This window comes from Vicia villosa, linkage group LG2, assembly GCF_029867415.1.
Source record: "Vicia villosa cultivar HV-30 ecotype Madison, WI linkage group LG2, Vvil1.0, whole genome shotgun sequence".
Classification (NCBI taxonomy): domain Eukaryota; kingdom Viridiplantae; phylum Streptophyta; class Magnoliopsida; order Fabales; family Fabaceae; genus Vicia; species Vicia villosa.
The window spans coordinates 204862681-204934769 of record NC_081181.1 but is presented as its reverse complement, the minus strand read 5'-3'; the positions used below and the strand labels follow the sequence as shown (position 1 = coordinate 204934769).

At 37.3% G+C, this 72089-nt stretch overlaps 5 protein-coding genes across 5 annotated transcripts; 2 read left to right on the top strand and 3 right to left on the bottom strand.

Annotated features, from left to right (window-relative positions):
- Window positions 1–29290: 29290 nt before the first annotated feature.
- On the bottom strand, window positions 29291–31968 carry LOC131651129 (cyclin-D3-2-like). The gene is made up of 7 exons (XM_058920797.1): window positions 31810–31968; window positions 31311–31403; window positions 31117–31236; window positions 30841–31030; window positions 30621–30748; window positions 29806–30444; window positions 29291–29383 (listed from the first exon to the last, which is right to left on the bottom strand). The coding sequence occupies exons 1-7, from the start codon at window positions 31966–31968 to the stop codon at window positions 29291–29293; spliced, it is 1422 nt and encodes a 473-aa protein (XP_058776780.1).
- Window positions 31969–34849: 2881 nt separating this feature from the next.
- Window positions 34850–40032, bottom strand: LOC131651128 (uncharacterized). The gene is made up of 7 exons (XM_058920796.1): window positions 39874–40032; window positions 39308–39400; window positions 38907–39216; window positions 38666–38796; window positions 37673–38363; window positions 35214–35316; window positions 34850–34916 (listed from the first exon to the last, which is right to left on the bottom strand). Exons 1-7 carry the CDS (start codon window positions 40030–40032, stop codon window positions 34850–34852), a joined length of 1554 nt encoding a protein of 517 aa, XP_058776779.1.
- A 13032-nt stretch (window positions 40033–53064) lies between these two features.
- On the bottom strand, window positions 53065–55787 carry LOC131648022 (uncharacterized). The gene is made up of 6 exons (XM_058917823.1): window positions 55438–55787; window positions 55093–55185; window positions 54890–55003; window positions 54582–54789; window positions 54353–54483; window positions 53065–54099 (listed from the first exon to the last, which is right to left on the bottom strand). The coding sequence occupies exons 1-6, from the start codon at window positions 55594–55596 to the stop codon at window positions 53242–53244; spliced, it is 1563 nt and encodes a 520-aa protein (XP_058773806.1). The 5' UTR covers window positions 55597–55787; the 3' UTR covers window positions 53065–53241.
- Window positions 55788–59992: 4205 nt separating this feature from the next.
- On the top strand, window positions 59993–60776 carry LOC131648021 (uncharacterized). Its single transcript, XM_058917822.1, has one exon. The coding sequence runs from the start codon at window positions 60286–60288 to the stop codon at window positions 60556–60558; it is 273 nt and encodes a 90-aa protein (XP_058773805.1). The 5' UTR covers window positions 59993–60285; the 3' UTR covers window positions 60559–60776.
- A 3648-nt stretch (window positions 60777–64424) lies between these two features.
- LOC131648020 (uncharacterized) lies at window positions 64425–64990 on the top strand. Its single transcript, XM_058917820.1, has one exon. It carries the CDS (start codon window positions 64553–64555, stop codon window positions 64823–64825), a length of 273 nt encoding a protein of 90 aa, XP_058773803.1. The 5' UTR covers window positions 64425–64552; the 3' UTR covers window positions 64826–64990.
- The last annotated feature ends 7099 nt before the right edge of the window (window positions 64991–72089 follow it).

Below are 72089 nucleotides of genomic sequence, written 5' to 3'. Positions count from 1 at the left end.
CGAATCCTAAGTACAAAAATCATACAAAACATTCTAAAACAAAACAAGCTCAATCACGAATCACGCCTAGCAAAAACTAATCGGTAGATGAAAAACACCAAAAGGTGAGGACTTTGAACACTCATCCAACAATCTTGCAAACAAAAGACAAAATTATGCATTCATCTAAAAATATTATTGAAAATGCAACGGGACGAATCACAAGGGCTTTCACGGTTGTAATGTGGCTCGGTTAACAAACAAGTGATAAGTCCTAAAGCTAATCGAAACAAAAACTTGCCTAAACCTAAGGGAGTAATTACTTCCACAAAGTTTCAAACAATGAAATTCCAATCAAACTTCTTCTTCATCACATGTTTCACACCAAACACAATACTTATTAACACAAATCTTATTCCAAACTCTTTTTGATATTTTTTTCTTCAAAATTTTCTCTTTTTTCTTTCTTTTTCACACATTTTTCTTTTCTTTTCTTTCTTTTTCACACATTTTTCTTTTTCTTTTCTTTCTTTTTCTTTTCACAACCTCATATCAACCACAATATAAATGGGTAAACATCCTCTCCCCAACTTGAATTCAACCACAACATAAAGTGAATACTCCCTACTTTCTAAGGCAAGGTAAAAATACAACTAAACATCATAGTTGAGGGTTCAAGAAAACAAAGAATCAAACATCCATAAACAAATGAAAACCAAACGCTCCTAGACAAGCATTAAGCAAAAACAATATGGATATTGACAAAAAGGCTCAAAAGGGGTTACTAATGGTCACACACTCACAAGGTGAATTGATATTTGGCTATGGTAGTTGTGCTCAAAATCAAACAAGTGCCTTGATCACTTTCGTGCATTCACAAAATCAATAAAAACGAAAGATTAAACATAATAATATCCAGTTAGAACAAGAAATGTCGGTCTCTCGCATATATACACAATGGAAAGCCACCTCACATTTATGGTAAAAAGGATAACTAATTGTGATTCATGAGCAAGTTATGCAAAAAGAATGAGTAATATGAAAATTTGTACAAATGAAAAGTCTCATAAACATGCTATGCTATAGAAAGCGATAAACGAGTACCTTGCGACGTACAAATTTGAACAATCATTACCGCACAACCGGCATGTTGAATCTATTACAATCGGAGAATTACCAAATGCGACTTCAAGTAATCGGCCCAAAATTTGAGTCTAAACAACAACAAAAGAATTAAAAAACAAAACTATAAAATACTATACTGTAAAGCCTTGGTGAAGTGGGAAAAAGGCTAGCCAAGTGAACCATTAAAAATAATTCACTGGCCAAACGTTACAGGGAGCGCGACGCACCCTCAAGACCGCGCGACGCGCCCTATGCTCTGCCAAGCCAAGCTCTTCAGCTTCCAGGCCGCGTGACGCGCGCTACACCAGAAAAGCAAAAACCAGTCCAGAAGACTGCACAACTAGTGTAGCCTCCACTTAACACCCACACATCTCATTTTACACAACTAATAGAATTTACAAAAGTCAAAACCGTTAGGGTGCCTCCCAACAAGCGCTTGTTTAACGTTGTAAGCTCGACGCCTTTTATTGTTTCACGAATGGTAAGTAACTTCCTCGCGGTAAGCTAATGCTTTCGCCTCAAACGCAACCTAAAGAAAGCAACCTGCCCAAACACTTAACAAACGAATCAAAAGCAAAAGTGTACACAAGTATGTGTAAAAACACAAATATACATAAAACACAATATTTACAAAATCCTTAATTGGCTAAACAAATTGAAAAGTGAAGATTTAGAATTTACGAACTATCCGAGTTCAATTTGTTTAGCCAACTTCACCTTGCTTAATAGCAAAAGTGAAGAGGAACAAACTCAAACACACAAACATGTATATGTATGGAAATATAATCATGTATCAATGTACAAAAATATACAAGTATGAGAATATGCACAAAATATACGATATTCACAAAACTCAAAAACAAAGAAACTATCGCAATGCGAATTCAATAGAAACACCAATCCCCGGCAACGGCGCCATTTTGTTGGAGCGGTAAAGCGGCAAGCAACAAAAGTTTTGGAAATATTTATCCGGGAATTTATTGTGTCCATAGAGATCAGTGCTACTGAACTGCCGTTCAACGGATTCTTAGTTATGAGTTTGGGTTAAAATGGGTTTAGATGGTAAACACGGAAATTTAACTTATGAACATAAAAATGATTCATTCTTGATAGAGAATAGCTTATCTGGTTTGAATCTAAACTACTCCTCACAAACTTAGATTTATCACTCCGCCGTACTCAATCTACAATACTCATCAGAATCACCACATATCCCTCACATCAATGTCCATTTCTGCAACACCGACGGAAATTCAACTATATTGCTCTTTCGACGATGTCTCAACCGATCGAACAACACAGAGACATTAAACTCAGATATTAAGTGGATGTTAACCCCAATCCTATGTCTAGAATCAAAAGCTAACAGATATCCCCCTAATCAAAGATTTGTGATGTCTATTTCTACAACAACACAAATCTAAAGCATTCAAGCAAAAAGATCAAGAAAACACCCATTAAGATTTGTAAAGCAAATATATTATACAACTAGTACAAAGAGTAACAAACATCCATGGGTTTAGAGTATTTACATACAAACTCACCAAAAGAGAAATACAAAGAGAAGAGAAGAAGAGGAACCAAACATTTGTTGGTTTGTCAACACCAGTCGATGAGAAATTCGACCTCCGATCATCCGATTACATGCTCCAATGGTGTTTCCAAGCCAAATCTACCCAAAAATGACCTTGGATGAGTTGGGGTTCAAAAATACCCAAAACATAACCTAAGAAATCTGATTTTCGCCTATTTATGCAATTTTGAGTTCTGTCCAGCGCGCGTCGCGCGCAGGAGCGCGCATCGCGCCCAACACGCGGACTTGAAAAAATAGCTTTTAGTAAAAATGACGTAACTTGAGAACCGTAACTCCGATTTGTGTCCGGTTCGAAGCGTTGGAAAGCTTATTCAATTTCCTATCTAACAATGACAACATATAAACCAAATTCCTGATTTATTATTCTTTGATTTTGAGCTTTATTCGCCGAATAAATTGATTCCGCCGCTCAAAATCGCGCGTTTGAAGCCGTGTCTTCGACACGTTATTGCTCATGCTCCAAATACGCAAGAATACCTACAAAAAGAGTAGAAAACTATCAAAAAGTATAAAAGTGTATGAAATTATATCTATTCACAAAGTATACGTATTTATACACAAAACGGGGTATTATCCAAACGTTATTAACAAAAAGTATCGATAAGTGCCACTATTTACAAACACAAAATAACTACATTTTGGCACATAACAGTATGTCATGCATTCACTGAAGAAACATCTTAACATAACTCATAACAAACTATCCCATGTTTACACAGCGGAATAAGTCATCAAACTAGCATTACATCATCCATGCTTTAATCCTCAAATAAAGTAAACAAAAACAGAGTTAATGTCATAAATTAAAACAACGTTCCCCAGTGTTACATCTATCAGAGCATGACCCGACGCTAACCGACACATTGACTCATGAGCTAATCCTCACCGAGTCGAAGCCGCTATCCTCAATCTGAAAAATATAGTGTAAGGGTGAGTCTCATTCACAATTAACAAATATTATTGCATTATAAATAACAGTACATCAACAGTTATATTATTCACCCAACTCATCTATATCCAGACCATCCATCAACATACAAAGACATACCTCTAAAAACCATACAAGAGCATACATATAGTCATGTTATCAAATCCATGCAAATGAATGCAACTGACTCTATGTATGTGGTACCAACATCATCAGTGGGAATCACCCACCGACCGATCTATCATCATCCAGATACGGCCCTGCCAGCACAAATTCCACACAATGGGAATTCTGCCATTCACTGAATCCTCTCATCATCTAGGATTCATCCCTCATCAATGTTTATGAATGCATGCAAACATATATATATATGTATATATATATATATATATATATATATATATAACATACTTTCATCATCACCATTCTATGAGTAGCATCATCTATACTCATTTCATCATCATCATCATCATCATCATCATCATCATTATTAAGCATGTTCATATATACATTAACATCATTCAATACAATCAAATCATCAATAAACCACAAGATCACATCACAAGGTTTACTCATTCTCAAAATAGCACACAAAATAGGCCTACAGATCGAAAGTTACGCATCATTGAACTTTCCAGAAAATCACAAAACAGAAATTTGCATACACAGCGACCATACGCGTATCATCAGGCCCATACGCGTATCGTCCATTTCCATACGCGTATCATACGCGTTTCACTAGAATCCAAAATGGCCTAAAAACAACCCCATACGCGTATCAACCTTGCCATACGCGTATCACCAGAACAATTTTCCTCTTTTAAAATTTTCATATGCGTATGAGCATCCCCATACGCTCCTCATCCGCAAATAGCCAGTACAACGTATTTTGGGACAGGGCAGCAGCGTATCATACGCGTATAACCCTTGGGGAAATGTCCCTCATACGCGTATGACTTCATCCCATACGCGTATGACACTGTTCCATACGCGAAAAACCAGAAAAATGCACAGAATTTAGCAATTTCGTAACAGTCCAATTCTCACTCGTTTCTACTCATACCAGTTCACGATTTTGAGTCTAAAACAGTCCATTTACACGTTTTCATTCATAGGATTCATTCATACAGATTAATCTATCATCACATATCAATCCACACATTACAATCCCAAAAATCTAAACCAATTCTTAGAACCCAAAACCTAACTCTGACATACAAACCGAATTGAATCAACAACACAACTATTCATACACTATTCATCTATAATCACAATAAGAGATGATAATTGGAAGAGTCCATCCTTACCTTAACCAAATTCTTGATCTTTGGTCTCTTCCTCTTCGTTCCTCTTTCACGTTCTTCGTGTTCCAACTTCTCTCTTTTTCACGTTCTGTTCCTTCCTTCCTAATTCTAATTATTTTATGAGAATAATAATAAAATTAGTAAAGGGCCTTCCTATATCACACCCCCTTTTTTACTATTTCTCACATGGCCCAAATGCCATAAACCATTATTTTTACAAAAGCCTTAATAATTCTAATTATTAATTCAATATTCCAAATTAAATTAATATTAAAATTATACGGGTGTTACAACTCTCCCCCACTAAAAGAGTTTTCATCCTTGAAAACATACCTCAGGTAAAGAGCTCTGGGTAAGAATCCTTCATCTGGCTTTTATCTCCCAGGTAACATTTCCTTCAGCTTGTCCTCCCCAAGCTACTCTGACTAAAGCTATTTCCTTGCCACGCAATTGCTTCAGCCTTCGATCTTCAATCCTCACAGGTAAAGTCTCAACTATTAAGTTGTCTTTCACCTGTACATCATCTACTTGGATCACATGGGACGAATCCGAAATGTATTTCCTCAACTGAGACACATGAAACGCATCATGCAAGTTTGCAAGCATCGGCGGCAAAGCGATACGATATGCCACTTCTCTCACTCTTTCAGAAATTTGGAATGGTCCAATAAAACGCGGAGTCAACTTCTTCGACTTCAATGCCCGACCAACTCCCGTCATAGGAGTAACTCTCATAAACACATGGCCTCCTTCTTGAAACTCAAGTGTTTTCCTCCTCTTGTCATGATAACTCTTCTGACGACTCTGAGAAGCTTTCATCTTCTCTTGAATCATCTTAATCTTCTCTGTAGTCTGTTGTACAATTTCTGGTCCAATCACAACACTCTCACTAGATTCGTACCAACATAACGGCGTCCTACATCTCTTACCATACAAAGCCTCAAACGGAGCCATACCGATACTCGAATGATAAGTGTTGTTGTAGGTAAACTCAATCAAAGGTAGATAACTATCCCAAGCACCTCCTTTTTCCAACACACAAACCCTCAACAAATCCTCTAACGACTTAATCGTCCTCCCAGTCTGTCCATCAGTCTGCGGATGATAAGTAGAACTCAATCTCAGCTTTGTACCCAAAGCTTTCTGCAAACCTTCCCAGAACTTAGACGTAAACCTCAGTTCTCTATCTGACACGATACTTAAAGGAATACCATGCAGACTAACTATCTTCTCAATATACAACTGAGCCAGCTTTTCCATCGGATAATCCATTCTCACCAGTATAAAGTGTGCAGACTTCGTCAGCCTGTCCACCACGACCCAGATAGCTTCACAATTCCTGACAGTTCTCGGAAAACCCGACACAAAATCCATTGATATGCTATCCCACTCCCACTCAGGAATAAACATCGGTTGCATAAACCCATATGGCTTCTGATGCTCAATCTTTGACTTCTGACATGTCAAACAAGAATACACAAACTCAACGATTTCTTTCTTCATTCTAGGCCACCAAAACAACTTTTTCAAATCATGATACATCTTGGTAGCACCAGGATGAATACTTAACCCACTACGGTGTCCTTCTTCCAAAATACGCTTTCGGAGTTCATCAATATCAGGAACACAAACTCGGTCACCAAACCTCAGTATACCATTCTCGTTAATTCTGAATTCACCACTCCTGCCTTGATTAATCAAAGTCAACTTATCGATCAATTCAACATCAACCTTCTGACCTTCTCTGATCTCTTCAAGAATACCACTAGTCAACTTTAGCATACCCAATTTGACACTAGTAGGAGTACCTTCACACACCAAACTCAAGTCTCTGAATTGTTCAATCAAATCCAATTCCTTCACCATTAACATAGACATATACAAAGTCTTCCTACTCAATGCATCAGCAACAACGTTTGCCTTACCCGGATGGTAATTCAAACCAAAATCATAATCTTTCAGAAATTCTAACCACCTTCTCTGCCTCATATTCAGCTCTTTCTGATCAAAGAGATACTTCAGACTCTTATGATCACTGAACACCTTAAATCTCGAACCATACAAATAGTGTCGCCACAACTTCAAAACAAAAACCACAGCTGCCAACTCCAAATAATGAGTCGGATAATTCCTTTCATGCACTTTGAGTTGTATCGACGCATAAGCGACTACTTGTTGATTTTGCATCAATACACCACCCAGACCCATCAATGAAGCATCACAATAAACCACAAATGATTCTGTCAGATTCGGCAAAATCAATATAGGAGCACTAGTCAACCTCTTTTTCAGCTCTTGGAATCCTTCTTCACATTTTGCATCCCAAATAAAGGCCTGACCCTTCCTGGTTAACTTAGTCAACGACAAAGCTAACTTCGAAAATCCTTCAATGAACTTTCTGTAGTAACCTGCAAGACCAAGAAAAATACGAACCTCTGACACTGACTTCGGAGCTTCCCACTGAGACACACCTTCTATCTTTGTAGGATCAATAACAATACCATTCTTAGAAATCACATGTCCAAGAAAACTGACTTCTTCCAACCAGAATTCACACTTCGACAGTTTGGCAAAAAGTTGCTTCTCTTTTAACAGTTCTAACACAGTTCTGAGATGTTCCGCATGTTCTTCCTCATTCTTAGAATATATCAGAATATCATCTATAAATACCACCACGAACTTATCGAGATAAGGATGAAAGATACTGTTCATATACTCCATAAAAACACCAGGTGCATTAGTAACTCCAAACGGCATTACCGAATACTCGTAATGTCCATACCTTGTTCTAAAAGCAGTCTTCTGAATATCATCATCTCTCACACGAATTTGGTGATACCCAGACCTCAGATCAATCTTACTAAATACACATGCTCCAACCAGTTGATCCATCAAATCATCAATCCTCGGCAATGGATACCGATTCTTGATAGTAACCTTGTTCAATTGTCTGTAATCCACACACAGTCTCATCGAACCCTCTTTCTTCTTCACTAGCAACACATGCGCACCCCACAGAGAAACACTAGGACAAATGAATTTCTTCTCAAGCAATTCTTCTAACTGCTTCTTCAGTTCAGCCAACTCGGACGGCGACATACGATATGGTGCCATCGACACTGGACTAGTTCCCGGAACCAAATCAATAGAAAATTCTACTTCTCTTTCCGGTGGTAATTCATTCACATCTTTTGGAAAAACTTCATGAAACTCACATACTACCGGTAATGCGCTGCTCGCCACTTTCTCCTTCACGTTCATCAATGCGAACAACATAAACACCGTTGCACCATCTCCGATAGCTTCATTCACCTGCCTAGCTGTCATTTCCAGATCATCAAAACTAACCTCTTCAGGAAAAATTACCGTCTTTGCAAAATAGTTGATATGAACACGGTTGAATTCCAACCACCTCATTCCCAGGATTACATCGAGTTGTTTCAATGGAAGGCACACTAAGTCCATCCCGAATTCTCTGCCAAAAATGTCAATCGGACAATTCAAGCATGCAGACGAAGTAATTACTGAACCCGACACAGGAGTGTCAATAACCATACTTCCATTTATGCCAGATATTTCTAGATTCAACCTCTCAGCGCAATCCAAAGATTCAACCTCTCAGCGCAATCCAAAGAAATAAAAGAATTTGTTGCTCCAGTATCAATAATCGCAACTAAAGGTGTGCCATGAATGAGACACGTACCTTTAATCAATCTGTCTTCTGGAGTAGTCTCTGACCCGGTCAAAGCAAAAACCTTTCCTCCCGATTGGTTCTTCTTTGGCTTAGTACAATTCGGACTGATGTGACCCTCTTCACCACAGTTGTAACAAGTCACACCCTTCTTCTTACAGTCAGCAGCAATATGACCCACATGGTCACACTTGTAACACTTCTTCTGATCATTCTTACACTTGTTCCGACGATGTCCCATCTCACCACAATTATAACATCTGATACGAGCACTGGAATCTCCCCCACTGGGTTTATTCCAATCAGCAGGTTTACCTCTACCATATGGCTTACCTCTGTCCATATGTTTCTTCCCTTTTCTGTCAACTAACTCGCGAGAGTGATATGACCTCAGCTTGATATTGTCTTCCTCGAAAATCCTGCTACAATCCACTAAGTCAACAAACCTCCGAATCCTCTGGTACCTAATACCCTGCTTGATCTCACCACGAAGGCCATTCTCAAATTTGACACATTTTGAGAACTCACTGGCTTCATCATTGTTGTAGTGCACATAGTACTTCGCCAGTTCCACAAACTTTGCAGCATATTCTGGTACCGTCATATTACCTTGGACCAGTTCCAGAAATTCCACTTCCTTTCTGCCCCTAACATCTTCAGGGAAATACCTTCTCAAAAATTCCCTCTTGAATATAGCCCAAGTGATCTCTATACCATCATCATCTAATTCAGCTCTGGTCGACATCCACCAGTCATCAGCTTCCTCAGACAACATGTGTGTGCCATACCCCACCTTGAGATTCTCAGCACAATCGATAACTCTGAAAATTCTCTCGATCTCTTTGAGCCATTTCTGAGCACCCTCAGGATCATGCGTGCCTTTGAACAATGGAGGATTGTTCCTCTGAAAATTCCCCAGTTGTCTGTCAGCACCAATCCATGCTCCTACAACTCCTCCTCCAAGCACAACAGCAATCATGCCCAGAGCCTCAGCGATAGCATCATCATTTCTTCCACCTCTTCCAGCCATTGTTCTGCTTAAATCACACACAATTTAATCAGAACAAAAGTATCGAAAAATAACTCGTATTAGTCACATACACAAGAAAGACTGACACTAAGACTCTGGTCACAACGACCGACTATGCTCTGATACCACTATTGTAACACCCTTCTAAACCCTGCGGCAATTAATCAAATTAAATCAGAGTAACATGCACCAGAGCGTCACAATTCAATATAAAAATAAAACAACATCAGTCGTATGTCATGCATTCACCGAAGAAACATCTTAACATAACTCATAACAAACTATCTCATGTTTACACAGCGGAATAAGTCATCAAACTAGCATTACATCATCCATGCTTTAATCCTCAAATAAAATAAACAAAAACAGAGTTAATGTCATAAATTAAAACAACGTTCCCTAGTGTTACATCTATCAGAGCATAACCCGACGCTAAACGACATATTGAATCATGAACTAATCCTCACCGAGTCGAAGCCTCTATCCTCAATCTGAAAAATATAGTGTAAGGGTGAGTCTCATTCGCAATTAAAAAATATTATTGCATTATAAATAACAGTACATCAACAGTTATATTATTCACCCAACTCATCTATATCCAGACCATCCATCAACATACAAACACATACCTCCAAAAACAATACAAGAGCATACATATAGTCATGTTATCAAATCCATGCAAATAAATACAACTGACTCTATGCATGTGGTACCAACATCATCAGTGGGAATCACCCACCGACCGATCTATCATCATCCAGATACGGCCCTGCCAGCACAAATTCCACACAATGAGAATTCTGCCATTCACTGAATCCTTTCATCATCTAGGATTCAGCCCTCATCAATGTTTATGAATGCATGCAAACATATATATATATATATATATATATATATATATATATATATATATATATAACATACTTTCATCATCACCATTCTATGAGTAGCATCATCTATAATCATTTCATCATCATCATCATCATCATTATTAAGCATGTTCATATATACATTAACATCATTCAATACAATCAAATCATCAGTAAACCACAAGATCACATCACAAGGTTTACTCATTCTCAGAACAACACACAAAATAGGCCTACAGATCGAAAGTTACGCATCATTGAACTTTCCAGAAAATCACAAAACAGAAATTTGCACAGACAGTGACCATACGCGTATCATCAGGCCCATACGCGTATCGTCCATTTCCATACGCGTATCATACGCGTTTCACTAGAATCCAAAATGGCCTAAACAACCCCGTACGTGTATCAGCCTTGCCATACGCGTATCACCAGAACCAATTTCCTCTTTTAAAATTTCCATACGCGTATGAGCATCCCCATACACTCCTCATACGCAAATAGCCAGTACAGTGTATTTTGGGACAGGGCAGCAGCGTATCATACGCGTATAACCCTTGGGGAAATGTCCCTCATACGCGTATGACACTGTTCCATACGCGAAAAACCCGAAAAATGCCCAGAATTTAGCAGTTTCGTAACAGTCCAATTCTCACTGGTTTCTACTCATACCAGTTCACGATTTTGAGTCTAAAACAGTCCATTTACACGTTTTCATTCATAGGATTCATTCATACAGATTAATCTATCATCACATATCAATCCACACATTACAATCCCAAAATTCTAAACCAATTCTTAGAACCCAAAACCTAACTCTGACATACAAACCGAATTGACCCAACAACACAACTATTCATACACTATTCATCTATAATCACAATAAGAGATGATAATTGGAAGAGTCCCCTGTCGCACGCTCGCGAAAAGATACAGAGTCGCCACCAATATATTTATCCCAAAGAGGGAAAGGAATATCAGAAAACCTAGAAAAGAATAAGAACGAGGTCTTTCGACCAGAGATAGGGTACGGGAGTCGGTTACGCAAGGGGAAGGTACTAGCACCCCTCACGCCCATCGTACTCGATGGTATCCACCTATGTTTGTTGCTATCTAAAGGGTGTATAAATCTAAAGCTTAATTACTAAGGGAATGCATGCAAATGAAAGAAAAAGAAACACGGGGAAAATAAGGTTTATAAATAGTTGTGCTCGCTTAGGCCCCGCGACCCAATGCCTACGTATCCTTTTCAGGATTCAGAGCGCCGTAGTTCGGCTCTTTAGTTTTTGTTTGTTTTTGTATTTTTTAGTGGACGAAGTTACATTCGCACTCCGCTGCTCGACCTCTGGAGTCTTAAGCTGGGAATGGAGCGGAAATAACATGTCCGATTAAAGAATGCCTCGGAGGCGAGATAGAGAAGAGAGTTTGAGCGTTTCGAGGAAATCCCTTAAGCAAGGGAAACTCGAGTTACTCTTTGGTTTGTGTTTTTTAGAAGTTGGGAACTTACGCCTGAATGGGACCCTTAAGCAAGGGAGATCCAAGCACTCGAACATTCCCTTAAGCAAGGGATGTTTCAAGGTTCCATTCCCTTTTTAAGAATTTTCACTTTGATTATTAATGTTTTAAGTGTTTTCTTTGTATTTTTTATGGGGATTTTTATTCAAGTATTTATTAATGTTTTATGGTTGTAAAAGAAAAAAGAAATGAAAATAGGGAACTAGTTCTAATTTCTAAATCTATGTTGTGGATATTCTAAAAGAAAAATAGGGAGGAAAAAGCAATTAAATGGATTAAAACCAACATCAAGGACCAAGGGCATTTTAGACATTTCACAATGGAAAATATTCACAAAACAATTAGAAAATCTCACAAACTATAAAGGAAATTAATCACAAACAATTTCATTTTTTATTTAATAGAGAAATTAATTTGAATTAATAAAGAAGACTATTATCTATTTATGGTTTTTTTTTTTGTATGAAAAACTATTTATTAAAATTCTACAAAAATGCTAATTAAAAGTCACTTAAAAGAAATTTAAAAAAAAACTAGTTGGTAGGAAAATTATTTTTGTTGTTTTTTTATCTAGAAAAAAAACAATTAATCAATCAAAGAGAATAAAAGAAACTATTTTTATTACCTAGTTTGGTGAGGGAGGAGAGAGAGAGTAGAGAGAGAAGGGGGAGAGAGAGAGAGGGGGAGAGAGAGAGAGAGGGAGAGAGAGTTTGAACGTTTCAAGTGGCACCCTTAAGCAAGGGAGACTCAAGTTGTTCCTCTCTTTTTTTTTCTCCTTTTATGTGAATGTATGTGCTTCTATTTATATTGCCAATGATTAGATTGTGATTTGGATTCTTGAATGTGGGACTTGAAAAATGTAGTTTGCAACACACCTTTTCCATTTCTCCAATGTGAGACTTGCACCATCACCTTTTTTTCATTTTTTCAATGTGGGACTCTAACTTGTGTTGTATGTTGCAATTGCTCTTTTTCTTCATGCTATAGTGCTCACTTTAGACACTTATATCTCAAGCCATGGGTGGTCAAATGATGCAAGAATGGTGTCATATCAAAGAGGGCATGGGATAGAACAAGATTGGTGTTGAAAATATCTCAGGATAAGGCTTAGAAATACGAGAAAAATGGCCTTGAACTCATGCAACCATCACTGCACACGCCCAGCAGCATGCAGTCCCGTGCGTATGGCCAAATTGTGACTCTGTGAGGGTGGTACTTTGAGCCTCTCTATCTCAATCAATACATGTCCAAAATCAGTGATACTGGTCTCATTGGATAGAGGACATGGCAAAGAATAGTTTAGAACTGGGCTTGTTTAAGATAGAGACTTGTGGAGGGAGAAAGAGGCCTTGACATTTGGCCTGCCACGTGTTTGCTGAAATGCGTTGCGTGCCCAGAATTCTGTGTCATGGCTGCCTGCAGAGTTTGGTCAGGGTTGGGGCACCACTTTGAAGGCTTGTATCTCACTCAATATTTGTCCAATTGTCCCAATTCTTGTTTCAATGGATAGAGGAGATGGCAAGGAAGAGATTGATACCAAGTTTGCATTCATAGCACTACTGTAGAGCTCTAAAAATGGCTGGAGATTTGGCACGCCATGTGTTTGTTAAAATGCCGGGTCATGACCTGCCTTGTGACCTGGATTGTGCCTTGATTTAAATGAGTTTTCAGAAACTCCACACCACTTCAACTCTTCATACAAGCTTCAAATAAAAAAGTGTCCAACTACAAAGTTGTTCTCCTCCATGAGAGGAAGAACTTTGATGTTGGGAATTTCTCCGAAAAATGCCGTTTGCCACGTGTAATTCAGTGCTCAAGTGGGCTGCCCAACAAGATTCGAAACACCCAAAATTTTTCTAAGTGTTGAAAATTGCCTTTTTTGTCATTTTTTCTATTTTTGGCAGCTTTTTGTCAAACTCCCGATTTTATCCATTCTTTGACTTTTCTTGCCCGATTTTCCACCAAAAGTCAATATTTGAATAATTCCTCTGATTCTGACCCAAAAGTCAACTGTTCCGATTTTTCCGACTATTGATGAAATTCCTGATTAAACCTCTTCCAATCGAATCCAGTCAAACAAACCCCTCCACAAGGTCAGCATGAGAAGTTTTCCACACATAGGAGCCATTCCCGATTAAATGTTGACCAGAAAGTCAACTAGTTGACTTTGTTCAAAGAAACCCTGATTTAACGAACCAGATGATTTGCAAGCTTGCACTCTTCAATCAATGTCCTGATTCGAAGCAGAGAGACACCCCAATCTAGGAGGACTTCAATGAACATAGAGCCACATGATTATACCTCAGTCTTCCTTGTTCTCCGATCAAACTTCTTTGCAATAGAGCTCTTTCTTTGCTAGCCTTTTGAATAGTACCAATGATACGACTGCATGAATGTGAGTTATGACCTAAGTGATGTATGTACATGAACCATAAGCCATATGAGTAGGGTAGGACAAATTTGGGGTATGACAGCTGCCCCTATTTAATCGTCTTAAACCTGAGAGCGAGATTGGCGCTAGCCTTTCAAGCATTCAAGGTAGAAGAAGATTAAATACCAAGTAAACCTGAAAATTTGTCTTATGATGAGATGTGATCCACTGGGGATAAGATGATGTCAAATCCACTAAGGAAAACTGCGTCAATTCTGGATCGAACGAAGTAACCCTGGGTTAGGAATGAAGTGGAATTCAACTCTGGGTTGAGTGGGAAAAAGACAAGAAGACAACCATCAACTCTGGGTTGAGTGGAAAAAAGAGAAGGGTCAACTCTGGGTTGAGTAAAAGATAACCGTCAACTCTAGGTTGAGTGGGAAAAGAAACAAGAAGAAATATCCGTCAACTCTGGGTGAGAGGGAAAGAAACAAGACAACCATCAACTCTGGGTTGAGTGGGAAAAAGATAAGCATCAACTCTGGGTTGAATAAAAGACAAACATCAACTCTGGGTTGAATGAAAGGTGACCGTCAACTCTGAGTGAGTGGGAAAGAAACAAGACAACCATCAACTCTGGGTTGAGTGGGAAAAAGATAAGCATCAACTCTGGGTTGAATAAAAGACAAACATCAACTCTGGGTTGAATAAAAGGTGACCGTCAACTCTGGGTGAGTGGGGAAAAGGTAAGGGTCAACTCTGGGTTGAATAAAGGAAGACCGTCAACTCTGGGTGAGTGGGAAAAGATAATTAACTCGGGGTTAAAAGATGAAAGGAAGGTCAACTCTAGGTTGAACACAAAGACACCAACTCTGGGTTGAAGCAAGATGAACATGATTGACTTGAGGAGATGACACCACAATGGTAACTCTGAGTTCCCCAGTGGAATATCAATTGATTGCTTGTAGAGAACCCATCTGATGAGTAACTTGGCTTATGCTTCACATGCAAATGTTTGATTTATTTGTGCACTTCTGGAAATGCAATGCAAGGGATTCTATATGCAGTGTACTGATGCATTGTTCAGGGTTTCTGCTTTGATGTGGAATAGATTAGGTGGAGTTTTGAAACTCTGCTTGATTCAAGATGGGGTGGATGGCCCTGCTTTGTTGATGATCGGATCATGCGGGTGAAATGATAATGAAAATGCAATGATATGCATGATGATTGTATGATTACGAGTGCAATGATTGTCTCCAAGATACCAGGAGTGGATGGAGTATGCCCTTGTGGAAGGTTGTTGCTTGAAGGACAACACTTGTGAAGGTGAGGTGTTTAGTTTGACTCCTCGACACTTGTCTTGATATCTGACACTTGCTTGGGGATGGAAGAAAGAATTGTCACTAGCTTGCCCCAGCTTGTATGACCTTTTGAGATAGAATTTTGACATGCTTGAATCATGGAGATTTGGAATTGTCTGCCCCAGTGTTGATCATGGAATGAATGCCCCAGATTGAAAGGAACTCTTCCACTAAATGGATTCTTCGGGTATTTGCTCAGCGGATGACCAACCTTTGCCTTTGTAAGATTACTCGATGGAATTTCAATGTTGAACTTTCCTTGGTATCAAGTACTTACTTTCAGATTAGAGACAATTCTGTTTTGAAAAGGATAATGAGAATGCAATGCACATGTTAATCTCAAAGAAAAGATTTTATTTGTCAAAATGTTGTATTGATACTAACACAAGTGACACAGCAACATTAGGAGTCAGTTTGACATGATTTTACAGTTTGTATGCTTTCGGAACGAACCCTACTTCAATTAGGACTTTTGAGGGTTGTAACGTGGCCGGGTTCACGGTTTGAGAAACAAAGGATAAAGGCTCAAGTTCTACTTAACCCACCCCTTCTTCATGATGTTCTCCAGTCCTACGTTCAGTTAGTTTGACACGAGTATTCACCTTTCAGGAAGGATTGCGATGGATGAGGATCCTTTGTAGCTTTGATGGAGGTGGCAGTCACCCTTCGGTGCTTTCGTTGATGATTATAACAACTTGTCCCTTGGACGATTTTTCTTTTGCTTTGCTTTTTGCTTTCCCTAACTTTTGCCTGGACAAAAAGTTTCTTTTGAATTTGGTTTTCGTTGTCCAGCGGGATATGCCCTAATTTTTGCCTAAGTCATTTGCTTCAAAGCTTTTCTTTTTTCTTTTGACTTAGCGGGCTATTGTTTATTTTTTTCTTTTTATCATTATTCATAACTTTCTTTTCATTTTTTTGTCTCGTTCGGGAACAAGTTGTATGACTTTGGTGATTGACTTGACGAAAAGGTTGTGACTGCCTTCTTTTTAGTGAATTGGAGACATCCATTGTGGATTGTGCTCTTCCTTTTTTGTTGTGAGATCTGAGATATGATTGATCCTCTGATGGAATACCTGAAAGTTGAGTGCTCGGTCGCACTAACTCAAGACTACCCTGCCCCTGGTTAAGATTGAGGGTTTTGTATTTTTGAAAAGAAACTACTACTCCTTAGGCTCAAAGGGGTTGACGAAGGTTTCACTCCCTTATAACTCCGGTGTTTAGGAATCGAAACAATGCCTGTACATCGTCAGCAGGATCTTTGTTCCAAAAGCATACAGTTAGTAGTTCATGTGTTTTTGATTTTCATCATTCTCCTTTTTTAGTTGCTTAAGACAAATGAGTGAAGTATCAATGAACATAATGACAAAGATGAAATGATTTGAGAAAAACATGTATATTGCATTATTTTTATTTATTCGAACAGAATGAGTTTCTTACAATGAGAAGTACTTGATAACAACAAAAGTAATATAGTTGAAAATGCTTGAGGCTTCTTCTGATGCAAATGAAATGTTCTCTGACAAACACAAAGTCTTCAGGCTTCTTTGGTGGAAGGTACCCTCATGAGGAGGCATGAGATTCTCTGATAGTAGCTTGATCTTGTTTGTAATTCCCCATGATTCTTCTTCTGTTAGCTTTTGTCAGATATCGGTGTGGAGGAATCGTCTTGACTGATCTGATGGAGAGGAAGAAAGTAGGAGTCTTGGTAACCATGGATGCACATGCATGAATGCAAAATGTTGATGATGATGCAAATGTAGCAGGAATCAAGATCAAGGCCTCTTGGATAACAGCTTCTCATGGCAATAAGATATGGTCGAATCCTTCAGATTCAGAGGTTCGACGTTGCTTTCTGGATAAATAGCTTGGGCATAAGTCAAAGATAGTCGAACCCTCCAGATTCACAGGTTCGACGTTGATTCTGATAGATAACCGTGCATAAGTCAAATAAGGTCGAATCCTCCAGATTCAGAGGTTCGACGTTGATTCTGATAGATAACTGATGTAGAACTTCTGTATAAGTCAAATGTCCCAGGATCAAAGGTTCGACGCCTTTTATTGAATAGCAAAAATCCGGGTATGATGGAGGTCAAGTTTCCTGTCCCACCCCAATCTCACGGGTATGTAGTCTAGACACGGACAAGTGGTCCCTAATGGTCACCAGGGTCTACAGTTCCCATGGGGTACAAAGTGTTTGAGGCAACAAGCGTGCCAGACACAGTGTTCCATGAAAGAACCTCGCCCAGTTGTGGTACCCCATGTCAAGCTCGATCGTAGCAAGGGCTACGGGAGTCGACATGAGCATCCACGCTAATCCTATGTGTCACTGGCCTGGGTAGTGGGCCTTTTACCTCATACAAACCCCCCACCTGCAAAACAGAACAGAAGACCCCAGGGAACACAAAATATAATCCATATGCATGATGTGCAAACAGAAATAAACATGATATGCAGGCAAAGAATAAGCATGCAAACATATATACAAGGTGTTGAAATACGAGAGACTAAGAGACATTTGAATAAACCGTGTGTTTTGTAAAGCACTACGGAGACTTTATTATATATAGAGAGATTACAACTAATTATATGATATAGTCGATGTGGGACTATTTTATATACAAATATTATTAACACTATATATTTACAAATATCAACACTCCCCCTCAAGCTTGAGCATATAAGTCAAATGCACCAAGCTTGCCACATATATAATTAGTTCTGGGACTTCGTAAAGATTTTGTAAACACATCTGCTAATTGATCATTGGAGTTGACAAAGCTTGTGACAATGTCGCCTGATTCAATCTTCTCTCTGACAAAGTGACAGTCTATCTCAATATGTTTGGTCCTCTCATGGAAGACTGGATTTGAAGCAATATGCAATGCAGCTTGATTATCACAAACAAGTGTCATTGGTCTTGCTTCTTCAATTTGAAGTTCTTTGAGCAACTGTTTTAACCAAATGAGTTCACATGTTGCCATTGCCATGGCCCTATACTCTGCCTCGGCGCTTGATCTTGCAACTACATTTTGTTTCTTACTTTTCCAAGATATAAGGTTTCCTCCAACAAGTACACAATACCCAGAGGTGGATCGTCTATCAATGGGTGACCCTGCCCAATCAGCATCGGAGTATCCAACTATCTGAGTATGTCCTTTATCTTCATACACGAGGCCTTTTCCCGGAGCACGTTTGATGTATCTCAGAATTCGGACAACAGCATCCATGTGTTCTTGGCAAGGAGAATTTAAGAACTGGCTTACCACACTAACTGCAAAAGAAATGTCCGGACGAGTGACTGTGAGATAATTCAACTTTCCAACCAATCTCCTATACCTTCCCGAGTCAGATAGGGGCTCCCCCTGATTAGTTAGGAGTTTGACACTTGGATCCATAGGAGTATCAGCTGGTTTAGCGTTCAACAAACCTGTTTCTTCCAAAATATCCATAGCATATTTCCGCTGAGAAATCACCAAACCATCTTTAGATTGGGCTACCTCAATACCCAAGAAATAGCGGAGTTTACCAAGATCTTTTGTCTGAAATTGATTCGAGAGATGTTGTTTTAACTGGAGTATTCCCTGCTGATCACTGCCAGTTATGACAATATCATCCACATATACAATAAGATAGACACACCCTTGGGTAGAGTGACGATAAAACACAGAATGATCAGCTTCACTACGGACCATACTAAACTGTTGTACGACAGTGCTGAATCTGCCAAACCAAGCTCTCGGAGATTGCTTAAGACCATAAAGAGACCTGTGTATCCTACAAACCATATCTGAGGACTCCCCCTGAGCAACAAATCCAGGTGGTTGCTCCATATATACTTCCTCTTCAAGATCACCATGTAAAAAAGCATTTTTGATGTCAAGTTGATGAAGAGGCCAATGTCGAATGGCTGCAATGGCTAGAAGAAGTCTAACAGATGCCATCTTGGCTACAGGCGAGAAGGTATCACTATAATCCAACCCAAAAATTTGAGTGTATCCTTTGGCTACCAAGCGAGCCTTAAATCGATCAATCTTACCATCTGGGCCAACCTTCACTGTATAAAGCCAACGACAACCTACTAAAGATTTTCCAGGGGGTAGAGGGACCAGTTCCCAAGTACCACTGCTTTGAAGAGCACACATTTCGTCAATCATTGCTTGCCTCCACTCAGGGTGAGATAATGCTTCACCTGGAGTGTTAGGAATAGAAACAGAAGACAAAGAAGACAAACAAGTATACTGCAGAGGAGAAAGACGATAATAACATAAATCAATATAATGTGGAGAAGGATTTCGTGTTTGACGTATACCTTTTCGAAGGGCAATCGGAAGATCAGACTCAGGTTGCGGGATCGGATCCAATGATGGCGAAGGCGTCAGAGGAGAGTCTGCAATGACCTCAGGGACATGTACTGTCTCAGGGATAGGTACTACCTCAGGGATAGGTGTGACAGACGTGGGTTGACGACGCTGATATGTTTGAAGTGGGCGAGAAGTGGGGGGGTCAACCGTAGGGCTAGAGTGATGGTGGATAATGGGAAATGGGACTTCCGGAAGAGGTGTGGGAGTACTATCCTGAAGGGGTTCCGGAGTTACTTGGCTGGACTCGAAATATGGAACAGACTCGAAGAAAGTAACATCGGATGATACGAGGTATCGTTGTAGAGTATGTGAGTAGCAACGATAACCTTTTTGGGATCGATGATAACCAAGAAAGACACACTTTAGTGATCGAGCTGATAGTTTATCAAGACCAGGAGAGAGATTGTGTATAAAACATGTGGACCCGAAGACTCGGGGAGGAATTGGGTGAAGTGGGGAATTGGGAAAAAGGACTGAATGAGGGATTCTATTGTTAAGGACTGATGAGGGCATGCGATTTATAAGGTAACATGCCGTTAGCACAGCATCCCCCCAAAACCGAAGTGGAACGTTACCATGGAGAAGTAGGGTCCGAGTAGTTTCTACGAGATGCCGATTTTTGCGTTCGGCTACCCCGTTTTGTTGAGGTGTATGAGGACAAGATGTTTGGTGGAGAATACCATTGCCGGACATAAAAGTTTGAAATTGTTGGGATAAGTATTCACGAGCATTATCACTTCTTAAGGTACGAATAGACACACCAAACTGAGTTTTTATTTCTTTATAAAATTTTTCAAAAATAGAGAATAATTCAGATCTATTTTTCATTAAAAATAACCACGTGCAACGTGAAAAATCATCAATAAAGGTGACAAAATACCTAGACTCAAGTGTAGAGACAGTACGCGAGGGACCCCAAACATCAGAGTGAACTAAAGCAAAAGGGGATGAAGCTCGTTTATTGACTCGATTTGGAAATTGACTACGAGTGTGTTTCCCTAACTGACACGACTCACAATGTAAATTAGACACCTTCGATAAACTTGGCACCAACTTCTGTAGTTTAGGAAGACTAGGATGACCTAACTGAGCATGGATAGTGAGTGGGGAATCTTTGGCTGAGCATGCCTGAGATGACACTGAGAGGTAATAAAGGCCTTGAGACTCACATCCGACGCCAATCGTCCGTCCCGAATTCCGATCCTGCAGGGTAACATTACTATTAGTGAAAGTGACAATACAATCAAGAGACCGAGTTAAACGACTGACTGAAAGTAAATTAAACGGACAATTAGGTACATAAAGAACCGAAGTAACAGAGAGAGAAGGTAGAATTTGAACAGTACCAATCCCTTCAGATCGGGTTTGAGAACCATTGGCAGAAGTTATAGTAGGTAAGAAACCCGAGGTAGAGAGGGAAGTGAAAAGATTTTTATTACCAGTAACATGATCAGACGCACCAGAATCAAGGACCCAGGATCCAAGAGAAGATGATTGAGAAAGGCAAGCAGATGAATTACCAGTGTGTGCAATCGAAGCAGTATAATCTGAGTTCTGATAATTTTGATACCACTTGAGAAAATCATCGTAGTTTGGCGTAAAGTTCTGAGTAGCCATGAGTATCAGATCTGGAACAGTTGCACGGTGGCAAGTGGGGCGATGGAAAAATCGTCGGGATCGACCGAATAGGTGGAGACGTTTCTGCCGGTAAGGTTAGTTAGCCGGAAGGTTGCCGGAAACAATAGCAGCAACAACGAATGGCGGCGGCGACCGGAGAAATTTGAAAACAGATGCCGAAATGAGTCACGGCAGTGTATGGAAGGCAAACCGGAGTTATGACACGGTTTGCCAAAAAATTTCTCACCGGACGACAGTGGGTCAACCGGGTAAAGCACGGTAAAGATTGTCTCTCAGTAGGCTCTAGATACCATTTTAAGAAGTGTGGTTGGGCCTAACTCATCCCTACAAAACCGGCTTGTAGGGTGAGGATTGCCCCCCACTTATAAGGACATGTTCAGGCCATATATTGTCCGATGTGGGACTCTTAACACACCCCCTCACGCCCAGGACTAGACAACTGGAGCATGGAAATAAATGGTGGGTGGCCCGATAGCGGAGACCATAGAAGGTGGCCCACCGGATCTTAAACGAGGCTCTGATACCATGTTGAAATACGAGAGACTAAGAGACATTTGAATAAACCGTGTGTTTTGTAAAGCACTACGGAGACTTTATTATATATAGAGAGATTACAACTAATTATATGATATAGTCGATGTGGGACTATTTTATATACAAATATTATTAACACTATATATTTACAAATATCAACACAAGGTATAGATATAAAACAAGTAAACACCCAGTAAATAAACAAACAAACGCAGGCTAGGATCGACTCGCTAAGAATGGACCCGCAATAGGTCTAGCAACATCCCCAGCAGAGTCGCCAGCTGTCGCACGCTCGCGAAAAGATACAGAGTCGCCACCAATATATTTATCCCAAAGAGGGAAAGGAATATCAGAAAACCTAGAAAAGAATAAGAACGAGGTCTTTCGACCAGAGATAGGGTACGGGAGTCGGTTACGCAAGGGGAAGGTACTAGCACCCCTCACGCCCATCGTACTCGATGGTATCCACCTATGTTTGTTGCTATCTAAAGGGTGTATAAATCTAAAGCTTAATTACTAAGGGAATGCATGCAAATGAAAGAAAAAGAAACACGGGGAAAATAAGGTTTATAAATAGTTGTGCTCGCTTAGGCCCCGCGACCCAATGCCTACGTATCCTTTTCAGGAATCAGAGCGCCGTAGTTCGGCTCTTTAGTTTTTGTTTGTTTTTGTATTTTTTAGTGGACGAAGTTACATTCGCACTCCGCTGCTCGACCTCTGGAGTCTTAAGCTGGGAATGGAGCGGAAATAACATGTCCGATTAAAGAATGCCTCGGAGGCGAGATAGAGAAGAGAGTTTGAGCGTTTCGAGGAAATCCCTTAAGCAAGGGAAACTCGAGTTACTCTTTGGTTTGTGTTTTTTAGAAGTTGGGAACTTACGCCTGAATGGGACCCTTAAGCAAGGGAGATCCAAGCACTTGAACATTCCCTTAAGCAAGGGATGTTTCAAGGTTCCATTCCCTTTTTAAGAATTTTCACTTTGATTATTAATGTTTTAAGTGTTTTCTTTGTATTTTTTATGGGGATTTTTATTCAAGTATTTATTAATGTTTTATGGTTGTAAAAGAAAAAAGAAATGAAAATAGGGAACTAGTTCTAATTTCTAAATCTATGTTGTGGATATTCTAAAAGAAAAATAGGGAGGAAAAAGCAATTAAATGGATTAAAACCAACATCAAGGACCAAGGGCATTTTAGACATTTCACAATGGAAAATATTCACAAAACAATTAGAAAATCTCACAAACTATAAAGGAAATTAATCACAAACAATTTCATTTTTTATTTAATAGAGAAATTAATTTGAATTAATAAAGAAGACTATTATCTATTTATGGTTTTTTTTTGTATGAAAAACTATTTATTAAAATTCTACAAAAATGCTAATTAAAAGTCACTTAAAAGAAATTTAAAAAAAAACTAGTTGGTAGGAAAATTATTTTTGTTGTTTTTTTATCTAGAAAAAAAACAATTAATCAATCAAAGAGAATAAAAGAAACTATTTTTATTACCTAGTTTGGTGAGGGAGGAGAGAGAGAGTAGAGAGAGAAGGAGGAGAGAGAGAGGGGGGGAGAGAGAGAGAGAGAGGGAGAGGGAGAGAGAGTTTGAACGTTTCAAGTGGCACCCTTAAGCAAGGGAGACTCAAGTTGTTCCTCTTTTTTTTTTCTCCTTTTATGTGAATGTATGTGCTTCTATTTATATTGCCAATGATTGGATTGTGATTTGGATTCTTGAATGTGGGACTTGAAAAATGTAGTTTGCAACACACCTTTTCCATTTCTCCAATGTGGGACTTGCACCATCACCTTTTTTTTCATTTTTTCAATGTGGAACTCTAACTTGTGTTGTATGTTGCAATTGCTCTTTTTCTTCATGCTATAGTGCTCACTTTAGACACTTATATCTCAAGCCATGGGTGGTCAAATGATGCAAGAATGATGTCATATCAAAGAGGGCATGGGATAGAACAAGATTGGTGTTGAAAATATCTCAGGATAAGGCTTAGAAATACGAGAAAAATGGCCTTGAACTCATGCAACCATCACTGCATACGCCCAGCAGCATGCAGTCCCGTGCGTATGGCCAAATTGTGACTCTGCGAGGGTGGTACTTTGAGCCTCTCTATCTCGATCAATACATGTCCAAAATCAGTGATACTGGTCTCATTGGATAGAGGACATGGCAAAGAATAGTTTAGAACTGGGCTTGTTTAAGATAGAGACTTGTGGAGGGAGAAAGAGGCCTTGACATTTGGCCTGCCACGTGTTTGCTGAAATGCGTTGCGTGCCCAGAATTCTGTGTCATGGCTGCCTGCAGAGTTTGGTCAGGGTTGGGGCACCACTTTGAAGGCTTGTATCTCACTCAATATTTGTCCAATTGTCCCAATTCTTGTTTCAATGGATAGAGGAGATGGCAAGGAAGAGATTGATACCAAGTTTGCATTCATAGTACTACTGTAGAGCTCTAAAAATGGCTGGAGATTTGGCACGCCATGTGTTTGTTAAAATGCCGGGTCATGACCTGCCTTGTGACCTGGATTGTGCCTTGATTTAAATGAGTTTTCAGAAACTCCACACCACTTCAACTCTTCATACAAGCTTCAAATAAAAAAGTGTCCAACTACAAAGTTGTTCTCCTCCATGAGAGGAAGAACTTTGATGTTGGAAATTTCTCCGAAAAATGCCGTTTGCCACGTGTAATTCAGTGCTGAAGTGGACTGCCCAACAAGATTCGAAACACCCAAAATTTTTCTAAGTGTTGAAAATTGCCTTTTTTGTCATTTTTTCTATTTTTGGCAGCTTTTTGTCAAACTCCCGATTTTATCCATTCTTTGACTTTTCTTGCCCGATTTTCCACCAAAAGTCAATATTTGAATAATTCCTCTGATTCTGACCCAAAAGTCAACTGTTCCGATTTTTCCGACTATTGATGAAATTCCCGATTAAACCTCTTCCAATCGAATCCAGTCAAACAAACCCCTCCACAAGGTCAGCATGAGAAGTTTTCCACACATAGGAGCCATTTCCGATTAAATGTTGACCAGAAAGTCAACTGGTTGACTTTGTTCAAAGAAACCCTGATTTAACGAACCAGATGATTTGCAAGCTTGCACTCTTCAATCAATGTCCTGATTCGAAGCAGAGAGACACCCCAATCTAGGAGGACTTCAATGAACATAGAGCCACATGATTATACCTCAGTCTTCCTTGTTCTCCGATCAAACTTCTTTGCAATAGAGCTCTTTCTTTGCTAGCCTTTTGAATAGTACCAATGATACGACTGCATGAATGTGAGTTATGACCTAAGTGATGTATGTACATGAACCATAAGCCATATGAGTAGGGTAGGACAAATTTGGGGTATGACATCCCCCCTTACCTTAACCAAATTCTTGATCTTTGGTCTCTTCCTCTTCGTTCCTCTTTCACGTTCTTTGTGTTCCAACTTCTCTCTTTTTCACGTTCTGATCCTTCCTTCCCAATTCTAATTATTTTATGAGAATAATAATAAAATTAGTAAAGGGCCTTCCTATATCACACCCCCTCTTTTACTATTTCTCACATGGCCCAAATTCCATAAACCATTATTTTTACAAAATCCTTAATAATTCTAATTATTAATTCAATATTCCAAATTAAATTAATATTAAAATTATACGGGTGTTACACTTATTATCGTGACAAAGTCTGGCATGCCAAATATTAAAATCATACAAAGAGTAAACAGAAGGAGAAATTTTATTCGAATCAACATTCAACTTAAACATGCTATCAGCGACGTACCCTTTCCCAACAAAAATACCATTCTTAGTGATGGTGTACAAATCTGCCCCTATAGTTTGACTAAACCCTGCCTTATTTAAAAGAAAACTAGAAACAAGATTCTTCCTAATTTCAGGAACGTGCATGACGTCCTTCAAGATCAAAGTCTTTCCTGAGGTGAATTTCAGCTCAACATATCGACTTCCAGCAACATTAGTGGTGTGAGCATCTCCCAACAACACTTTCTTATCTTCAACATTAGTGTATGTCTTGAACATAGCACGATCATAGCAGACATGACGAGAGGCGCCATTGTCTATCCACCAACCATCACTTCCACCAACCATGTTGACTTCAGTGATTATAGCAACAAATGACTCATCAGTCATGTTAATCTGAGCATTTGAGCCAGCAACAGGGTTAGGCTGCTCTTATATTTTTTTGCCATATGACCCGATTTTCCACAATTGTAGCAAGTGAAAACCGGAGCATCATTTCTTTGAGGTGGTGGTTGCTTCCTAGCAAATGGAGCAGATGGGGCCCTAGAGGGATTCCCATTCTTAATTCGGTTCACAACATTGCAGTTCTGATTCTTTAACGGTTTGCTAGTAGGCTTCAGAACCGCACCAAATCTCTTTTTGTTGTTAGAGACAAATAAGACTTCATCTTTCTGATCTTATCTTCGAGCTTCCTCTTAAACTCGGAGGCGAGTAATCAGAATCTCGATTGAAAATTCTTTTGTTTTGTGGCAAAACACGTTTTTGAAATCTTTCTAACCAAGGGGCAGTTTGTCAATGATTACAGCAATTTGAAATTGTTCATTGAGGGGCATACCTTCAATAATTGTTTCATGAGCAATTTTCTGTAGTTCGTGGCTTTGAGCTTCCACAGACTTTTCATCCACCATCTTGTAGTTCAAGTAGCGGCTCCCAAATTATTTCTTTGCACCAACTTCTTCAGTGTCATTTTTCTTTTGCAGAGCTTCTGAAACCTGTTTGGCAGTCTTGTAGTTACTGTAGTAATTATACAGATCATCAGCAAGACTGTTCAGAATGTGGTTTTTGCAGAGGTAATCGAATTCTTGCCATAGGGCAATTTCTTTACGGAGCTGTAAGTTATCTACAGCAGCTTTAACTTTTGCAGTAGAGTCTAAATCAGATGTTTTGGAAGTTCCGTCTGATTCAGCAGTTGACTTGCCATTAGTTAGTTCAGTTGCTCCAGAAGGAGCAATAGGGATATCTTCAGTCAGAACATGGGCAACCTTTTTCAGAGTTAAGAAAAATTTCATCTTAGCTTGCCAACGTTTGAAATTAGATCCCTCAAACTTGAATGGTTTGTCATTCACAGTAACGGACACATTAGTACCGGTAATTTCCTCAGTAGTCATGGCAGTTACAGAAATCGTCTTAAAACTGTTGTTTTTTTATTTTGAAAATATTGCCACAAAGAAAATTATCAAGACGAGTCGCGTACTAGGTCACTTTCTTTAAGACGTTTCACCGTACTACCAGTAATTATGCAAAGCAGTTCGAGATTCGAGGAAGTCTCTAGGATAAAACAGCCCGTTCAGAGAATACGACTATCATTTGCACTGTGATGAATCGTTCGAATTACATCTTTAGATGGTATAACAATAGTCGTAGAATCTGGAATAAAATTCAGTCGAAAAACAGAAAAGAAATATTTAGATGAAGCAGAGTAGGGAGAGAGAAGAAAGAATTCGATTGTGAATTCTGGAGTGAGTTGCAAATGAACGGAAGAAACATATTTATAGGCAAAAGATCCAACTGAATGGAGCAACAAACATAGGAGAAAATCGTGGGAGAGTGGAACTGGCTTAGTCAAACTAGCCGTTTTTCTCTTGGTCAGCTAGTCACGAATGACTCTTGAGGTCAAGTGAACCTAGTCAAAATTCAGGTTAAGACTTGGTCTTTGAGGACACGCCACCATTTCGTAATTAATTAATATTAAATATTAATTAATTTTCTACTATTAAATAATAGTATTTAATTTTTCACCGAATTAATTAATTAAAATTAATTTCCACTAATTTGGGTTCCAAAAAATTAATTCATTTAGACCGACCGAACCGACCCGACGGTGGCGGCGTGCACGTCTTGATGACATATTGGTGTGTCCTCACTCCTTTACAAAATATTGTAGGTGCCCTTGGGCCCAACATCAATTGTCCAAGTTGAAATATATATACACTACTAATATTTATGTTCCCTCCAATAAGACTAATATTTATCTCCATATTAGTTCTCACTTGTGCTTATTTATTTTTCATGACAATAAATCATTCCAACTTCTCCTCAAAAAGTATCATCATTCCAAGAATTCTAGAGATGATCCTGGACGGAACGCTCAAGAAAGAGAGGAAATAGATTGAGAGATTGAAATGTTGTGTTGACTCATGATGTTGAGTGAAGGAAACTTTTATGAAAATTGTCTCGTCAAATGAGTGTTCGTTTTCTAATAAACTCAAGATCTATTATTCATCTTTTTTGTTAAGCTTTTGTTTAACTCTCGTAGACGTTTAGTTACATGATATTGACTCTATATCACATCTTATGATATCTCTATAAAAATAAAAAATAGAATACTATAATTTAAAATTTAAAGTTGAATATATTTTTTTTCAAAATTATTAAATTTCGTTTTTATTATCATTATAAAAAAATATATTTTTTTGGCAAATAGTTTTAGTTTCTACTATTAAATTAATCTATATTTTAATATTATTTTTGAAAATAATTTTAGAGTATTATAAATTTTTTTTATTGTAATTATTTTAGTTTGTTTTAAAAATATATCCAGGGTATATCATAGTTCATAGAGCCGGACAGATATATTTAGTTTAGTTTTAGATAGTCTATTTTAAATTTGTTTTGTGGCTATTGTGTATATAAATACAACCTCTCATCATAATTGAAATACAACTCAACACAACACAACACAACACCCAATCAATTTTTTCTCCCTCAATCACTCTCTAATTTTGTCTCAATTTATTACCATTTGTCAAGTAACATGTGATAAAAATTACCCAACATTTTTTCCCTAAAAAATAAGTTTAAAATCTAAGTTCAAATTCAAAGTCTATGTTTTTGTTATTTTTATCTTGAACTTTTAACATTTAAAATATTTAGTTTTGATCATGTATGAGATATATGGAGCCTACTTTTAATAGAGTTAGTTTAGGTTGGATTGATGGTCAACTGAGAAACTCAAATGGTATTTTGAAGCTCTGGTCCGCCGACGCCGTCAAAGGGTTTAGTTGCAAAACTCCAATTCCCTTCTAAACCCATTCCTTCAGTTTTCTAAAGTAACAAATATATGTCAACATATAATTCTAATAATATATGATGTTTCTTGTGTCTTATAAGGCAATAAGTTAATTGATGAAGTGGCTGGTACTAGTAATAATCAGCTTGGGTTGTGAAGTTTCCGAATAACTAGTACACCATGAGATAACAGCTAAAAATAGCCTAGACAGTTTGAATGATTATTGAGAACTCCACAAGAAAAGTATAACATGTAAATTTCAATGGTAATAATAGTGATAGTTTTGAACTGGACAAATGGTAATAATAGTGATAGTTTTGAACTGGACACAATCGAAAGCCAAATGCTAGACCATAAAGCCAAATGAAAAGTACTACACAGGTAGATAAATTCCTAGTTCGTAGGATTTGCAGTAGCAGAACTAACTGACGTTGCAGGTACCGCAGCCTAAATTTACATTCCTTCTAGTCCCTGGTATTTTAAGGCTTATGATTGTGGACTCTTGCAGCCGCGCGTCTTCTATTTCTTCTTCTAGCTCTAGTGATGGAACATCAATGGGCCACTTCAGCTCAAAGTTCATTGGCCTCTTTGGTTGATCAGCAAGCTCTATAATATCTGATATATATCCCTCCATCCGTGGTTGTGCCTGTGCCTTCGCACCCTTTTCCACTGCTCGTTGAATTATAGCCTCAACCCTGGCTCTATCATCATCACATGTTTCAGTCACATCCACTGTTTTGCCCTTGATCAATCTTCGCTTTTCCGCTTCAATCTCTTTTGCTGCCACATCTGTTTTATCAGATAACTCCTCCACGTCCTTCTGCAAATGAGAAGTCTCTGTCTTTCCCGTGTCACATCTTCGCCTGAGTAACGGAGTCTCCTCTCGCTCTTCAGATGAATCCACCACAACTGCACCCCCACCGCTGCTTTGTTGGATTTCCTTTATATTTGATATCCCAGCTTCTTTGGCTTCCTCTTCAGATCCCGTCACAACTTTCCTTGAAGCGGAGCAAATTTCTGATCCGGGGGCCTCTATCTCAATGTTCAATCTAACGCAAAGATCAACCATCTTCTTCACACATTCCTTCACACGCCTCTGCAATAACATAAAAAGCTTAGGCATAATTCGTACATCTCATTACTATAATTTTTAGTGTGTAATGGCCCAATTATGTCACCAATTTTAGAAATTTGTGCTTTATACAACTAAACTATTAACAATTTTACTCTTAAAGTCTTATGAGAAATGGAGAAAAACTATTAGACACATACTTGAAGGCCAATTTTGCTCTCAATGTGTTGTACAATTTCCTTAAACTTTGAAGGATATGCAATTTTGGCAGCAGCCAGAAAAGCAGACAATGCAATGTGAGAAGGCAAGTAGTGAACGAAGGTGACCTCTGCAGAATAAAAAAAAATCAATGAATATGATAAACTGTCCAAGCATCACTGCTAGAATACATATATTATTAACATATCAGTTTCTGTTTACCTCCTTGAGCTTGAACTATGATCTCATTAATGCAACGACGTTTAAAACTACAGAATCGTTTGAAGTAAGCATTATAGTAGTTCAGAAAGCAGAAAGCAGTCACAGATCGCATCTTCCATTGAAGTTCATCAAGAATCATAAGCTCCATTCTCATTACCTTCAGATAACCTATACTCACTCTCAAGTCCGACTGCACAATGAATAAGTTTCGTGATTTAATAGTGAGTAAAATGACAAGCACATAGAAGTTTTAGTTCCGAGTAAAGTGACACGCACTAATAGTTTTTCCAGAAGCTGATTAACTGAGAAGTATGCTGTCCTCATCTTGGCAGATAAGGTGAGACAAGCGATTGCAATCAAGTGAACTTTTACAGTAGCCGTAAGACCTTCGACATCCTTATAATCAAAGAGTTTTCAGCTTTAACAGAAATAATTCAAAGAAAAATAAAACTAAAAAGCATATATGCTACCTTCATGATCATTTTATGTCTGGAAACGAAACGATCGAAATAGTTCATAGCAAGATATGGAATAAATGCATCAGGAACCATACTCTTCGAGAGCTGTGAATAGCAAAATATTCAAGAAACAATCAGTTCAGCAATTTCAAGATTCGACAAACGAAATCAATACATTCATTCAATTTTACAGTAACTGAAATTTTCATTCTAATCCAAGTGACATAGATCTGAAAAGGAAATTTCGAAAAAATTAACTACAATCAGAAGAACAGTAGATTTGAAATAGAACGCTACAAATTAGCGAAGATACAGATCAAGAAAGAAACTAACTAATGGTAATTGCATAATAACAAATAAATTTCTCTCAGATCTGAAATTCAACTTCAATCAAGAAATCAGCATAGAAATCAAAGCATGAGAAGAATCTAACAACGCGGAATCGAGCAGGAATTTCAGTTTCCGTACTACGAAGAAATGAGCGAAAGCGAAGCTTCGAATCGTTCTTTACCTTAGCGATAATTGAAACGGCATGCTTGCGAAGAAGAGTGTGGCGACCGGTTGTGAAAACGTTTTCTGCGGCTATGAAATCTGATTCGACGGCGAGGTATTTTGTTATGGCTTCCATTTCCTTCCTAGTTGGAATGGGAAATTCTGGTTCGAAATCCATTGATGAAGGAGGATTTGGAGTTTTGTGCTGAATGAAGAGAAAGCTTGGGGTTGTTTGTTTCTCAAGAAAATTAGAGTGGAAAGGGAGGGAAAATTTGTAGTGAGTGTTTGTGTTGAGTTCAGTGATTTCAGTTTCTCTTTCTAGGCGGTTATTTGATGTTACCGAACTAACAGAACTGGAGGGAAAGTCCGCGAGTTTTTTTTTTTTAATTTCATTTATTTATTTATTTTATTTATTTGATTCGTGGCAATTAATTTTGTATCTACTAATAATTGGAGGATAACTTCTACAAACTAAAATAAATCAAGACGACGTAACCAAAAAAAAATAAAAAATCAAGACGATGTTATAATTTGCAAAAATGTAGAAGGTTAGTTATGTGATTTAACTAGTTTATTTATGAGAATATAAATAAATTTGGGTTAAATATGTTTTTAGTCCCTATAAAATTATCTAAAATGACTTTTAGTCTTTATAAAAAATATATTGAGTTTTAGTCTCTATAAAATTACTTTTGCACTCAGTTTTAGTCTCAAAAGTGAGTGCAAAAGTAATTTTATAGGAACTAAAAGTCAATATATTTTTTATAGGGACTAAAAGCCAAAATTGAGATATTTATAGCACCAAAAACATATTTAACCCAATAAATTTTAACTGTAAATTTAATTAAAATTTTGTTGTAAAAATATTTGCTTGTCTTAGTAGATTTCTTTTTTACTATTATCAAATAAGGAATTTAATTTTTGGTGGTGTGATAGGTCTCTCCTCCGTACCATCTCTTTTTCGTTGGGGTTGTTCTTCTTCCGCTTCGTCGACGTGGTTATGTCAGCGTTTCTCTTGTGTTTTTTAAAGACGATTGATTTGAGTTAGCCGACGGTGAGTATCTAAACTTGAGGTCTAATGTCTTCCTATTCGGGTTGCTTTGATGATCCTTAGACACTCTGCTATATTCTGACGGATTGGTCCTTCTGTTTCCAATGGCTTGGTTCTCGTAGCCACAGTTTCGGAGTTGTGCAGGCTTTTTAGGTTTTATCGATTCGATTTTTAATCGTCTTTTTTGATCTGAATCGTTCATCGATTCCAATTCTATTTTTGTGGTTGGTGGTGGCGTGCCTTGCTTTTGATTTCTTATTCGTTTAAGATCTGCAGTTATTAAAGCGTTCGGGATGGTGCTACCACAACAATGATTTTGTTCTGTTTCATTACTTTGTCGTTGTCGAGCTATACTTTGTTATAGGCCGTTGTGATCTGAGTGTGTTAAGCTTGAAAGAGCTTTTATGTTTGTTGCAGGGAGTTGTTAGTGCATGAATTGGTTCGTGTTGGGGGTCGATTCATTTACCATTTCTTAAAGATTAAGAAGACTCATACAACATCTTTTATTTTGCCATCTAGTTTCGTTCTTGTACGCAAGTTTGCTAGGTAGTGTTTGTGTTACGAGTGTTTTTATTTCTTCCGTTAGACCATTGTTGCAACAGTGATATTCTATTTATAATAATGACTACTTGATCTGGTTTAACTGAGTCAGGTTTTACCCCGTCAGATTTTTGTACTATTTAATTTTTATTTACTATATTTTGGTTTATTAAAAAAGAAGAAAGAAAAAGAAAGAAACATTCATTTCATCATATAAAATGAGGAATTAACCTGCCACCTCTCAGTTATATCTAACATTGTATATTTAAAGGTCTTTTACGATTATACTCTTCTTTAAATATTGGTATTTTTAAAATATATTGTGATGTACAAAAAATTTGAATTATTTATCGCCAATTTGTAAAAAATTATATTTTTTATCCAAATAAAGGTGAAAGTAATGGCATCTTGGAATTTCCAATATATGCATATATCAAAATTTTTAAATTTCCGGTATTTACCAAAAAATTATGAAAATATGAAATTTCCGGTATATAGTGAGGTTACTTTTTCAGCATTAATTTTTCTCAAAAAATTGAATCGATATAAAAACTACCCAATAAAAGATATATATATATATATATATATATATATATATATATATATATATATATATATATATATATATATATATATATATATATATATATATACACAATAATTTTTTTGCAACATATAAGAATACAAAACAAATTAGAATGACTTCATAGCTTCGTCTTCCTAGTGCCTAATGAGTCCTGCATATGCTGATTCTCATGCTTTTGCATCTTTAATACAGTTCTGTCTCCAACGGTCAATGATAGGAGGCAATGGACAATCAGGTTTCAACTTTACGTGAACCCAATGATTGTTGTTGACAAAACCAACAACAATGACTTCATGTATGCTCGTATACATAGGTGGAGCTATGGCAACAGAAAAAAATGTGATGTTAAGTTTTTTTTTAGAAAGGGAGGAAAATACGACTTTGTATCTACAAAAAATAGGTTAACCCATATCAGGAATCATCATTCATTTATCCATACCTTGCACCCCCTAGTATTCCACTCATAACACATTCTTAACTATAAAGACTGTGTCAAAAAACAAATTGAAAAACAATTGAGGGTGTTGATGAACTTAAGTATCTAACTGAATCCGAACAAGTAAACATGTGTTGAAGATTCGGTGGACGGTTGACTGTCAGCCGACATACTTGATAGTTGACTTCCAATTGGTTTTGTGCATGATCTTTTTGTAGTCTGAATCCCCTGCGAGTCCCCATCATACTCCCAATATAAAGGATCACGACGCACATCACTCTCTCGACCCTTTCTATTCTTCTTAACTCCCTTTTTTAGAGCCATATTATACTCCGTCATGTTAGTCACAAATTGTCTTTCATGATCTTTTAGACGGCCTCAATATGTCATGGCCAAGTAAATCCTCCATCGCTTCCCATTTGCAGTATCAGAACGAATAATAACACTTATAATACCAAGTTGTTTATCAATAGTTTATGCCCATGATAATACTCCAGACCTGGACCGAAATATCTATCATTTACAACATATAAAGAGTAAACTATCAATATCATAGAGACGAGAAAACCTTTAAATTTTGAAATTGTTACATAAAAAACATACAACATTAGTAGTGAAGAACTACGTAAAATATGTACGGGAATTTGTAGAAGCTGTCGGTTCTAGATCACATAAGTAAAGCATTACTCTACACTACCGGAAATTATGAATATAGACAAAATTTCTGAAAGTTTTAGTTGCTAACCCAAAAATTCGAAAATTGCCGGTATGTTTTTGGTTTTTTCTAAATAAATGAATGTTCAAAATTACCTGTATTTCTTCACCGACAATTCCAGTATTTTCGGTAAAAGTGCGATATATTTTTCCAAAATATACCAGTTTTCCACAATTTTTGATAAAAACGCAAAATTTCCTAAAAAATTCGAAAAAAATCATATCAGAAATTTCATTTTAACTATCGAAAATTTTGAATTTTACAACCTAGTAAAAGTGATTTTTTTTAATAAATCTAATTTTTTTTGGGATAAAGGGTTTGCTCTTTTCACCCTTATTGTGCATTTCACATTTTTGAAAATTTGAAAAATACCCTTCGGGCATTTGGAGATGCACGCACCTTAAATCACATTAATAAAGACGTTGTAAGTGGGTCACCTTTGTTTTGTCTAAAAAATGTATGTTTTAAGATGAGAGAGAGAGGGGGAGAGAGAGAGAGAGAGAGGGAGAGAGAGGGAGAGAGAGAGAGTATTTCACATCCCTAATCACTACATTGAGCAAATAAAAGACACAATATATTTCAAATCCGTAATCACTACATTGAGTAAATGTCAACCAAAAATCTTAACTCAACTGTTAGAAAGAGTCTGACCAAGGAGAATGGTTTGGCCCGCCACTCAAGGGGATATGTAATGTTATGGTTTTTCACTAAAAGCAATTTCCCTACACGGGCCGTGCTTGGGGATTGTGTAATATCACTGTCTCTCTGTCAAAGCACTTTGCCCTTACTTTGGGAAATTGTGCATCGATATATCTATTTTTAACATAAAAACATTCGAGCACAATAAAACCAACCCCATAAACATAAATCTTGCTAGTACCCTAGATAGTACTCCTTAAGAAGAAGGTGAGTTTGAAGTGACTTTAAATAAGGCCGAAAGAGCTCTTCATGAAGAGAAAAGAGCAAGCTATCTTGGCATCAAGGCCAGAATGACCCTAAGTTAGGAGCCCACCACCCCGTTGACCCAATGCTGACGTGAATAACACTATCCATTAAGAAATTTTAAGCACTTAGACATCATATTTCAAAGGGAAGATAAATAATAATAATGACTCGACTCAGATATGAAGACAATAACGTTGGTGGTCATAAGTCAATTTTAATCATACAAACTTCTAAGGTTATTAACAAGGAAAAACGCAAAGGAAAAAACACAAAGGAAAAATGCGCACACAAAGAGGAAACATGCAAAGGAAAAACATATAAGGCATGCAATTGACAAGTCCGATGCAATTGATGCTTTGTTGATTGCACTATTAGTAAAGCTACATTGGTGTACATTTCAAACACAAGTACACATGGATTTTTAAACTCAAATTTCTAGCCAATTGCACAACATAAGATATAAAGCACACTTAGTTGCCAAAGCTTTGAACCAAACAGAAGGGTTAAATTGCCTTGAAATATTCAACCTAGTAGTAAAAATGACTACCATTAGACTTCTTTTCTCTTTAGCAGCCCCTGATAAAACTAGTTTTTACATCATCTTGATATTAACAATTCCTTCCTTCATGGGGACTTAGATGAAGAAGTCTACATGAAAGTCCCCAGGCCTGAATGTTTCAGACAAAAGTTTAGTTTGTAAATTAAAAAGGTTCATCTGGTCTTAAACAAGCTAGTAGACAATAGAAACTTCCATTCTCATTGACTTACTTTTCACCAAGCTCCTTCCTCTTATCCATTTTCTGTTTTATTCAGTAAACTTGAAATGAATAATATGCATTCCAATTTGAGAGAGGGTGTTAACCTCAATCAATCTAATTTTATTATTAGTTAGTTAATTGATTGTTAAATTAGATATAATAATATTTATATTTGTTTGTTAGTCTGAAATTCCTATATATCGATAAGGTCGCAAATCTCAACTTTATAATAAAATTCATTAAGATTTAGTTTTATTTGCAATTGTATTTTTTTTTACAATGCATTTGTTTTGCCATATGTTAACGGATAGTACAAAGAATGAGGAGGAGTAGGAGAGAGACTGTTTATATTGGAGTGTCTATGAAACATTACTCTACTATTAAAAGGTCGTAGATTTCTTCTATACTTTTATTACATGATCAGTCTAATTTATTACCAAAATACATTTCTTAAGTTTTTTTTTTCCCTTTAAACTATTTTGATAACATTCGGACTTTAGTTAATAATATGATGCTTCATGTGGTCATAAAAAAGGAAATAAGTCAACCAATGAAGTGGCTGGTATAATGTGGTTTAGTAATACTCAGGTTAGTTTGTGAAGCTTATGGTCAACTAGTACACGAATGAGATAACACCTAAAAAGATATTAAAACACTTATTTGAAACAAGTTTGAAACATTTATTTGAGAGAATTCAATTAGAAAAGTACCAAAAGTCAAATTCAAGAGTTATAATAGTCACAGTTTGAACTACCCAAGAAACTGCCGGAATTTTTTGACCTGAACATGATCCAAAGCCAAATCCTATGCCACAAAACCAAATGAAGACTATTTGGAGTAGCATAACTAACCGGTTTTGCAGTCACGACGACTTAATTTCTTGGCAGTTCTTAGAAATTTTCCTTTTGACTTAGAACGGTTAACTGTTTGTGATTGCGGTTCAGTGGATGGAACAATTTCGGACCACTTCAGTTCAAAGTTCATTAGGCTCTTTAGTTCTTCAAGCTCTGCAATTTCTGAAATGTATCCCTCCATCTTCTCACCAGCTACTGCCTTGCCCTTTTCCAACGGTTGTCGGATTATACACTCAATTTTGGCCTTATAACCACCACCAGATGTCTCTCCCTTCTCCAGTTTTTTGTTTTCTCCCTCAACATTCTCTGATATCTTCAGCGCCCGAGAAGTCTTCGTCCTCTCGCCCATGTCCTGTAAAAACCTCATAAACGCAGTATCATCTTCTTCGTCATCATCTTCTTCTTTAGATGAATCATATACCATCGCCGCCTTGCCCTTGTTTTGTTGGCTTTCCTTTAACTCTGAAGTGGAGGGAGTTCCTAATTCAGGGGTATCAATGCTTTGTTGGCTTTCCTGTAACTCTGAAGTGTAGGGAGTTCCAAATTCAGGCGTATCAAAGTTTTGTTGGCTTTCTGTTAACTCTGAAGTGGAAGGAGTTCTTGATTCAGGGGTCTCAATTTGGATGTTCAATCTATTGCAAAGATCAACCATCTCGTCCACACAAACAAAGACCTTATCCTGAAGCGCCTGTAAACAAAGAAAAAATTAAGAACCTCATTATATATGAAACCGTGACACAATCTTTGATACTTGACACGACCCTAACACATCGACATTAGTAAAAATGAATCAATTGAATTTAATCGCACATGTCAGTGTCGTGTCTATGTGTGATAATGACACGTGTCTGACACTCTAAGCTCGTTACAATAATTTTTAGTGTATAAACTATAATGCCCTAATTATGATACTGGTTTTAAAAATGTGTGTTTGGATAGATAAAATCCAAGAGATAACATGCTATGCATTTAATTTTTCAATCAACATACCAAGGGCACAACTTTGTCAATTGTGAAGGGAATTACAATTTCTCTATACAGTCTGCCATATGCAATTCTGGAAGCAGCCAGAAGAGCGGACATTGCTATCATAGTAGGATAATAGTCAACGAAGGTGTGCTCTGCAAAGTAGAAGAAAAAAACCCAATCAATATTATATATTCTCCAAGCAGAATTGAGACATCAAAATTAACAAAATACAATGTCATATGATATGTGAGTTTCTGTTTACCTCCTTGAGCTTGAACTATTATCTCATTGATGCAACGACGCTTAAAACCACCGTACTTTTTGAAGAAACGGTAGTAGAAGTTCAGAAAGATAAAGGGAGTCACCGGTAGCATTTCCCACAAAAGCTCACGGAGAATGAGTAGCTCCGTTCTCATCACCATATGATGACTTATCCTCAAATTCACAATCCTATAATGAGTAATCAAAAACTGTTCAATTGAGAAGTCTTTTATCCTCATCTTGGCAGCTATGGTGAAACAAGCAATAGCAATCAAACGAACTTTTACATTATCGAAGTACCCTTCGACCTCCTAATAATAAAAAACCAAAGAGTTTTCAGTTTTGACATAAAGAAAAAGAAACTTGAAAAATATCAAGAAGGAAAATAAACATATATGTTACCTCCAAGATCGAATTGCGCTTGGAAAAAAAGCGATCAAAATAGTTCATAGCAAGATACGGAATAAGTGTATCAGGATCAATCGTCTTCGCGAGCTGCGAAATAGCAAAATATGCAGGAAAAAATCAGCATAACAACTACAAGATTTGGAAAACAGTAACAACAAATTCATTCATTTCAACATTGCAAGATAAACGAATTTTTCATTCAAAGTGACACAGATCCAAGAAATTTGAAAAGTTAACAATAATCAGAACAGTAAACATGAAATTGAACACATAAAATTTCTCAGGCAACAAATCACAGCACAGATCTGAATTATACATAGAAGCATGTAATGAAATTTTCATCCAAAAAGGAAATTCATAAAGTTAACAACAATCGAAACAGTAAACTCAAAATTGAAGTTAAACACAACAAATTAAACGAAGATTCAAATCAAGAAAGAAACTAACTAATAACAGAACAAACTAAATTCTCATAAATCAAAAAGCAGATCTGAAATTGAACTACGAACAAGAAATCAGCAAAGAAATCAAAGAAAGCGAAACTTCAAACCATCACTTGCCTGGGAGATCATTGCAACGGCGAGCCTGCGGAAAAAAATGTTCTCAGCGCTACTGTAGAAGTCTTTGCTGGCCACGAATAATATCTCTACATCGGAGTAGCTCACTATAACTTGCTTCTCCTTTTCATTAAGATCGGCGAACCAGCTCTGAGGATGCATTTTCCGGCGAGGTGTGAAGAATGAAGAACTTAGGTTTATTCGTTTCTCAAGAAAATGAGAATTGAAAGAGAGGGAAAATGAAAATCTGTTTTTATTGTGTTTAGTTCAGTGCGTTGGGTTTCTCTCTCTTGGCGGTTATTTTATATTAACGACTTAACGGAATGGAGGGAAAGCGCGCGAGTTTTTGAACTTTGTGATTCGATATTTCGCAACGACGTCGTAAAATGGCTTTATTCAAATTTGATAATTTGTTGTTGAGGTGATTAATTTGGCTTTGATTTTAAAGTAGGTAAATTGAGTTTAAACGTGTATAGTGAAAGTTATTTTTACCTAATCTATATGAGAATTAAATTCATTTATGTTTTTAAAATTAATTTGTTAAGAGACGATTTTTTTAGTTAAAAATTTATGATGAGTCAATTGATGAAGTGGCTATTATTAATAATGGAAAGAAGAATGTAATTGAGTTGGTGCAAAAAGCATTAAATAAAATTCTACTATATGATTTAAATATTTGGTATATATTTTATTGTATTTTGAGAATTGTTAACCTGATCATAATTGGATGTAAAATACTCTATGAAAATTCTAAAATGTCACTCTAATTTTTGAAATGAATCACTGGACATATTCCGCAACTTTGATTATGAAAATACACAGGGGTGTGCAAAATATCCGGTTCTGATGTTCAAATCCATAATCAAATCTAAACCACTTTTAAATATCCGGATATAATTAAATGGTTATTAATCGATTTAGTTATTAATGGTTTGATTATCCATTCATTTAAATTATTTTGGATTTGGTTATAATCCAGTTATTATCCAAATCTAAATATTTTAATTCTCAAAATAAATTATTATTTGTTTGGAAAAAAAATCGGAAAAAATAATTTTTAAAACTGGATTTAAAAAAAAACGGTTATATAATCATAATCAAATTTATAATCGGTATTGTTCTGGACTGGGCCAAGGCTAGGCCCAACACCGCTTTCGGCCCAATAAGCCTCAGAGGCCCATGTATAGTTCATGGCCTTCCGACACGCCTTGCTCGGCACCAACACCGCGCTCGGCGTTCATTCTCCCCCGGACATCATCCTTGCCGAGGACCCTGCTCCGCGCAGGGCTCCTTCATATCCAATCCTCCGAATAACTCGGATCCCACGTGGCTCCTAAAAGACCGCGTCTTCCCTTGGACTTCGGAGCGGTTAACCAGGACAGAGGGCATACACGCACCTCCGATATTTCCGCTCAGGAAACCTGGCAGTCTCCTAGTTGGGCTTGGGAATCCAACCCAATAGCGAGATCATGGCCCAGCGCTGGGGGCTATATATACCCTCTTCAACTAGAGGGTCAGGTATTCAATTCTTACTCACTTTAGCTAGTACTTGCGCTCCTCTGCTCGTCAACTTACTTTGGCATTGGAGTACCTTGCAGGTACACCCCCCCCTCCTCCTCCTTCCTAGAAGATCCAGTCCGAGCAGCCTACGACGATTCTTCTGATCAGGTACGATCAGTGGCGCCGTCTGTGGGAAACTTGCTTCCCCATCTTTAAAGAACAAAGATCAAAGCTAACCATCACCAATCGTCATGGCTGACAACAACAACATCCCAAGCTCTGACCCTTTCCTCCTTCAAGAGCTGATCGAGGAATCCTCCCGCGAGCTAGCTAATCATCGTCGGGGGAGTCGTCGGCGACAAAGCTCCGGGCATGAAACCCAGGACACCCAGCTGCTGCAGGTCCTACAACAGGTCCAGAATGTTGACCATGTTCCTCCAGAAGGGCACGTTCAGAACGGCGAACCGATCCGAACGACCAACGTGCCGGAACATGCCCAGAATGTGAATGAAACCGACCCTCGCGACGGGCAACATGCTTCCTCATTCACCCACACCTCCGAGAGGCAGAGAGCCCGTCATGGAGAAGAAGAGGAGCCGCTCAACATTCCCGAAGGCACTGACCCCATTACCGTCCGCTTGCTCAAGGAAATACAACTGACCAACAGCCTCCTCAGAATTCAGGATGACCGAATTCACGAGCTGGAAAGACAGCGGCGACGTCGCCCTTCCCCACGGAGGCGCTACAGGTCACGCTCCTATTCCTCCTCGCGCTCACCGCCGAGAAGATACCGTCGGCGTTCCCCGTCCTCTTCAAGGTCTCCCCCGAGAAGACATCGCCGCCGGAGGACTCGTTCCCGTTCTCCACACAGAAAGAACAGGAAGAACCAGAAACCTGAAACCGCTGAACAAAGAAGCCCCTCCCCCGAACAGGGCCGTCGGGGTCCCTCCAAAGCAACGACGGGTAACAACCAAGAAGATCCCCGACGAAACAGGCACTACGATTCACCAGGGCCGAGCGACGAGGAGGACTTCCGCAGCCCCTTGTCCGCTAGTATACGGAGAGCCCGCCTCCCTCGGGGGATGGAAAAACCGCCAGCATTGGACCAATACGACGGAACCACTGACCCCGACGACCATATCCGGAGTATCGAAGCGGTCATGGACTATCACGTCGTCAGAGGCTCGATCAAGTGCCGCATTTTCCCGACCACCCTCAGGAAGGGAGCGATGAATTGGTACAGGAACCTCCCTTCGAACTCCATCCATTCTTGGACCGAGCTCAAAGAACTCTTCTTGAGCCACTTCACAGCCTCCCGACGGCAACCGAAATCGGAAGCCAATCTCGAGGCCGTAGTCCAAGGACCCAACGAGCCTCTCCGAGATTACCTTGAAAGATTCAACAAGGAGGCCGTCCAAGTGCAGACAAAAGACTACATGAAGAGGTACATCTTGGAACGAGGACTTCTCCCCGGCAGTGACTTCAAGAAAGCTATTAAGATCGAGAAGGTAAACTCGATGAATGACCTCCTCAGCAAAGCAAAGGTATTCATCGATTTTGAGGAAGGCGAGGCAGCCGCAATCAGAGCCCCGAGGGGCAGTGGCGCCGCTCGCAGCTCAAACCTCGAAGACTCGGGGTCGCGCCGAGGACAAGACAAAAGAAGGGACGACCGGGCCCGAGATGTCAAAGAACGGCGAGGACCAGCAGGGCGTTTCAACGACTACACTCCTTTGAACACCTCCCGGGAGAAAATCCTGTCCGACTGCCAGAACGCCGAGTTCAAGAAATCCAACATCAGGCCCCCGAAGTCAAATCCTACAAGACCGGGGACGGACAAGTCCAAATACTGCAAGTACCACAAGAGTCACGGGCATATGACCGACGAATGCGTACATCTCAAAGATGCCATAGAGACCCTGATCAAAGAGGGCCACCTGGCAAAATACACCAAGAAGGGAGAACCCTCCAGAAGAGACATCCCTCGAAACTCTGACGAGGGGAACTCACCAGACAGCAGACCGCTCCAAGTCGCGCTGTCCGTAACCCGACCGGAAGACTTCATCCCTTCAGTCGGCGTGACGACCGCCCTCAGCACCTGGGAACATTTCCCCACCGCAATGGTCATCTCCAACGGCGGCGACCCCGGCTCTCTCACCGTCAGTTCGGTCAAGAGAAAGTTCGACGAGCTACTCAGCGCCAATGCAGATCTCGGCCCTACTCTTCGGAAATTCCGAGGAAAGTCAGAGCCAATCACTTTCTATCTCGAAGAACTGCCCGGCGGAGCTCCAAATGCCACCATTCCCCTTCTCGTCCGAGCCAGAATGGCAAACTTCGATGTGCGACGGGTCCTGGTAGATGAAGGCAGTTCAGTCGACATTATGTACTCCCACCTCTTCCAAACACTGCAGCTGGACGACTCGCACCTCACTCCCTATGTGGGTTCCGACCTCCAAGGTTTTAACGGAGCCACCACCAAACCATGGGGCTACGTCGAGCTGATTGTCACCTTCGGGGAAGGGGAAGCGTCCAGACAAGTCAAAACCAGGTTTCTGGTAATCGACTGCAAAACATTGTACAACTGCATCATCGGACGCCCAACACTGGCCGAGCTAACTGCCGTGCCCTCCACAGTCCATCTGAAGATGAAGTTCTACACGAGGACAGGGAAAGTGGCCACCATCAACGCCGACATTGAAGCTGCGAGAAGGATCTTCGATGCATCCGTCAAAGGACTAGAGCTGATCGCTCCTCCGACCAGCTCCAACAAGAAACCAAGAGCCGAAGATAAGCGTCCTCGGGAAGATCAGGTTCCAACGGCCAACGTCAGCTCAGTCGACCTCGATGCAAGGTTCACACAAGAAGAACTGAAGACCGGGGAGGAAACACAATCGAATCCCGTCCGACCTGTTCCCGACGGAGACTTCGAGCTGATCCCCCTGGGAGACAACCCCAACAGAGCAGTGAAGATCGGCAAGGGTATCCCTGACCTGCCGAGGAAGCAACTCATAGCCTGCCTTCGAGCCAATGCCGACCTGTTCGCCTGGAGCGCCGCAGAGATGCCCGGACTCGACCCTGAGGTCGCCTGTCACCACCTCTCCATCAATCCAACCGCCAAGGCCGTAGTACAACGTAGGCGTCGGCAGTCTCCCGAGAAAGCAGAGGCTGCCGAGAAAGCTGTAAAAGACCTCCTAGAGGCAAGTTTTATTTCCGAGGCCAAGTACTCAACTTGGCTCTCAAATGTTGTACTTGTTAAAAAATCTAATGGAAAATGGAGAATGTGTGTTGATTATACTGATGTTAACCGGGCATGTCCAAAAGACGCCTACCCTTTACCTAATATTGATAGACTGGTCGACAACTCGGCCGGCTATAAACTGTTGTCCTTCATGGACGCTTATTCTGGTTACAACCAGATTCCCATGGCGAAATGCGACAAGCAATGCACGGCTTTCATGACCGAATCGGGCAATTATTACTACAACGTAATGCCCTTCGGACTCAAAAACGCCGGGGCAACCTACCAGCGGATGATGAACAAGGTCTTCCGAGGGGAAATCGGCGACACACTCGAGGTGTATATGGACGACATGATCGTCAAATCTCGAGAAGACTCCGACCACACACTACATCTCGAGCGGGTCTTCAAGCAGGCCAGGTCCTGCAGGATGCGCTTCAATCCGGAGAAGTGTACCTTCGGAGTACGGGCAGGCAAATTCCTCGGTTTCTACTTAACAGAACGAGGAATAGAAGCCAACCCTGATAAGTGCCGAGCATTCTCAGACCTCCCTACCCCCACCAATAAAAAATCCATCCAAGTACTAAACGGAATGCTCACAGCATTGTCCCGCTTCGTCGCGAAATCCGCCCAGCATGCACTTCCATTCTTTAAGCTTCTTCGGAAAGAAGCAGCTTTCGAGTGGTCCGAGGAATGCGAACAAGCATTATCCCACCTCAAACAAGTGCTCTCCAAACCCCCGGTGCTATCCCGACCAGACAGCAACGAGGTTCTCTATCTCTACTTGGCCGTCTCTGGCGAGGCAGCCAGCGCGGCCCTGATCCGAGAAACGGAAGACGGGCAGAAGCCAGTGTACTTCACTAGCAAAGCCTTACAAGGACCCGAGGTCCGCTATCAACAGATAGAAAAAATCGCGCTGGCCCTAATAACGGCCGCCAGAAGACTGAGGTACTACTTCCTTGCCCACACTATCGTCGTCCGGACAGACCAACCGATCAAACAGCTTCTCAGCCGACCAGACATGGCCGGAAGGATGCTGAAATGGTCCCTCGAACTGTCCGAGTTCGACATACAATACGAGGGCAGGAAAGCGCTAAAAGCCCAAGCACTCGCCGATTTCGTGGCCGAGATGACGACGATCTCCAACTCCCTAACAGATATAAGCAAGCAGAATTGTAAGACATTAAAATTGCCGACCAACTTGGCCGGCGATGTCAAAGGTTACAATCATTACCGGGCACGCAGGCCCCAAAAATTATCCGGGCATAGCCCAACAAAAAGAATGGCACGCAGGCCGAGAAAAACGGACACGCAGGCCCGGAACTACACTTTCTACTCTTCACTCCCCGGGGACTCGGGCACCAACACGCCATCTACGATCCTCGAAGAGAGCCCGACATTATCCTCCTTCAAACCAGGGTTCAGAAGCCTCAGCTGGTTAAGAGCACGCTCGAAACCGACGTCGGCCATGTCGGCCAGGCTTATCTTCAGGCTTTCTATCTTCTCCGCAAACTCAGCCCTGGACTTCAGAGCTGCCACATCCGGCGACTCGTCAGCCGAGGGAGCCCATTCGAGTCGAAGGTCAGCCAGCTTCTTCTTCTCAGCCGCGACCTCCGCATCTTTCTGCTTCAGGGCCGCATCGACCTTCTTCCTCAACTCCTTGCGCTCGACCTCCATGGTCTTCACCTTGTCCTCGGCCACCTTCTTAGCCGCCTCGGCCTCCTTCAGGGCCTCGGTCGAGCCCGAACCTCCACTAGCCAACACTTGGGCCATCTCCAAGACCCTCACCACGGCGGCACTGTCGCACGCCAACTGTTTCTGAAGAGACGGGGGATCCATATCACTGATCCGACGAGCTTCATGCGGTGAGGTAGCCAAGGGGAACTTCTCAAAATAGCCTCCATCCTTGTAGCAAGAAGGCAACACGAAGGCGCGCCCGGGACCCAGGTTCGACTGATCCGGACGTCCCCCCTCGGAAGCACGAGGTCTCTTGGGTAACCTCTCGTCGACATGAATCTTGTGAGGGGAGCCTGCCGAGCCTGAGTTCTCTCCAGCTCCGGTACCCTGGTTCCTCTTCTTCTGATTCTTCCTCGCATCCAATGCTTGTTTCAGGATATTATCCTCCTTCTCCGGCATAGCCTCTGCAAAGAAAAAATAAACGAGTTAGCAAAATACCGGACAGAGATCACAAAGCAAGGGGAATAGACACAACCTAACAACGCCCAGGTCTCCTCGGGAGTCCGACAAGCTAGCAAAGCCTTGGTATTAATAGGCCGCTGCTCCGTGATCGGCACCCCGTCCTCGTTCAGTATGGGATCTCCATTCCTCGTCACCCAACGAGACAGGGTAAAGCTATCTACATATTTGCAGAGGACCGAGTACGACTCCCGGTCTTGCTCATCCAAGTCATCGTCCTCCCAAGCGTAGTATTTCGGAGGAGACGCAAAATGACCCTTCCACCAGAAAAACGGAAACGTCGTGCAGAACTCTTTTACTTCTTGCCCATGTTCATCCCTTACTATCTCCCCCTCGGCATCCCGCTCGGCCACCATATCCGACACCGAAGAATAGGCCGTTGGACTTAGGGGGCGGACAACGAAGTATCGATCCTTAAAACCCTTCACGGAGTCAGTATACATTCCGAAGAGTTTACGCTCGGCGTTCCTGAACGAAACCCAGCTATACCGCCCGTTTGACGCCTGCCGTTGAACACGAAAACACCTTCCGAACAACGCAGACGTCGCACCTATACCCAAATAATCACAAACAATCTCGAATGCCCGCATAAAGGCAAAGGCATTCGGATGAATTTGGGACGGTGCCAGAGATAGAAACGCCATGACCGAAACCTGAAAATCAGAGAAGGGTAACCGGAAGCCGAGCTCCCTAAACACGTAATCGTACATCGCAAATCCGTCCCCGGCAAACCGAGAACATATGCGTTCCTCTGGAGACGGGCAACCTATTTGATAATTGGGCGGATCACCTTCCCCCAGGACCTCAATTTCTGTAAACGCCCCATCCAGAGACGCGGTATACCGAGAAACAACAGACAGAGCCTCCTCGGCTATCCAATCGGGCGCAACGGTATGTTCATAACTGAATAACGGCATAGGGGAAACCCCTCCCTCGGCATTCGAACCAGGGGATCCCGTGTGAACGCCTTCGGCCGAGGGAGTGCCCTCTTCCTCAATAATTTCGACGTCGGAACTAGTTGCCGTCGAGCTGTCGGAATCACTGGTCGTCGAGTCGGTGTCCGAGCCAGTTCTTGAGGAAGCGCTCGAATCTGATTCACCTGCACGCAGAAGGGAGAAGTGAATTCGATAGTCTATCAAATCCACCCTTCCACCGCAAGACAAGCGAAAGGGTAGAGCAGGAGCAGCGGAGCCCCCGGCCAAACCCCATCGAGGAACAACGCTCGTCAGCCGAGGACTCACAGATGACACGACAATCGGAAAGCTTATCTTAACGCCAACGTACTACGGCCTGCCAACCCACACCGACCCCGGGCATCGCTTGGATAACCCGGGGAGGATGACGATGGCGAAGACCTCGAAAGCGAAACACAAGTTCTATGAAAAATAGTAAAGCAACGACAGGCTAAACGAACTTACTTGCAGACATGATGTAGATGGCCGGGGAGAATCCTTCGCTAAGCAACGATCTTGATATGACGAACGAGCTGAGAAATTATGCCTCCCGAGGAACCCTTGATCGAAGCCGAGCAGATAAATAGAGAAAGGAAAATTCCCTTATGAGAGAATTCGCCCCCTTTTATAGGGAAAAAGGCTCGGAAGGCGAAGCGTCACCTCTCCTGACAGGCGCTGCCTCCTAGACCCTAGGCCATCAATGCCTATGCCACGTCAGCGCGTGGTTCCCACGCGCGACGTTTCGCCCACCACTGGACTCTCCTCCGAGCGCGTATATGTAACGAGGACCGATCCACCGAGCAACCACGAGAAATGAGGGTCCGAGCGTAGAAGCAAAGTCACAGTTTCTTAACCGGAAAACTCCGACTTGGGGGGCTCCTGTTCTGGACTGGGCCAAGGCTAGGCCCAACACCGCTTTCGGCCCAATAAGCCTCAGAGGCCCATGTATAGTTCATGGCCTTCCGACACGCCTTGCTCGGCACCAACACCGCGCTCGGCGTTCATTCTCCCCCGGACATCATCCTTGCCGAGGACCCTGCTCCGCGCAGGGCTCCTTCATATCCAATCCTCCGAATAACTCGGATCCCACGTGGCTCCTAAAAGACCGCGTCTTCCCTTGGACTTCGGAGCGGTTAACCAGGACAGAGGGCATACACGCACCTCCGATATTTCCGCTCAGGAAACCTGGCAGTCTCCTAGTTGGGCTTGGGAATCCAACCCAATAGCGAGATCATGGCCCAGCGCTGGGGGCTATATATACCCTCTTCAACTAGAGGGTCAGGTATTCAATTCTTACTCACTTTAGCTAGTACTTGCGCTCCTCTGCTCGTCAACTTACTTTGGCATTGGAGTACCTTGCAGGTACACCCCCCCCCCCTCCTCCTCCTTCCTAGAAGATCCAGTCCGAGCAGCCTACGACGATTCTTCTGATCAGGTACGATCAGGTATTATAACCAGTTTTGATTAAAATGTGGTTATGATTATAAATTCAAATCATTTAAATGGTTTTAAAATGCTTATGGTTTGGTTTTTGAAAATAACCAACCATGCACACCCCTAGAAATACATCATCGAACATACTTCGCTTCTCATCAACCACACCAGACAATAATTTTTTACTTTATTTTAGAGATGCTCTAATAAAATTGACGATATATTATAGATATAATATCATTTTCAATTTTGGATAAATTAATGATATGAAAATGAAAATGACATATATTAATAAATCCCAAGTACACAACGAAGTCAAAATAACATATAACCGAAAATAGTGCTCCTAGTACAAATACTATATACTACTGCGTATGACGGACTCATGCCCTCTCTTTCTACGATGGCTCTTGTATTGCAGTGTCTGTCGTGCCTCCCCTTTCATGGCATCTAGAACGACCCTCACCTCAGAGCCATTCAGAAAGATTCCCTTGTCTATACCCGTCTGCCCAATCTCCGTGATATAGAGACATCTAGACAGCGCATCAACTACATGATCTACCCTAATCTACTACTCCTCTAGTATCTCCTAATGAGTTGGCCGAGGTAGATCTACCGGAGCATCCGGTGTCATATAAGGATATGACACCCTAAAATACCACTTGATGTAGTCGTGTATCCATATCTCTACGTGTCATAGCGGAAGGAGAAGACTCTGAAGGGTCTATGAGAATAAACTGCATGTAGTCAAACTATCGCATGACACGCGTAAGCAGATGAGGATACGCTAAATGTGATCTGCAAGTCAACCATCTAGATAAAAAGCTACGTCGTCAAAGAAACGCGTTTCACAATGATCAATATACATATGGACAATGGCGGAGCCAGCTGGGGACAAAGGAAGGTCATGGCAAATTTTCTAAAAATCAAAATTCAATGCCTATCATTTAGTATCAATATATTTCAAAAGGATACATGCTGCTGGAAATAATTTGACAATAAAACATTTAGATATATTATTAATCCTATTTAGCTATCATGTCATGGCCACGTATGTTGAACTTAGCTACCTAATCCACTACTTAAACAAGCTAACATATACTTTATCTTTATACTTCCCCTACAAATATAAATGGAGATATATTAACTTGAAAGTAAGACAAAAGAAAAATTAATTTTAAAATTTGGTATGTATTTGAACGTTCTAAATTTCACTTACTTATTTTTAAATTGGAACTTCTGACCATTTAATTAATAGATAAAAATATTAATTTAAAAAATAAATAATGTATTAAAAATGGAACATAAGTTAATGTTTGTCACAATTGTTATGATCACTTAATATATTCTTTTCCTATCAGTTAACATCATAGTTCACTGTGTTCTGTTAACTTAAAAAATATTTATATTAATTTTTTAACTTTTCAAAACATGTGTTGTTAGTCATTTTTCGTCTAATTAACAACAACAAAAATTTTAAAATCAATCGCTAAATTCGTGGTTTATTAGACAAAAAAACACTAACATAATATGTTTTGAAGTGTTAAGAGATTTACATAAATCTTTTTTAAATTAAAGAACCAAAATAATCCTGAGATTAATATAAAAAAATATTAAATTATACAATATATAATTATATTATGTTTCGTTTGACATTTAATATATTATATTATATTCTGGCGGTCATCCCAAATTTTTTGGCCTAACTCCGCCACTGCAAGTGTATATCCCATGCTACCAAACAGTCCATATACATTATGTATGGCTCTGTCGCCTGATTTCCTTTGAGTGAGCTGAATGCAGAAGCACATGGCATATCCTCAATGTAGGTCGGCACACATGATCATCCGGATATACGTGGGAAATATTGTAGAACCCAAGCCCGGAAATGATACATATGAATAATTAGTAATGATGTTGCAAAAGTGTTATGAAAATGCCACACAAACACTAAATGATGCAGAAATATTATGGTCAACAGTGTGATACTGTTTGCCATCTGTTTGGTCTTCCACATATAACCTTCAGCTAGCTTGGAGTACAGGTAGACCAAAAAAGTGTCTCCTAATTGTACTCATAGATTCAATCCAAGTCATTAAAGTATAACATGTAGAGAACATCCACGGAGATGCATTTCCGTAAGGTCCTGCAACTCAAAATTAAAGAACGCTTATGGCGAAAATGCAGTCCATGAAGACATGCAAAATAATGCATTGATAATTTAAACTACCTATCAAACACATTTCTCATTTAAATAACATATCTAAATTATCTATTACTTAACCTAATGCTAAATTTCTACAAATGTATTTAGAAATAAAAAATGTTTAGAAAAATAAAAAACTTATCAAATGTGAGATTAGTTTGATGTTGAGTGAACTCTTTGATCGATTTGATGTTGATGGAAGAAGCTTTGAAGTGAATTGAATGAGTTTGAGAGAATGTAAGTTGAGAGAGTTTGAGACTTAAGAGGTTGAGAGAGTATTTTTTTTAGAAGTAAGGAATGAGAAAGAGTTTGACGTATTTTTTATCAAAACAACGTCTGGAGATGCTTTCTGTAAGTTACACGAAGATGCATATTTGTGTTTTTTTTAACATTGTCTTAGGGCCTAATTCAAGGACAAATGTGTTTGAGATGTGTCTGAAGATGTATTTTTGGATTCTATGGATATTTTTTATTTTTTACGAGAATGAGAAAGCAATTTTTAGGACGTGTTAAAGAATTCTTTTTCTTTCTTTCTTTAAGTTTGGTTTCAAATTAGTCAAAGCCAGTCTTAACTAATTTGAATATCAATTTTGATTCATTTAAAACCATCGTCCAAAAAGCAAACCAAATTATAATATTTATTATTATTTCACACTATTTTAAATAATCGTGTTATTTTTAAAAAAATTAAAATGATATAGACCAAAAATGTAAAGATATTTTACACTCCCATCTAATCACAACTATAATATTTTTAAATAAATTTTGGACTTTTACTTTAATTACTTCTAAAATACTCTATCAATTTTAATTACAATTTCTCTCTATCAATTTTAATTACAATTTCTCTATTTTTAGTCTAGGTTAAACTCTGTCCCCCACACTTGAATTCCATCACTTGTAAATTTGTAATCTTCAAATAAATTCAAAAAATCTAAAATCTCTCATTTATTTTTTTATAAACTTATAAATCTCAATTTTTCATCCCTTAACTCAAGATCAACAAGCAATAATCAAGCAACAACATTAAATCAACAATCTTGTAAAAGACAATAAGTTCAGAACACAAAATAGTCAATATTTATAAAGTTAATAGATAATATAGTTTTTTTTTACTTAAAGAATCAATATAAATTCAGAAGTAAGTATATGAGAGCAAATAGGTGGTTTAACCCCATCTCTTTTGTTATAAAAATAAGTTATATTGCGCTATAATCTATACCTAAACTATTTGATTTCATGGGCTTATACACCAAGTACTATAATCCTGTGAGTCTCAAATTCGAGAACAGCATTCCAGGAAGCTTCAGATGTTTCAAGTTGATATTTTCCAATCATATCTATTTTTTGTGTCTTGTTGGTTCATCTAACAGTTTTGGAGGTGCTTCTGGATCAACAAAATTAGATTTCAATGACCTCACGAGACCATTTAAGATTAAGCTTTCAGTCACATACATTTGTACACTGTTATTATTATTACTATCACTAATCACATTTTTAGTTTCAAAATATCTCCTAAGTGACTCAGATTCACGGTAAAATAATCAGTTTAGTTTGTGAAGTTTATGGTTAACTAGCAGTACACGGTAAAATAAAAACTAAAAAGAGCTTAGAACATTTTTATTTATTTCTTCCACTAGGGATAATCCTCCTATCAAAGGCGTGTCAGATATTAAAGATATGAGTCATGCCTTTTTGGCTGGACTTAATCTGTGTTGGTGCTTGGAACATTCTTTATCTCTGAAAATTCAATTACAAAAGCATCAAAAGCTCATTTCAATAGTTTGAACTGTACAAGAAAAAAAACCAGAGCATTTTGAACTGGACATGATCCAAAGCCAAATGTCTTAAGGACGTGCTGATGCCTTTGCTCCAGCCATCCACTTCAGCTCAAAGTTCATTGGTTCAACATGATCTACAATATCTGAACTTGATCCACCCATCTGTAGCTGTGGCTCTTCAGCCTCTACTGCCTTACGCTTTTCCAGTGATCGTCGGATTATAGCCTCAACCCTGTCTATATCATCTATTGGGCGTTGGATCACATCCACCTGCATGAGCACCGGCACCTGAGAAGGATCTGTGTTGCGCATGACTTGACTTCGCTGGATTAACGCAGTTCTGACTTCTTCATCTTCATTTTCTTCTTCACAGAAATTCACCACCACACCCTTGCCATTGCCTTGTTGGATTTCCTTTACCTTTGAAGTTCCAACCCCGTTGATTATCACAGTCCCATCTTCTTTTTCTTTTTCTTCACTTGAACCCACCACCAGACCCTTGCCAATGCCTTGTTGGATTTCCTTTTCCTTTGAAGTTCCAACCCCATTGATTATCACAGTCCCATTTTCTTTTTCTTTTTCTTCACTTGAACCCACCACAACCGCCTTGCTATTGCCATGTTGGATTTCCTTTACCGTTGAAGTTCCAACCCCGTTGATTACTGCAATCCCATCTTCTTTTTCTTTTTCCTCACATGAAATCACCACCGGCGCCTTGCTGTTGCTTGAATCCCCCACCACAGCCATGCTATTTCTTTGTTGGATTTCCTTTACCTTTGAAGTTCCAACTTCTTTGGTTTCCTCTCGGGGTCTTAGCACAACTATACTACAAGAAGAGCCAATTCCTGATTCAGCAGGCTCAATATCGATGTCCAATCTATTGCAAAGCTTTATCATGTGATTCACACATTTCTTCACCTCCTCCTGAAAGAACATTTGAAAAAGATTTGGCATGATTTTTATATCCAACTAGTTAATGTGTAAAAAACATTTCTATTTTTCAAAAGATAAAATATTTGGTGTATAAAGGTCTTACTGTGTCTCCTTCACAATAATATAAATTTGTTTTTATAAATTTAAAACTATAACAATGTTGATCTAAATGTCTTTTCAATGATGGAGAGAAACTATCAGGAATAACATGGTGTGCATTTTATTTTACTATAACAATGCTTACTTCATTGTCAAATTTGTGAAAGTTAGAAGGATTTTGTATTTTGTCATATTTTGAGGGGTATGCCATTTTGGAAGCAGCCAGAAACGCGGACAATGCAATCTGAGAAGGCGTGTACTCAACAAATGTGATCTCTGCAGAATAACAAGGAAAAAAATTCCAATTATATAATATCCCAGCATCAATGTTGGAGAATATAAAGATTAATGTTATGCTAATAGTTTCTGTTTACCTCCCTGAGCTTGAACTATGATCTCATTGATGCAACGACGTTTAAAACCCCCGAATTCTTTGAAGTAAGGGTAATAGTGGTTCAGAAAGCAGAAGGCAGTCACCGGTAGCAATTTCCAATGAATTGCATCAAGAATGAGATACTCCGCTTTCTTTACCATCTGATGAGTTATAACCTCTTTCATGGCTTTCAAGGCTTCCAAGGCTCTCTGCATTGCAACAAATAAGTTTATTTAGTTAACTTAAAAACAATGTTGTTAAAGTAGTCACTAAGGGAGTAAAAGCACATTATATTTTTTTTAGAATTACCAAAAACCGATCAACAGAGAAGTTATTTATCCTCATCTTGGCGGCTAAGATGAGACAACAGATTGTGAACAATCGAAGTTTTTCAGCATCATTGCGACCTTCCACGGCAGGATCCTAATCAAAACCAAAGAATTTCCAGTTTTAACAAAAAATAAAAGGAACTTCAAAAAATCTCCAGAAGTGAAAAGAAACATATAGGTTACCGTCAAGATCCCTTTGTATCTTGAAACAAGACGATCAAAATAGTTCATAGCAAGATACGGAATATACGTATCAGAAGAAATAATCCTCCAGACCTGTAAACAGCCAGAAATTCATTCATTTTCATTCAACCAGATATAGTTCTGAAAACGAAAATCCCAAAACTATCATGAACTCAACAGTTAAACATAGCAAGAAAGAGACACTAACAAATTAACAAAAACAGATCTGAAATCGAGCTCGAAACAAGAAAACTTAAAATCCTTTACAGAAAACAGATCACGAGAAGAATCTAACAAAGACGGAACTTGAATTTTCTTACGAAACATGAAATCATCATCGCTTACCATGTCGATTACTGCAACAGCACGCTTCCGTAAGCAAATGTTCTTGAACGGTGCGTAGTAGCCCCTATCAGCCATGAATTGAGATTCAGTTTGAAAGTACTCCTTTATGCGTTCGGATTCCTTCCGATTAGGAACGGGGAACTCTGATTCGGAATCCATTGATGAGAAAAGGTTCTTGAATTTTCCGTTCCAGAGAAGATCAGAAAGCTAGGTGTGTTTGTTTCGCAAGAAAATGAGAATGAAAGAGAGGGAAAAAGTTGCAGTTTGAATTTATACTGAATTCGATGCTTTGGGTTTCTCTCTCTAGACGGTTATTCAGTTCGGTGCTTTTAGCTTCTCTCTCTAGACGGTTATTTGTCGTCAAACAGAAAGGAAAATTCAATTGAACTTTGCGATTAAATGTCTTGCAACGACGTCGTAAGTGCTTATATGTCAATTGATGTGATTCGTGGCAAGTGGCAACTAATGTAAAATCACTTCAATAGTAAAATAGAAAAAGCTAAAAAAATTATTTTAATTAAAAAATATTATAAAAAATTGAAAGTTTTTTTCTTGCACTTTTGCTTTCTATTTTAATTAAAAAATTATTAATCATCATATCTAAATTAATTTACTTTTAAAATTATAACATCTATACATATATTAGTATGTTTGGATAGAGCATTTTAATGAGTGAAAGTAATGTTTTGAGGGAATTTAAAATAATTTGATCAAAATTCATTGTTTGGATAGAAAAATGAAAAAATGTTAAAATGATGGAAATTTATGGAGTATTTCATCTAAGTTAAATTTAATCATTTTAAAATGACACCAAAAAATAAAGAATTTGAAATTCCTCTCATGTTCCATAGAATTTGTTATTATTATTTCTTCAAAATTTACAAATTGGTCCTTATATTTTTCAAAATTATAAAATTGATCCCAAAATTTTTTAAAAAATTGCAAATTGGTCCTTAATAATTTTTAAATTTTACAATTTGGTCCTTCAAATTTTTAAAAATTACAAATTAGTCCCTACTTTTTCATTTTTTAATTTGGTCCAAAAAATTTAAATTTTATACAAAATGACACCAAGAATCTAACAATGAATTATCTTAATACTCCATCCAAACAAAACAATTTAAAAATGAATGGATTTGAATTGAATCATTTGAATTGCTTTGAATTTTAAATTACTTTAAAATTTCTAATTACCTCATCCAAATACACTCTAAAAGAATATGATATCTTGAAAAAAACACACTCTCTGAATCTAAGAATTTTATCGTTAGACCACACACATTCACAAAGATACATATCATAAAAATTTGTGTACTCCTTAAGTTGCTAAATAAAAGTGAGAATGCGTCTATAAATAAAGAAGATAAATAATGAGAACAGACAAATTGAAGTAAATGAAAATTTAACACCATTTTAAAAGATGTGTCCAGTGCCAACATTTTGGATGATTTAAACATTTCACCACTTTTGTAAGTTCCAGCTGTAGTGAAACATTGAGTGAATAATATTTCACCGCAGTTGTAGATTCAAATTGTGGTGATATATACATTTGAGTTTATTATAACATTTTGGATGATTTAAACATTTCACCACTTTTGTAAGTTCCAGCTGTAGTGAAACATTGAGTGAATAATATTTCACCGCAGTTGTAGATTCAAATTGTGGTGATATATACATTTGAGTTTATTATAACTTATGTGGAATATTTGTTTCACCAATCACACGAAAAATATAACCTTTCAATTTGATTTAGAAAATATTAATATGAAAAATTAAGTTATATTTGAAGAACAACTTTGCTAATTAATGTTTTTTAGAGCTTTTGGAACTCATGATCCATATTTCACTCTTTAACAATTGGAATTTGGTCCAGTTCTTCTCATCCTTCAATCAACACTTCCTTCTCTATTAATTCATTTTACAAAGTATCAATTCTTTTGAGAAATTCATCATCATCAGCATCATTGTCATGAATGATTATCATCATGATGAATAAGAATTTTTCCATATATTTGATGCTTTGCATAATGAACTTTCAAAAAGAAGGAATTGTTGATAGAAGAACTAGAAGTATCGAACCAAATTCTAAATGTTAAAGAGCGAGATATGGATAGTGGGTTGCAGAAAACTTGAAAATATTGAATAATATTCATTTGGATCTCCAATGTCGTTGTAGCTCTAGAGCTTTAGAAGGCTTCTCTAGTGACTTTGGGATTTTATTGTCCAAGATTCGACGAACAAGGGGTTATTCTTCCCCGTCTCGATGAGAGCATCTTCTTCATACATTTCCCTCCTTTTAGAACGACGAATTTCAAGAGAAGAGTGGTTACCCCTCCTTCATTTGTGATCAAAGGAAGGACTATGGTGTCAATGTTATTGCTAACTTGTTGATTTTAAGACTTCTTTTGGATCCTTTCTCGACTCAGGAATTCTAGCTTAGTGTTAAGTCGCCTCTTGTATCGTGTTGTTCCTCGAATTCGTGTTTTATAAACTTTATTCAATTCAATTCACCTTCTTTGTCAAGACCTGGGACTTTTGCTGCTGAACCAGTTAATAGACATTGTTCAACAGTTCGTTGGCTCCATACAAGCCAAGATTGTCCTATAAGAGTTGAAAGTCGGGGAGTGTTTCTCGTCCAAACATTGTAGGCGAAAGCAATGGTCTGAATGAAGGTTCACTTAGATTAAACTGTGGTGTATATCTGAGGAATAAAAGAGATTGAAATGCTTCTTGATCTGCCCTAGGTTGGAAAAAAATTTGTGGTAGGGGAACATATAGAATAGATGTTAAGACTTGATCATATCTCCCTTAAGAAGACGAAGGATTTTTCTGAACTTTAGCGGGTTCTCGTTGGACAACAAAACAAGTAGTTTTGGAGGTCATCCTTGCTGACAAATGTGATGGATGAGAGTTTGAATATGAATTTGACGAAATTGATTAGGAAATGGAGATCTTGGTTAAATCGAAGGAGATAAGGATTTATTTTAGAGGAGATTCGATTGAATCAAAAGAAGTTAGATCGTTGAGGAACATAAGAATCAGAAGTGATTTCTCATAGACGACGTCAATATTCCACACTGGAACTAAATTTGGTCGGGGAGGATAAACTCATAGTCTGTGCGGTAGTTTAGAGCTTCTGATGTGGTATAGAGAGGGCTGGTCTGCAAGGTCAACACTCCAAAGCTTAAGACACTAAATGATTGAAAAGTGATGTTTGAATGGAAAAGGATTTGAATTCTTGAGAAATTATGTGATCTCCTATTTAAATAAGAGAATTATTTAGCTATTGGAAGCAGTTGAGATGCTATTAATTGTCAAATCAATTTGGATGATTAGGATAAGACTCACTTATTTTGCGTCAAACGTCGCTTTTCATTGTTATTGGCTTCCGCACCTTTGGAAGTTATAAACGGCCCAAAATATTAAAGATAAATTTAAGGGTTAAATATATTTTTTTGGTCCTTATAAATAAACCAACATTCAATTTTAGTCCCTAAATTTTTTTTTCTTTAATGAATAGTCCTTTTAATTTTTTTTTATGCATGCAGTTTTAGTCCCTGATATTTTCTAAAATTTTGAAAACTGTTTAATTATCCTTTAATTTTTAAATTTTTTTGAATAATTTTTTTATACATGTTTAGAATACTTACCAATCTATAAATTTTTTAAATTGAGTTAAATATGAATTTTAAAATTTTTAAAAAATAATGAAAAATCTTAACTTTAGAAATTAAATTTTAAATTTCTTTTCAAGAAATTTTTAAAAACATTCTAAACATGTCCTCAAAGTAATCATTCAAAAATACAAATTGATTTAATAGTAGAGACTAAAACTACGTGCATAATAATTTTGTAGAAACCAAAACATGTTATTTACTTTTATAAGGTTAAAAAACAAAATTTGATAATTTATATGGACCAAAAACATACTCCCTCCGGTCTCAAATATAAGCAACAGAAAAAAAATCTATGGACTTAAATATAAGAAAAAAAATCAATATTTATTACATTCAATGTCACTATTCGAAGTATACCCCTACAATTTTTTACCTTTTAAATGTTTGCAACAATTTCCAAAAAAAAAAATAGGGATAAAATTAGAAAAAGAGTAAGAATTAAATGCATTGAGACATTCTTCTTAAATGGTGAGTTTTTTTGAAAATTTTCTTATATTTGAGACCGGAGGGAGTATTTAACTCTAAATTTAATGATTTTGTTATAAATATTGTTTTTAAAATAAATCTTTTTATTTTTCTCTTAAAACTAAAAACAACTACAAAAAAAATTTATAAATTCTATTAATCTATCCTACTTCTTTCTCTCGAACCTTCCTTTCTAAATAAAAAACCACTAGTTTCCTTTTCTTTCTTATTTTAAGTTTCATTTTCTTTCAAAACAATTGACACTTTCTCAACCAAAAGTATTCTCTCCTCTTTTTCCTGTCAAAAATATTTCTTTTTTTTTTTTCAAGAGAGCACATGATCAAACTTTTTTTGGAAGAATCAAACATTTCTCTCCTATGAATCACCTAAATTTTATACTATTAAATTATGAAATAGACAATACAATGAATAAAGTTAGGAAACCGGACATATAGCACCGCGTAGACATTGAGAAATTGGCAGGTTTCCGTTACATACAATTGGTGAAAGTGAAACCGCCCCTAGTTTTTGTCTGCTTGTATTTACTTCCAACCGAACAAACCACTAGTTTGGCAATTTGTGATTAATTTCCACAATTCAAAATCACTCAACCAACCTGGTATATATACTATGAATTCATAAGCACTAACACATCATCATCACACATTAAAACAAGTTCAAGTTTCATCAAAGTTACAATACAAAGATGAGTGCAGCTGCAACAAAAGCATGGGTAGTAGCATCAAGCATAGGAGCAGTGGAGGCATTAAAAGACCAGCTTGGCGTATGCAGGTGGAACTATGCTTTTAGATCACTTCATCAACATGCTAAGAACAATATCAGATCATATACTCAAGCTAAGAAATTGTCATCATCTGCTTCTTCTGCTGTTTCCAAAAAGGTGAAAAGAACAAAGGAAGAATCTATGAACAAAGTCATGGAGTTGAATTGCTGGGGTCCTAGTACTGCAAGATTTTAATATTGTATTGTAATGATTGTGTGACCAAGAAAAGTGAAAATCTAGATTTTGTTTGTTTATACTTTATATTCCATATTAGTCCCTAAATTGAATCTCTCAAAGAAATTGTGTTGTGGGAAAATTTAGGATTATGAGAAGAGGAATATTAATCCTTGATGTTAATTTAATTATACATATGTTAGCAGCAAAAATTACATATCTCCGGAGTTTTTTAGCCATTCCTCTGTTCGGTTGTGTTAAGAAGTGTGGTTGGGCCTAACTCAACCCTACAAAACCGGCTTGTAGGGTGAGGATTGCCCCCACTTATAAGGACATGTTTAGGCCATATATTGTCCGATGTGGGACTCTTAACACACCCCCTCACGCCCAGGACTAGACAACTGGAGCGTGGAAATGAACGGTGGGTGGCCCGATAGCGGAAACCATAGAAGGTGGCCCACCGGATCTTAAACGAGGCTCTTGATACCATGTTAAGAAGTGTGGTTGGGCCTAACTCAACCCTATAAAACCGGGCTTGTAGGGTTGAGTTAGGTCCAACCACACTTCTTAACATGGTATCAGAGCCTCGTTTAAGATCCGGTGGGCCACCTTCTATGGTTTCCGCTATCGGGCCACCCACCATTTATTTCCACGCTCCAGTTGTCTAGTCCTGGGCGTGAGGGGGTGTGTTAAGAGTCCCACATCGGACAATATATGGCCTGAACATGTCCTTATAAGTGGGGCAATCCTCACCCTACAAGCCGGTTTTGTAGGGTTGAGTTAGGCCTAACCACACTTCTTAACAGGTTGTGCTGCTATGCTTGAATCTTTTCATCAAAAAAGAAATACTGTAGTTAAATAATCAAGTATGTTCACATTATATTCATATAAAACCTCAAATTAGTTGGTTGCGATTCTGTTTTTTTTATTTGCAAGCTGAAAGAGATAGAGATAATTGATATAGCTAGAGTTGTTTAGGGTACACAAGATCATCTTCAATAGTAGTTTCTTCTATTGAGTTATCCATCTGTACCATTAATTTAATAATTAAATATTTAAAAAATTTGTCATGTGATAATAGAGTTGCATTGCAATGCAACAACTAAAAGATTGTAGTACCCAATCAAATCAAGTTATGAGGTAAAGTTGTGGGACCCATATCAGATTTTTATTAAAGTTAAAATTAAATAAATTCTTTTAATATGATGTGGCTTAGTGGGTCTCATAAAAAACTCAAATGTAAGTTGCACCATTGGAGATGCCCTAAGAAAACTGAACCTAACTATACCAAATTATTATATAAAGTCACCCGAACTGATTTAAACCATTTGAAAAAAAAAATAGTTTTGAAAAAAACCAACTTTTTGTTTTCCAAAAAAATGATATTTTTTTACAAAAAACTTGTTTTTTTATTTTCGAAAGAAATGATTTTTTTTTTACAAAAAACTTGATTTTTTATTTTTGAAAAATATCGACATTTTTTTTATTTTCGAAAAAATTTGTCTTTTCAAATTTACAAAAAAAAAAACAATTTTTCTTATTTTTAGGAAAAGTCAATTTTTTTATTTTCGAAAAAAATGACTTTTCTAATTTACGAAAAAAAATGACCTTTTGTATTTTCGAAAAAAATCGACTTTTCTAATCTACAGAAAAATTGATTTTTTTTCTTATTTTCAAAAAAATTAAATTTTTTAATTTTCAGGAATAAATCAACGTTTTTTTAATTTTTTGTGAGAAAACGACTTTTATTTTTGAAAAATATCGATTTTATTTACTTCGGAAAAATGGATTTTTTGTTATTTTAAAAAAAAATCAACTTTTCTAATTTATCAGAAAAAATCGACGTTTTTATTTTCGGAGAAATCTACTTGTTATTTTTCGTAAAAAATCGACTTTTTTATATTTTTCAAAAAAATCACCTTTCTATTTTTGGAAAAAAATTGATGTTTTTATTTTTGGAGAAATTAACTTTTTTATTTTTTTTTGGAAAAATTGAATTTTGTTATTTTTCGAAAAATATCGACATTTATATTTTCAAAAAAAATGACTTCTTTATTTTTTGTAAAACATCGATTTTTTTATTTTTGAAATAACTATTTTTTATTTTTAAAAAAACAAAATTTTTAATTTATTATTTTAAAAAAAATCAATTTAGAAACTAAAGTACCAAACGGTTCGGTTTGGAATTAATTAGAGATTGATTAATTGCTTAACGGTTCGGTTGTTGAACCATTAATAAAATATAAGTTTAGTTCATGGTTTTTTTGAACACCCCTAAATATAGCGGTTTTGTTAGTTTGCTGTGAAATTATAGCAATGATATCATTTATGCAATACATCGAACACGAATAGTAGAAAAATAGAGGATTCTATACAAAACCTTACCACCTTCGTATTATTGACAGAACACTTTAATTTTTTTTTGCATTAAGGTTTTGTTTGGTAAAATTAGCGGTTAGGTGATAAGTTAGTTGATAGCTTATAATTTATGGTTGATAGCTTATAGTTTATAGTTGATGGCTGATGATTGATAGCCGATAAACTAATTAAAGTGTTTGATAAAATTAGCGGTTTAACTAGCTGATAAATGTAAAATGACATAACAAAATTAATTAATAATTAAATATAGAATTAAAATTTATAAGGATAATAATTGAAGAAAAAATGAAAAGTTATAAGCTATAAGCTAAAACACTATTTAAAATAGCGTTTAGACAATAGGTTTTAAGTTAGTAAAATAAGTTATAAACTTGTGATAAAAAGATTGTTACCAAACAGGTATTCTATTATCATACAAGCTTATAGGCTATAAGCTCAAAATAGGGTTTGCCAAACAGAACCTAAAACTCAAAATCTCCCCTCCATTTAGTATTTTCTAAACATTGCAGGTTTATTGTCTTGTTAACTAGCAATCATATGGATTTGATCTTCTTATTACTTTGACATTATTGGTACATTTGTCGAGAAGTCATCAAGCCCCGCATATTAATTGGGTATTACTTTGACATTATTGGTACATTTGTCGAGAAGTCATCAAGCTCCGCACATTAATTCCAATCGCAAGTACCATGAGAAAAGGCGTGAGGAATATGTGCGATTTTGCACAAGTACAAAACACGTAATTTCGATCTCATGCCAACTTTCTACTGTTAGATTTAATTTGACGTAAATTCACGTGAAATGTTTGATTAAGCGAATGTAATTCTAACCCCTTAAATTATATAAAACCTTGCATATGTTAGATCAGCGTATTTTATTCATTCTCACATTCAAATTACTTCTCATTTATTGATTGACTTAAATATTTGAATGCAAGCCTTGCAACTCCACTCTGCTTCTCTTTATCGGACCGTACTTAAACTCTATCTCACTTTGTCAACAACTATTTCTAATTTCTATACGAGACAAGAACGAACATATATACTTAAATATTTACAAGATATCAATATTAAAATTGTTATTTGCATAGGTACCAATATAAATAAGTATTTTTGTCAAATTGCAGGAATAAGAACAAGTAATAACCACTCCCAAATTGGACTCATTGTTATCCTACATTACAAATTTACAATTACAAAAAATAACATTGCAAATACAAAAAATAACATTATTTTTATTATTTATTACATTAAAGACCAAAAATGACATTATTTTTTTATCTTACAAATTACAAATAAGATCCAAGAATGTGTTAATTTAAAAAAAAATTAGGAAGTGTCGTTAAAAAAGAGTGACTAGAAAGGAAATATTATTAAACTATTATTTGGACAGTGGCCTAATTTGGTTCCAACTTACTTCCAAACAATAGGTCAAAAGTGAAACCGCCCCTAGTTTTGTTCTGCTTGTATTTGAGTTCCAACAGAACAAGCCACTGGTTTTGGTTTAGTCCGTAAGTAACTCCCACAATTCCAATCATTCAACTAACCCTCATATATATATATATGAATTCATAAACACCAACACATCATCACACATTAAACCAATTCCAAATTTAAACAAAAGTTACAATACAAAGATGAGTGCAGCTGCAACAAAAGCTTGGGTAGTAGCATCAAGCATAGGAGCAGTGGAAGCCTTAAAAGACCAACTTGGTGTATGCAGGTGGAACTATGCTTTTAGATCACTTCATCAACATGCTAAGAACAATATCAGATCATACACTCAGGCTAAGAAATTGTCATCTTCTGCTTCTTCTGCTGTTTCCAACAAGGTGAAAAGAACCAAAGAAGAATCTATGAAGAAAGTCTTGGAGTTGAATTGTTGGGGTCCTAGCACTGCAAGGTTTTGATATTGTATTGTAATGCTATAATATTCCATTATGATGCAAGTTGTAAGTTAGTTATTACTTCTTATTCATCTCATCTTATGTATCTAATTCATCCAAAATTTTGTTTATGAAATGGTTATGTGACCAAGAAAAATGAAAATTGAGATCTTGTTTGTTTGCACTTTATATGTCCTATTGATTGTTGTATTGTTCAGCATCCCTTTTGTAAGGTGAAAGTTTGGATTATGAAAGTGCGTTATTTTCAAGGTTTCAAAATTTTAGTACTTCCTTCAATCCTATTTATAAAAGACTAATTACTTTTAGATCCATTCAACAAATTAATATATCTAATTTATTATTATATCAGATACATTGATTATTCTATAAATCTAAAAGGTAATTGCCTCTTTATAGATACAACCGGAGAAAGTAACAATTTTTTGGGTAAGTTTATATACAAAATCTTCTGTCTTTAAATGTGTCGTGGGATTGGTGGGCGGATATCAAACTTTAAAACATTAAATATGTTTTTCGTCTATATAAATAACACATCATTCAATTTTAATCCTTATAAATTTTTTTTTATCTCTGCCATCAACTTTCTCTTACATTAGCGTCACATCACTTTAACGTCAATATTATAGTTGAATAAAAAAAAATAAGTTATATTGCGGAGGTTTTAAAACATATATTTTATGTTTTTGCAAACTATATAAAAAGAAGTTAACTTTTCCAAAGAGAAGAAGATGGTTGAAGGTGTTGTAAATTTTGATGGAGTTTGAATTTGTTGAATCTACTGCAATCTTGCATAATCTTTCCGCTTCACCCTTTTCTTCGACACTTTTCTCTCAATCACCTCATCGACCTATACTCCAAGACCCAAGTGCAAAGGACAACACTTCCGCACACCATGTGTTCAACAAAATTCCTCACAAAAACATCTTCTCCTACAGTCAAATATTTGGGAATCTATTTGTGGAATACCATACTTTCGGACTATAACCAGAGTGGAGGAAGACTTACAACCCCAACATTTATGACTTAACTTTGTTAACTTTTCCTCCCAATGCTTTCAGATTCTAAGGATTTAGCTCAATGTAATTCCCTGGCCTGAAACAAAAATACAACCAATGAAATTCAATTGAAATATTTTTATTGGAATTCTTTTTTAATAATATTGCTACTTCTACTAAAAAAGACCCCTTAGAACTAGGACAATTAAAAGCATAAAATTTACCCAAGTTCTGGGGGAAGTCTAAAACTAGCTATGCGAATTCGTTTTAATGAATGAATCTGAAACATGAAACATAATCAATAAATTAATGTGTATATAGTTACTCATTTACCTCGAGGAGATATTGAAAGTGTTTACTCATTAAACATGTTATTGATCAATCATGTCTAAAAATTTACAATCAACATAAAATGGAGTTAAGTTGACAAAGAGCATAGAGTTGACTTAGAATTTCCACATTTTCTTTACTGTAACATTTTCTTAACATTTTCACATTGGAAAAGAGCATTGAGTAAAGCTAGAATTTTCTATAAACGCTCTTACTAATGATATCACCAATTCAAAAATTCTGCAAGCACAAAGAACTCCAATGGATGTTGTTCCGTCCGATGTTACCCCATTATTCTCCACAACATCACTAAACATATCTTTAAACAGATTAAGAGATTACTTCCCCATACCTTGTTTCACGAAAGCAATAATGATATAATAGTCCAAGACACTCTGGTTTTCCGAGACAACTTGGTAAACATTAGATAAGCTTCATCAATGATTCCACAACTAGCATACATGTGCATGAGTGCATTATTCACAACACTTAATGTAGCCAGCAAAGTATAGAATTCCAGCTAACAATTCTTCTTTGAGTCATATCATCAAACACATGGCGTGCTTGCTCAACACCGCCTTATTAGCATAAAAATTGGGGTTAAATAAGTTTTTGGTCCCTGTAAATATCTCAAATTTCGTTTTTAGTCCCTATAAAAAAAATGTCGACATTTAGTCCCTATAAAATTACTTTTTCATTCACTTTTGGTCTCTGTAAAGGGACTAAAAGTGAATGAAAAAGTAATTTTATAGGGACTAAATGTCGACATTTTTTTTATAGGGACTAAAAACGAAATTTGAGATATTTATAGGGACCAAAAACTTATTTAACCCTAAAAATTGATCAAAGCAGTGTCCATGACGCAAAAATTATAGCTGGCGGGGGTTCAAACCTCCTAAACTATATAAGTGAGACTAAAATTATAGACAGAAAATTTTAGAACTATTCTTTGATGAAAAAAATTTTAAAAACTAAAATTGAATGTTAAGATATTTATGAAGACCTCAGACATATTTAATCCAATTTTAACAAAGAATTGTATTACTTTGTTTAATGTGTGAGATTCCTATGCATCACAAGTTGCTATAGAATAAGGAAAAGAGGAGTGCTAGCAACACTCTCTTTTCAACACTCTCTCCAACACTCACTTTCTTATTGGTTGAAATATGTGCGGGTCCCTCATTTTGGAAATGGATCACACATAAAGTGGTAGGACCCACACATGTTTCAACCAATAAGAAAGTGAGTGTCAGAGAGAGTGTTGAAAAGAGAGTGTTGCTAGCATTTCTCTAAGGAAAATCATGCCTTGTGCTTGTTATCAATGTTCTCTTTTTTGCCAGTATTTTTTTTAGGGTTTAAAGCTACTTTAAAATTAAAGTTGAGTATATCACCTGTTAATGTTGTTTGACTGTTTTATAAATTAAAAAAAGCTACTTTTTTTTTTACAAGAAAAGCTACGTTTTTTAAATTTAAATTATTTGTTACTATTTTAACAAATTTCTATTAAAAGCTTTGATGTTTAAAAAAAAGGGACAACTTCTCTACCCATCACTAAAAGTTGGGTAGTGTACATTCAGTCACATGATACTATTTAAGTTTAAGACATTTAATTATTTATTAAATACTACAATTATTTGTTGTTTTCAATGCATTTTACACTAAAGGTTACCTTATCTAAATTTTTAAGATGGGTAGATAAGAATTCAAATAAAATATATAGACATTTATAAAAAAATTTGAAAACAATCAATTCAGAGAATGTCTACATATTTGACTATGATAACTTTATATATTAAATTTCTTGATGAATTTAAATCACTGCCACTGGTCAACACTTTTTTTCTTCATTTCTATATATTTATGTGAGTATATGTTGGTCATTAGACTACTAACAAACTATATAAAAAATTAATATGGAGGAATAGTTATTTTGATTTATCAATTTATAAGATTTTTTAATATTAAAAAAGTTGTTCATAATTAATCACTTTTCTAAAAAAATAAAATATACACAAATATTTATTGTTTTATAACTTTAATTATTTTGTTATTGAAAAATTCTAACAAATTTTTTAATGTACTGATATAGAATTCATAATGAAAATTTATCAATGGTTACAAATCTGTTGTGAGTTCGACCAAATGGCCGAACAAGACTGTCTCAAAGAGAAAAACTTAACTTAGAATATTCTCATTCAAGACTATGAATAGGTGAATTCCCACGAAACTGCACACCAATGCTCGCAAAATAGAAGTGTTATCTTGGGGAAGAGTATAGGAGATCTAGATCTAGGATCTATCTAACAGTTCCCTGCATCCTACGTCTAAAGAATAATAGATTGTTATAATTGTCCCACTATATAAATGAAAATTGTGTCATTCTCTAGTATACAATTTAAATTCAAACTCCATTCACTCACATTAGTCACATACTGACTTGTGCGTTTGAGTGCTAATCTTGCAGGTCAAACTCTTTCTCACCGCATCAGAAGCTCAAGTCCATTATTGCACCTGGCATCCTCCAATTTTTGATCAATTATGGTTCCCTAGCAAAATAATGGCTCTGTTTGTGGGGATCAACACTTGATTCCAAGTTTTCCACGTCCAAATACCCAACTTTCGATTCATCGAATCAAAGCTCTATCAACCTAACGATTTCAGATTTCTTGAACGAAGCATTGAATCTTTATTTTAATTCTAGATAGAAAATCAACTTCTAATTTCAACCTTCTGAATCTCTAAGCTTCAAATCTTCCGACAATAGCAGGATCTAGAGCCACTCGCTTCGTTGCTTTACGCACAACGGCTATTGTTGCTCTAATCGCTAGAAATCCACAGTGTCCTCCTCAAAACAGAGGTGGTCAGGTCCTCGTGAGTGTTAGAACAAGATTGAGAATCTGTGTTCAGAATCTGGTTTTGATGATAATAAGCATATATTTTGTGAGTAATAATTTTATTACTAATGGTTTCATTTAGTGTGTAGATATTATGATACAAACCTTATACAGGAATCATCCGAAAAAGAGTACAACGACTACATCAGAAACTGGCTCAAATATGAAATCAAACATCCAGAAGATTGACGAAGCAAAACATCATTTATCAGATGTTCTGATTAAGAATACGTCAAACAAGCCAAGATCAGCAAATCAGAAGTTCTGAAGTTACAAGTTCTGAAATTACAACGCAGTGACCTACAAAAGGTAAACAGCAACAGAGTCACATGTAAATCAGAAGATAACATTCAGCTTAGCATGGAAAATCAAATAAAATACAAAGGATCAGAATCAATAAGAAAACCGTTACAAACATCATCATTAGCTAAACGCTACAACAATTAAAAGGAATAACTCCCAAGGTTGATTGAAGAAGCAACCTACATTCAGTCCATTGAAGAAAACAAAAGCATTGTGGAAACACGTCTACATTTATTACGCTTTCCAAAGATCAAGGCAACGAACACACCTTCAAAGCTATAAAAAGAAGTAAGATCTCTTATAAAGTGTGGGGGTTTTTAGATAAGATGTAGTAATGAAAAACTACCAGAATCTAAAGGAGCCTGAAATAAAAGAGGATCGAAATACTGTTTGAAAAAAGACTTCCATTCAAATTATTACTCGAAGAAGAATCAAAGAAGCAACTCTCAATAAGAACTGTTGTTCTTAATCTGCTTACTAAGAAGATCAAAGGAAGAAGAATCAAAGAAGAAACTCTCAATAAGAACTATTGTTCTTAATCTGCTTACTAAGAAGATCAAAGGAAGAAGAATCAAAGAAACAACTCTCAATAAGAACTGTTGTTCTTAACCTGCTTACTAAGAAGATCAAAGGAAGAAGAATCAAAGAAGAAACTCTCAATAAAAACGGATGTTCTTAATCTGCTTACTAAAAGGATCAAAGGAAGAAGAATCAAATAAGCAACTCTCAATAAGAACTGTTGTTCTTAATCTGCTTAAAGAAGAAAGTTGAAGATCAATGCAAGAAGCAATCTTGACTAAAGACTGGTATTCTAATCTGCTTAACAGAAGAAGTAAAGACGAAGATCAACTTGAAGAACCATTCAATACTGAAGGAAAATGATCTTACTCTACTTACCACAAAGAAGCAAAAATCCAGTCAGAAGATGCACACAAGAAGAGTTCAATGATTAAAACAAGTTACTTGTCATACAGTTTGTAATTAGAATATCTGCTTACTAAGAAGCATTATGTGAAAACCAAGTTAAAATTGGTAATGATGCCTTGAGCGACCTTGTGAAGGTCTGATGCTTGAGAAGACAATTGGTTGCGGTCATTGTGGAAATCTCTTGGAGACCAAGTGAAGGTCAGGAGTCCAAGAGTCAATGGATGTTATATCTCGTGGAGATCACTAAACAGTCCATTATAGTTAGTCACAACAGGTAGCTGTGCAGGGAGTTAGTCACAACACGTTGTGTCATACCCCAAATTTGTCCCATTGTTCATACATTTTCAAGTGGCGCTTTATTTCAAATGAGTACAATGGTCTAGTGGGCAATAAGGTAAAAAGTAAGGAATGCAAGTAGTGGAGAGCTCGAGTTCGAATCCTATCCTTCTCCTCTTTTGTATTTTTCTTCTATTTTATGTTCTCACTTCTTTTCATTATTATTTAGTGTAGGAATTTGATATTGTATTTCTTAGTTTTAATAGTGATAAGAATTTCAGAGTTTTTAGGATTTAGAAAATATTAATTTAGTAATTATTAGTCTATTAATATTATTTAAGCAAAATTAATTTTTTAATTCTAGTTTAAAAAACAGTCTTATTATTACTTTATAATAGGTAGATTTTTATTATTACTATTAAATAAAACAATCAAAAAAAAATTATTAATAGTTGTTATTTTAGAATATCATTGATGAAAATTAGATGTTATTTTTGGTCCTCTTAAATTAATTCTAGTTTTTATCAATATTAGAACTTGATTTCATTAGTACTTTAGTACAAAATAATATTTTTAGCTTTTATCAATTAGTAGGAATATATTATTATTATAATATAATTAGTGCTATTATTGGAAAAAAAAGAACAAAAAAGGATCAATTAAGTTCACACTGTTTCTCATCTTAACTCATCCAAGAACATCATACAAATTTTATTTGAATTATAGAGACAAAAGAAAGTGGTTTTTGAATGCAATCAATGAAAGGGATCGACCAAAACCCTAAAACTCAAGAAATTAACTTCAATATTACATTATCAAAGTGCCTGATTGTTTTGATGCGTCGTGCTCATGTGTCGCTTACAAGCCGCCTCTACACCCACGTCCTCGGACCTGGTGGCAACACTAGTGAGGGATTGTATGGATGAGACAAGTGGCATAATGCTTGAGACCACAACACTTATCCATGTGGCACTTTATCCTCTTTTGTAATTTTGTTGAGTTAATGATATTAACTCTTTATAAGAGTTTTCAATGTGAAAAAGTCTTTCTATGTGGGACTATACCTCATGCATTTATTAGTATTTACTCACTTCAACTATTTTGTCATTTTGAAACATACTCTTTATAATTAATCTTCATAAATTAGAACAATTTATACTATAACAACTAGATTTTTATAGTACTACCTTAGGTTTGATTAATAAGAAAAAATTTATTTTTTAAGTTTATTGAACAATCAATGTATTTGGATTGTATCATGACGAGATACATTGATTATTCAATTAATTTAAAAAGTCAACTTTCTCTTATAAATAGAATCAGATGAAATATTTTTTTCTAAATTACTATAAAATTTTGAAAAGGTAAATTATGTAAAAGTTAAAATTAATTTTTTTTAAATGGTAGGAATGTAAGGTACACATCATGGGAGTGCTACACAAAATCCTTGGAAACCTCCTCTGATCTTTGGTAGAAATAAAATTGAAAATAAGAAGTGTATTGATGATAACTAACCAAGAAGAAAAAAAAAAAAAGGGGAAA

Excerpts from the sequence above, each read along its gene's own strand:
- LOC131648021 (XM_058917822.1), top strand. The coding sequence starts at position 60,286 with ATGAGTGCAGCTGCAACAAAAGCATGGGTAGTAGCATCAAGCATAGGA.
- LOC131648022 (XM_058917823.1), bottom strand. The coding sequence starts at position 55,596 with ATGGATTCCGAATCAGAGTTCCCCGTTCCTAATCGGAAGGAATCCGAA. Across the intron at positions 55,186-55,437 it reads CTGTTGCAGTAATCGACATG|GTCTGGAGGATTATTTCTTC; the intron begins GTAAGCGATGAT and ends GGCTGTTTACAG. Across the intron at positions 54,790-54,889 it reads TCTCTGTTGATCGGTTTTTG|AGAGCCTTGGAAGCCTTGAA; the intron begins GTAATTCTAAAA and ends GTTGCAATGCAG.
- LOC131651129 (XM_058920797.1), bottom strand. The coding sequence starts at position 31,968 with ATGGATTTCGAACCAGAATTTCCCATTCCAACTAGGAAGGAAATGGAA. Across the intron at positions 31,237-31,310 it reads GACATAAAATGATCATGAAG|GATGTCGAAGGTCTTACGGC; the intron begins GTAGCATATATG and ends TTTGATTATAAG. Across the intron at positions 31,031-31,116 it reads AGCTTCTGGAAAAACTATTA|TCGGACTTGAGAGTGAGTAT; the intron begins GTGCGTGTCACT and ends TTCATTGTGCAG.
- LOC131651128 (XM_058920796.1), bottom strand. The coding sequence starts at position 40,032 with ATGCATCCTCAGAGCTGGTTCGCCGATCTTAATGAAAAGGAGAAGCAA. Across the intron at positions 35,317-37,672 it reads TCGTCGTGACTGCAAAACCG|GAAATTTTGCGTTTTTATCA; the intron begins GTTAGTTATGCT and ends CGAATTTTTTAG. Across the intron at positions 34,917-35,213 it reads TTGTCGGTGAAGAAATACAG|ATATTTCGGTCCAGGTCTGG; the intron begins GTAATTTTGAAC and ends TGTAAATGATAG.
- LOC131648020 (XM_058917820.1), top strand. The coding sequence starts at position 64,553 with ATGAGTGCAGCTGCAACAAAAGCTTGGGTAGTAGCATCAAGCATAGGA.